Genomic DNA, 72089 nt, shown 5'->3' with positions numbered 1-72089 from the left:
TTGGAAGGTGCATTGGCTACACTCAGTAGTTGAGCTGCCAGTGCCGGTCTCAGAGTCAACTCTGACAAAACGGATTTGATGCTATTAACCAGAAAATACAAGCCACCGCCTTTTAAACTTCCAAGACTAAACTTACACTCGCATCGGAAGTCAGATATCTTGGTGTGATACTTGACCACAAGCTCCACTGGGAGCTGCACATAGAAAATCGAGTTAAGAAGGCCAATATAGCCTTTTACGCCTGTAAATCTATGTTCGGCAAAAAATGGGGTCTCAAGCCACGTGTCGTACTCTGGATGTACAACTTAGTGGTTCTGCCAATTTTGACATACGGTTGCCTAGTTTGGTGGGTAGCTCTTCAGAACATGCCCCACTGCTGCCCTCAACGTTATTCTGCACTTACTTCCTGTGGATCTGCAAGTTAAATCCATTGCTGCTCAGAGCGCTATTAGGTTGAAGGAGCTTGGCCTCTGGAGACAATTTCCTGTAGGACATAGTAGCATCTTGCAGCATTTCAGTCTCCTTTAAACTGCCGGAAACGAGCAGCGTTTTTGAAGCAGAGGTTTTCGTTTCGGGATCGCTTTTGGGAGGGAGACATTAATATTTTTTCCGATAGCCAAGCTGCGATCAAGACCCTGTCGTCGACGTTTTGCAGCTCTCTTCTGGTGAACTCCTGTAAGGACGAGCTCAAACATCTCGATCGAGCAGGAAAGACTTCCCTTATCTGGGTTCCTGGGCACAGGAGTATAGAGGAAAATGAAATTGCCAACGAGCTTGCCAGGAAGGGGTCGACACAACCGGTTTCGGCTGTCCCCCTCTCAGACATCGGTGTCCCTTTGTCCGTTGTTAAAGGGAAACTACACAATCTATTTCTAAAAAAAGCGCAAGAAAGATGGAGGTCTGTCTCGTCGTGTGCTATTTCGAAAATACTATGGCCCCAATACGACAGAAACAGAGCGCTTAAGGTGATGGAAATCGTTCGCCATTCAATTTCCAAACTCATTGCGGTGTTCACTGGTCACCGGGTGATCGGTACTCATGCGGAGAAGCTTGGAACTCCGTACAACCCCTATTGCAGAAGCTGTGGGGATCTTGTAAAGGAAGATACTGTTGAACACTTTCTCTGCCTAGCTCTGGCGGCTAGGCGCTTGAGATTCCTTAGCGTGCCCTTTGGGAATGGCTTGAAGAAATTCTCCAGCCAAGATCCCTTTTCTCTCCTCCACTACATCAACAGCACTGGGTGGCTGTAGAAAGTTTTCTCTTCCCAAAAATTTTTCTTTGCACAGGTAGTGGTCCACATTATGATATCAAAATGGCACGTAAGTGCTACTTGAAGTGTGCCTGTGCCACTCTTGCCATTTTACCTACCTACCTCAGAGGCGAAACGTGTTGATGTATTTTCGATTCACTACGGAGATTTACTAAAATTAAAGCTGAATGATGGTTGAAGAATTCCTGCTTTCGAGCCTGCTCATCTTTCATTACTTGTATTTGTGTTTCCTTCAGAAGTTTACTCAACTACAATAAGACATGCCGAAAATGATGCAGATTAAATTGTGGTTTTAAATTTTGTGCTAGTTTGAATTGAGTTGCCGTCTACGTGGGATTTGTGAGATTAAAATGCACTAATACAGTTTAATTAGTTCCATGTAGAAAATGTATCAACTTTACATGACGCATTAAATTCTAATGCATCTTGCGTATTGCAAATAACTTAACAAAATTATTCTTAAAATATATAACAAAGTTTAGTTTTTATTTATATTAAAGGGTCAGTCCTCCAGACAACGAGTTTTTCAATCGGTGTTTGCGAAAAAGTGAGAGTATTTTTATCTTAACTTAATAATATTCATTAGGCCGGGTCGATTTGTGGGGAGGCAAAAAAATCGCCCATTGCTCTGTGAAAATCATATTCTAGGGATCAAAATAAGAAACTTTGCCGAAGAAACCATACCTCTAAAACGAATTCTGATGAGCCCCAATTTGGGTCGAACTTTTAGTGTCTTTTGTGGGGAGGCAAAAAAATCGCCCATTGCTCTGTGAAAATCATATTCTAGGGATCAAAATAAGAAACTTTGCCGAAGGAACCACACCTCTAAAACGAATTCTGATGCCCCCCAATTTGGGTCGAACTTTTAGTGTCTTTTGTGGGGAGGCAAAAAAATCGCCCATTGCTCTCGGAAAATAATATTCTAGGGATCAAAATAAGAAACTTTGCCGAAGGAATCATACCTCTAAAACGAATTCTGATGTGCCCCAATTTGGGTCGAACTTTTTAGTTTCTTTTCTCATGTAAAGGCCAAAAATGGTGATATTTTGAAATGATTGTATGGGGAACCCCCCAGGGGAGTTCCAGGGGGTGTGCCACTGGCATGAGTGGATCGGCCGTCCATAGTTAGTGGGGGTCGGTCATACATTTGGACTCGATTGAAGCACTCTAAATGGGTAAAATGGGGACTTTTCGATCGACCCAAATTGGGGGACATCAGAATTCTTTTTAGAGGTATGATTCCTTCGGCAAAGTTTCTTATTTTGATCCCTAGAATACGATTTTTACAGAGCAATGAGCGATTTTTAAATCGACCCGCACTAATATTCATGCTTAAATGAATAACAAACATTTATTTTTCCAATAAAAAAAAAAAAATGGCGGGGTTACTTTGCTCAAACGTGGCTCCTTTACTTTGCGCCGTGGAATGTACAGCCCCTTGTAATCAACTGAAATCAACCAGAATCAAATTTTTCATTAAAATAAAAAAAATTTAATTTACATTTCGATATCTTTGAGTTATATTCTACAACGCGAAAAAAATGTATTTTGAGAAAAACGCGATTAAACTTCTCGTTCAATTTTCGTTCGGCGCTCATCACTTCACTGACTTTATAAGGACTTTTTAGACTTTCTATTAAACTAAAGATATTGAAACGATATTCTTTAGATTGTAAATTAATTTTTAAAGCAAAAAAATGGAAAATTTGGAAGTGCTGTAAGAGCAGTGTTTTCTCAGTTCGAAAGCATTCTAAAGGAAGGTGGTGTAGATACCAGACATATTGACCAATTATGAAAATTTTACGTGTTATTGTGAACAACTACTTACTGCCTGACGTTAAGATATCCATCCCCCTTTAGAACGAAAACTTCCGCCGAACGATGTTTTTTGAAAATTTACGAAATTAAATGTATGGCTGTTATTTTGAGCTATTAATCCCCAATCATATCCGTTCTTTTCTCTCCAAAGCGTCTGAAATAACCGATTGACCTGGAAGAAACACTAACTTCAAAGATCATCAAGCATTGAAGTGAGCAGTCTCCGCGAATATTGCTAATTAATCTTCGGTAGACACCCTTTTTATTTTTTGACGTAAACGACACACTGGGGTATATTTCACCTGATCACTTTTTTAGATCTGCACAAATTCAGTGCGCACTACTGAGTGCCACTACTGAGTACATACTGCACGAATTCGAAAAGTAGAATCGGTTAGACATAAACAAACTGTAACCCATCAAATATTTTTTGGGGTCACTCACATCCCAATGCGTCTTCCGAAGTTTAATATGTAAACCATAATGTGAAACCCATTCCGAAAAAATCGAAAGAGTATAAAAAATATTCACCAAATTCGCTTTTAACAATTGATTAATTGACCAAATGGTTCTTCCCATTATATCGGCGGACGGAAAATGCTAGGTCTGCAGCCATTGTCATATAAAAGAATTTACTTCTCATTAATTTTTCTGTACAAAGTTATCAATGGCAACATTAAATGCAATGGGTAGAAGCAATCCCTTCCAAACTTATATCCCCCCTTATTTATAGAAATAATCGCTCGTTTGTTCATTAACTGGCAATTATTCAATGAGTGAACTTCTCATGCGATTTGGCCCATTGTGTAATATTTACGTCAGTGTTATAGATTTCAATCTTTCTGTAACATTTAACTAATTGTTATATGTTACTCTGTCATATATATCTCTCAGTAGACTGAAAATACATCAATAAATAAATTTGTATTCTCTGACGGTGTTGGGTCTTTTCTCCATATACAAAAAATGTCGCGCATTTCTAATGATGAGAAAAGTTGCAATAGCGTCAAGGAAAAATTTAACGAAACATTTATTTAGCCACTACAAATTTGAACTTTGTTACACCAAATTAATTTTTTTATTCAGAAGAAAAGATTGAAAATTTGGAAAATATTTTTTGAAATTTCATAAGTTTTATAAACAGTAAGAATTTTTTATTTACAATATATGATATTTATTGTAAAATAAATTATACGAGGTGTGTTCAAAAAGTATAGCGAATTTTGAATTTTCGCAGGTTACGTATATTCGAATTTCAATTTTTTTGGAACGATATGTTGGTACTCATGTCTCTCATTCATGCCGACGGGTTCGGCCATTTTTAATATTCGGTTAACTGTTGACAGCTGCTTTGCTTGCACGTGTTTCGGCTCGTCTTCGATTTTTACCTTTTCAAAAAGATGGATCAAAGAACCTGTATCGAATTTTGTATGAAAAACGAAATTAAGTGCGAGGTTGCATTCCGAATGTTGACTGTGTCATACGGAGATGCTACTTTGGACCAAAGCAACATTTATCGGTGGTACAAAATGTGCTCAGAAGGCCGAGAAGATGTGAACGACGAAAAGCGTGTCGGACGCCCGAGTACTTCAACAACAGACGAAAAAATTGATGGACTGAAGAAAATGGTATTGGCCAATCGTCGAATCACCGTTAGAGAAGTTGCTGAGTGAGTGAGCTGAGGCTCATGCCATTCGATTTTTTTTCACTGATTTGGGCATGAGACGGGTCGCCGCAAAATTCGTACCAAAACTGCTCAATTTCGACCAAAAGCAGCATCGCATTAACATTGCTAATGAGATGTTGGACTCTGTCCGCGATGACCCAAATTTGCTCCAGAGGGTCATAACTGGTTACGAATCGTGGGTTTATGGTTATGACGTGGAAACCAAAGCTCAGTCATCTGAAAGGACGCGCCGCACGAACCAAGACCGAAAGAAGCGCGTCAAGTTCGGTCGAATGTAAAAGTTTTGCTTACCGTTTTCTTCGATTGCAGGAGCGTTGTGCATCATGACTTCTTGCCACAGGGTAAAACGGTCAATAACAAGTATTACCTGCAAGTTATGCGCAATTTACGCTAAGCAATCCGCCAGAAACGCCCATATTTAAGGAAAGAACAAAAATTGGCTATTGCATCACGATAACGCCCCTGACCACACATCGTTGCTTGTGCGTGACTTTTTGGCCAAAAACAACACACTAATGATGCCACAGCCACCGTATTCCCCAGATCTGGCCCCCTGTGACTTTTTCTTGTTCGCGAAACTGAAGAGGCAACTGGGGGAAGAGTGGGGACTCCGCTCCATCAGAAATAACAAGAAACCGAAAGTCAGTAAGCCCTTCAAGCGTGATTGCAGAGACACTGAAGATGCACAACGCAGCGGACGTCCAAAGAAAATGCTCGGCGGTAAAAAATTCCACTCGAATGAAGAGGTTATCGCTGAGACCTATTTTGAGGCAAAAGATAAATCGTCCTACAAATTGGTATTGAAATTTTAGAGCGGCGCTGGAGTGATTGGGTTATTCTTGATGGAAATTACTTTGATGAATAAGGCCAATTGTGAACAAAAGAACGCATTTTCTTTGTTACGTCCGGGACTTTACAGCCCATGTGTCATTATTATTATTATTATTACTAGGCCATTATGCACTGCGACCAGCGCTGATCTATTGTGCAAGGCCTATTTTTGTAATCCTAGAGTTTCAAGCTTTTTACAAATTTTAGCACAATTTTAGGTTGCTGTTCCTAAGATTGCATGGTACCATTAACATGGTGAAGTCTTTGTCTGCCTAATGCAGGACATTCACAAAGCACATGCTCTGAGCTTTCTATCTCCGCAATTCGCAAAAGCGGCAGACATTGGTCTCAGACAAACCATGATACCTCAGGCTGCAGTAACTGGTAAGATATCCTGTTAAAAGACGCAGATCTACTCAGCTTAGTGAGAGAAGCTTGTCAGATATTCCTTTGTTGGGACTTAGGAATAGTTTGGCTTGACGCTGACCGGCACAGTTTAGCCAGTGAGCAGCAAATTTTCTTTCTTCCCATTTCCTAAGTAATTCATTAATGTGGCCTTTTGTGAGTCCACAGAATGGCTCAGGACCAGTAAGTTGCATATTTGCTCCTTGTTTTGCAAGGTCATCAGCCATTTCATTGCCCTCATGTCCTTCATGTCCGGGGATCCAGCCTAGTATTGCGATGTTGAGATTCTCTAACGTGTTGAGAAGGTTTAGGCCAATTTAAGGGTGATAGTTGTTGATAGAAGTGCGTTTAGAGCCGGTTGGCAATCTGAAAGTATATAAATGTGAGTACGTCTCAGCCAATGTGTTACTATATTATCTCTCTTTTCTTAATGCGCAATGACAACAACTTCATACTCATATTGTTTGTCAAACTAGTGGGAATTTATAATCAACGCATCAATTTTTTTTTTTTAATAATGGCACATGTATTTGCAGAACTTCGAATAGTTAATTCGTCTTCCATTTTTATTAATAAACTGAAAAATACGTTTTGGCATTGATTTAACTAAATTTTGCAGCATGTAGAGCAAATCTTCCCAAGCTTCTTTAATAGCCAATTTGATTTCTGGTGCAGTCTAGGTTAGCTCATGCCATGCAATCTTTTCGGGAATTTTGGGTGTGAAGCGCGTGGCATCGCAGTTCGTTTCAAAGTTGCTGCATTTTGACCAAAACCATATCAGTGCTTCTTAACATATCAGTGCCAAAAATATCAAACCTGATTCGAGCGGAGGCGAGGCAGACGCACAGGAAGTGGTCCGCCGTCTCATCCTCCTCTTCACAAGCTGGGCAGAGTACACTGTCTGAGATGCCTACCTTTTCCATGTGCTTCGCCCAAAGAAAGTGGCCCCATCATAGGTATACTCGTATGGTTATGACATCGAAACCAAAGCCCAATGGAAAAGTCCAGGAATCCCCAGACCAAAAAAAACATGCCAAGTTCGATCAAATGTGAAGGTTTTGCTCACTGTTTTCTTCGATTACCATAGCGTGGTGCATCAGATACCAAAAACTGCTTCAAGGAAAAAACGCTGCCAAAAGTGTAATACATCTGAGGGGAACTATTGTACTTTGAAGAAGACCAAATAGAAATTAATTAATAAATAAATATTTTCCAGAAAAATGAAAATTACCTTTATTTTGTAAACACACCTCGTATATCACTTATTATTTAGTTGGTGGGGATAGTCTAAAACAAAATACTTTTTCTTATTAAATATATTGAAAGTTAATTTGTGAGGTGGCACACAAAACAAAGCAAAAAATATAAACAAATACGATTACAATTAATTTAAGCACAGACACTATAAACCTCAAATATTTTTACTGTTAACATACGTAATTTGCCGCAGGAGTGCTTCGCCTATCGATTAAATATTTTCCGCTAGTCATTTAAATAATTGACGCATTTACCGCAACAGTGCGCGGAATTTGATGACGAACGTTTGGGCACATTTATTTCGAATGTAAAAAATTTTTGTTGCACATGCAAAATACTTAGGATTTACTAATTTTTTCGTTCCGTGTGAGCAAAGTAGCCTCGGAGAACGCGGATAGCGCCAGAGAATATGTTTTGGAATATTTTCTTCCTCCACAAAATGTTCCTACAAATCAATAGAAATCATTAAAATATATGAGGTTTTTGCATTTTATTTCAGGAGCATAACTTCTCTTCATAACCGTGAAACATTAAGAAATTACAACATTACAAATGGGAGTAAAAAAATAAAATAGAAAATCCTAAATTAATACTAAAAAAATTAATATATTGTACTTTTATTTGAACTATTCTGAATATATTTTTGTTTTGTTTGTATTTGATGACCTCCTTTGATTGGATTGTCTTGTTTGCTAATGAGCTAAGTATCAGACTTCTTCCTCATTATTTAGATAACTAATGAATTAGTGATCATATACATACGCAGATACGAGTATACTCGTATAGGTACGAGTATGTGTTGGTTCCGGTCAGTTGGGGAGTGAGTGCTTGAGGGAACAAGGTCAATGGTTAACATGTTATCGGAAGTCATACTGATGTGTTTGTTTATTCATTTCGATAGCCAAACCGTCTCACTCGTTTCATCAATTATTGGCTAGTTGCCTAAAATGCTCCTTCAGTTTATAATCCAACCCAATTTTTTGTGTTAACTAGTGCGTAAGAACTACACTCTTACTGCCTAAAGTTGCTTTCAACGCAAAACTTTTTTTTGTTTATTTTTCAATGAAAACGATGTACAGTGCCGTCTGAGTGGGCAAAATTCGAAAAATTCATTGTTGGCAATGTGAACGTGTTTGATATTTTTGTAAAAGTAGCACAGGTCTGTATAATTCACACCGTTTTTATATGAGACTGGTTTACGATGTATTTTTGTCCTATACCTATTAAGTCATGGTTTTGAAAAAAACGGAGTTATACCCATAAAATCGTGCTTCTCGGTATTTTTAAACAAACTTTTTCATAAACGTGACGCGCTAGAGACTGCAAAATATGAGAATTCTCAACGTAAAGCAAAAATTCTCAAAATTACAATTTTTGGACATTTATAAAAAGCAAATTGTTGTTTTTTTTTGTAGCACCGTAGGGACACGTTTTATTTGATTTTCGTTCAAAGTCTATATTCATATGATTCTCTAGTACGAGTACGTCATAAGTAAAGTCTATGAGACAAGACCAGGTTAGTGGCTTTTCAACATCATTTCTCCAGCACGTGGAACGAAATAGGGTGGCCAGATTCCAGGAGTGTATCGGACGTGGCGTTTCATATTTAGAGAAAACAATTAAAACAAAATTAAGTTCTTCTTTGCAATAGTAATGAAAAAAAACTTCCTAAATCTGCCTACGGACTTCCTACCTGTAAAAATAAAGAACGTCAAACATTTCATTTCAAATTACGCACTTTCGATATTTTTTCCGATCTTACTTATGCTATGCTATGATTAAAATTCTTAAAATTAAATTCGTTAACCTTAGTGCCCTTTTGGTGGCAAATGCTACAATTTATTTGATAGGGGAACTCTATTTAACTTTTCAGTATTCTATCGGATGTTTTTTATATATATGAAAACTATTGATATCGATAATTATGCCTTGACAGCTGAAAATGGCGAACTGTATTTACATTTCTGTTCAATAAGGCTTCGCAAGTCATCATGAGTCATGTCAAAACAATGCTTCCAAGTTATGGAATTTGCTTTAAAAAAATAAAGCTCTTCGCGAAGTTCATAGCGCAAATTTATTGCAAAATATTCGTACCAAAAGCAGCATCGCATGAACAGTGCTAATGATATGTTGGACTCTGTCCGCGATGACTCAATTTTGTTCCAGAGGGTCATAACTGGTGACGAATCGTGGGTTTATGGTTATGACGAGGAAACCAAAGCTCAATCATCTCAATGGAAGCTGTCGCACGAACCAAGTCCGAAAGAAGTGCGCCAAGTTCGGTCGAATGTAAAAGTTTTGTTTCCCCTTTTCTTCGATTGCAGGGGCGTTGTGCATCATGAGTTCTTGCCACAGGGTAAAACGGTCAATAAGGAATATTACCAGCAAGCTATGTGCAATTTGCGCTAAGCAATCCGCCAGAAACGCCCGGATTTAAGGAAAGAACAAAACACATCGTTGTTTGTGCGCGACTTTTTGGCCAAAAACAACACACTAATGATGCCACAGCCACCGTATTCCCCATATCTGGCCCCCTGTGACTTTTTGTTGTTCCCGAAACTGAAAGGACGACGCTAAGCTACGATTGACGAGATAAAGACGGCATCGAAGGAGCAGCTGAACAAGATTAAAAAAAAAAAATGATTTTTTGAAGTGCTTCGAAGATTGGGGAAAACGTTGGCATAAGTGCATAATATCTCATGGGGATTACTTTGAAGGGGACAAAATAGATATTAATGAATAAATAAAAAATTTTTGAAGAAACAAAAAAATTGGCAATACTCTTTGAACACACCTCGAATGCACTTAGTAAAGCTAGCTTTAACACGGTAGTGATCTTCAAATTAATACATTGGCAACCGAACTTCCATTAACCAATTCTAATTGAAGGTGAACTTCACACTAAATCCTCTGTTAACTGTTCTGATCGCTCTCACAGCAGTCGACTCACACTTGCACTGTAACTGCAAGAGATGCTGTAGAGGCGTACGTGTATGATGATTGCTAGTTGTGTCCGCATGTGTTCGCATGTCCGTTTATGTACGTAACCAGCAGTTATTTCCATAGTTATAATTCTTTTGATTTCCCAATTGGAATATTTTCTATTATATACCCGGACTATTGTGGTCGTCCACTATATGAAAAACCTTATGTTGAGAGGATTTCGGGACCTCAAAAATATGTTTTTATTCCTTCTGAAACTGCCGAAATCGATTTTTTATTGCAACATGGTTATTTGGCATCCGATTTTGAAATATCGTTATTGTAGCCTTGAGGAGTCTTTCATTTCGTTCTGATGCCATTGGAGCTCCGAAGTCGTGTTCCAACAGTTAGGCCAGTTATCCAGAGTCGTACATATTCCCCTCAGATATTCTTTTTACTTCATCAAACTGAAAACTTCGCATACAACAGAACAACGTGCAATCTTTTTTTCGACACAGTCTTATATACACGTAATATTCATTAAAACCTTTCCTCCACAGACCTTTCCTCGGAAGAAGCTTAAAAAGCTAATCCCAAGTGTATGAGGACAGTGCGTTCGTCTCATATGCTTCGAGTTTCGCGGCAGTATTCAATTAAAGATTTAATAAACTATTAAATTTTTCGTCAGATCCTTTATTAGTATCAAAAAAGAAGTAAAATAAGCCAGTTTTGAATAAATATGCATAACAAAACATCGATGATATTAAAACGCATTTTGCCGGAAGGCCGGTCCGTGATATAAAGTAACTCGTGCGCCAAGTTTGCAAAATCTAGTCCCGTTTGTCGGCGAGCGACGCAGAAAAGCTGGTTCAAAGCATGCCGAGATGTTGCCAGGCCGTACTTGACAATGATGAACACAACACCGTTTATTGAGTAATTGCGAGTCGTAGTTTCGTACATACTTTCATTAAAAATTTTTTTAAATATATATCTTTTATACTTCATGAATAATCGCGGTGCCTTTTTTCTGACACAGACTGTATAAGTTTACCGATATTGTGTTTATATGAACTCTTAGGTTACCGATATTGGTTAAATGATAAACTTTTATAAGTTTCAATTAATTTTTATTCCTCCTACTATTAGGAGTTGCCGAGTTGTGATGCTTCACGTTGCCAGTCTGCCGGGAAAAGTGATTTTACAATTTTTAAATAGTTATTATGAAGATAATTATAACGTTTATTCTACCCTGCTCTGTTGCTGCGCTGCCGTCATTGCCTCTGCCAGCGCATCCGCTATTGCCACAGTTATTTGATGCAATTCAACATGTTGTTTTGTTTGTTTAAATGTTTTGCATGGTAGCAGACTTATCGTCAGCATTTCTTGTGGGAATAGTGTGTGGGTAGCTGCCCTTGATATTGACGTAGCACATCTTGTTATTGTAGCAGCTCAAAAGCAGGTGCAGTTTCATATTACTTTAAATTTAGTTGGAAAAACAAGAGTTAGCTTCCTCTGAAATTTGTAAGCTTTTGTGGATGAACACGTAGCCGGTGTTAACTATCGTAATCTTCGGATAGCTGTGCTTGTTGTTGATTTCAATTTAGTTGGAAAAACAAATGATAGCTTATTCTGGAATTTGCAAGGCTTCGTGGATAAACACGTAGCCGGTGTTAACTTATATATGGCGCTTACACGCTTTTTGGATGTTTGGTCGAGCCTTTCCTCCAATTTATAGCGTGCGTCTTGTTGTAGTTCCACAAATTGAGGGTCCTACAATTTGAAGCCGAATCCGAATGGCAAATATATATTTTATGAGAAGCTTTTGATAAGTATTTGGCTGAGCTTTTCATTTAATTTGTGGTATGCGTACAGATGTTGTTCTAAAAACTTTAGCCATTTTATCGCCTATTTTTTGTTTCTGTCCATGTGAGTTTCATTTACTAGGCTTTTCCGTAGAACCCATATTTGTGCTTGAGTTCATTGGCTTTGGCTTGACATCTGGCCGCCCTCTGCAAATTTGCACAAATTAAAAAGAATTATAGACATTTTCATAATAATTCAGATGTTACTGTTTCTCCCGTGAGATATTCTAAAGCAAAATGCTATCATAATAACGGCTGACCAAAATAAAAACGCTTATAGCTACAACTTTCAACAGTCGTCTTCACGCCCAGCCGTCGTTCGATACCTTTAGTCGTGCTTGCTGGAGAACGAATGACGACAAAAAAGAGATAAGTGGAAGGACGCTAATATTCTTTAAGGTGCCCGGTCATTTACAAAAATTTTAATGAGTTCATCAAAGCAAAGAATATTTTAAAATTAATAAAAAATTAAAGCAATTAATTTATGCACAAAATTCACTTTTAAATTGTTAAGGTGAGGGGGGATGAATCGGCTTACACGTTATTTCGCCTGAAGCTTATACAAACAAAATTTCCAGGTTACCTACTCACCGAACGCCATCATATCTAAGCGATTGACCTTTTGCTTCGTTTATAGTCTTAGCAAAAGTTAAGTGGGCGGGAAATTGAAGACGCTTAAACTCCAATACTATAGCAAAACAATTTCATACATTGGAATGGGAGGCATAAAAAGGTTTTCTGCTACAGCCATATTTTATTTATTATTTTGTTATTTCAGCAGAATTTCGTATGAAATGTTTAATTGTTTTGTTCTTTGTCATTATACAGGGTGGGACAAGAGGAATAGCAAATGTGAATTGATTGCCACTTTGTCAGAAAAGATCAAATAAGGCAAGTCAGTGAGTCTTGAAGAAGTTTTACGAGGTTTGTTGAGGCTACTTGTTCCCACATCCCTAGCGGATCCAGTTTGTACGTATCAGCCAGAATCGCAATAAAGTTAACAGCTTCTTGTAGCTTATGCGATTCGTTTTCGACAGTGTTATCGAAAGTAAAGATGTTAGCGTGATCCGCAAATGTTGCAGTTACTTACTCATTTGCCGATAGTAGATCGTGCATATAGTACGGAAGGTATAGAAGAAGACAAAAAATGCTTCCCTGTGCAACGCCTCCGTTTATTTTTCTTAGATACGAAGCATGGACTTTTTTTTTTTTATACATAGCGCTTTAAATGAAGCTTACAACTTTGTGTATTTGATCGAGCGTTTAATGATTTATTCTGAAACCAAATTGGGAACCAGCCATTTATGATGTGACCCACTGTTGATATTCTTCAAAAGCTTCGACATTACTGGTAACAAAGATATTGACCTATAAGAAGACATATCGAGTGATTTATCAGACTTAGATATCATGGTAACTTCGACGAATTTTCAATATATGTACTTATGTATATAAGCACTTGTCAAATAAATTGGCCAAATAGACACGGCAATTTTTTGGTAGATTACGAATGACTCCAGCCCTAATTAAAGTAAATTCAGCGAACTTTTTACGCCTCATTTTGTCTTATCTATTAGAGAAGTAAAGGAAATACAAAGTAGTTCACACGGGTGCACTTTGCAAGATTTTTCGCAATCAATATAAATGTTATATATCTTTAATTTAACCCGCTTTAAAGTATAGAATTAAGTAAGAATAATTTTAGAGTCATCACTGTAAATTGAATCATCATCTTAATTATCTGAGAATATATATATATATTTATATATTTTATGAGGAGCTTTCTCATGGCAGAAATACACTCGGAGGTTAAGTAAATTCTATATCCATATATAATATGGAACTTGCAGGTTCTGTAAGGGGGAAGATGAAACCGTCAAATATGTGCTCGTTCCCATCACTGATGCGGTAGTAGGGCAAACATACGATATTTTATCAGAAAAGGAAGTAAAACTTAATAAAAATGGACAAATAGTAAAATTTATTGTGGAAGCTGGGCTCAGAAAAGTACTCGACAGCCATGAAAGGTGCACACAAAGAACTATTAATCTTAGAGGTGGCAGTGCTAAATAATAATTCGCTGAAGCACAGATTTAACAATCCAACAAAAGAAAAATATTGAGTTGGGAAATAAGTTCATAGCGTTTTTACATTCTCTTTTATTTTACAACGATTTGTTTGCTGTTTGGCAAAGGGTAAGTATTCATTCGATAGAACTCTTTCGGCTCTAGAAAACTACCATATGTTAATTGTATTTTTGAGTTATTTAATTTTTATTAGTTTTGGGGCTTAGAAATGGAAGGTAGAAATCAATATTTTTGGCATCTGGTCTTCTTAGCTTTTCATCGTGGTCAAAAAGCTGCCGAAGCAGCCTAGGACATTTGCAACGAGTATAGAGAAGGTGTCACAGGCGAGTCCACAGCCCGAAAATGGTTTGCAAAGTTCAAAAATGGCGATTTTGACGACGATGACACGTTCCGCACCGGAAGGCCTTTTGAAGGAGAACGGTCGCCAAACCAGTCGTGAATTGGCAAAAAAATTAACTACGATCATTAAAAGATTCTCAATCACTTTTATTCAATTGGATTTACAGAAAAATTTAAAGCCTGGTTTCCTCACAAGCTAAACGAAAAATTCAAAAAACCCAAGAAAGTCGTCTTCAAATTGTTTTTCAGTATCTCGCCCACCATCGAGCAACACGCGGTCATAAACAGCGCTGTTTGTACTGAATCGTCTCGAGAGATGAGAAACGGTGTCTATACATCAATATGCACAGAAATGAGTGGGTGGCTCTACGAGATACGCCAAAGCCGAGAGTCAAACCTGATCATCATCCAAAGAAGATCATGATATGTGTTTGGTGGGACCGAGTGGGTTTGTTGCACTGGGAAATGCTCGAAAAGAATGCCATGGTTAACAGGAGTTCGAATGGGAGGCCCTTCAATCCGCCGTATTCTCCGGACCTTGCATCGCCCGATTACCATTTTTTCCGCTCCCTGTTAAACCATATGAAGGGCGTTACCTTCGATAACAAAGTGGTCCTCAAAAACTGGCTCAACAACTTCTTTTACACCAGACCAGCGAAGAGGTTATAAGCAGCAACGGCGCATATATAATTGATTTGCTTATTGATATAATTATTGTTTTTTGTTTAAAAACGCTACGAACTTATTCCCAATGAAAGAGCAACTAAGCTGACTCCACACAAGGGGAATTTGGCATATCAGTGACTTGTTTTCTTCTTCTTGCAATTCAGTGGTTAGAATGTCAAAGCTTTGCTTCCTTATTATTGTGTTGTTTTATTTACATTTTCATTGAAATTTTGACAGCAAGTTGCAAAAATCCATGTATTTGATGTGTGAGTATGGTGCTGCTCTACCGAAGGTAACTTCTATGAATTTGCCTAAAACCAAACTAGGAAAGAGTAAGGAAGCTTCGCAAATGTGGGACACATTTTTTTTAATAAAATTAAATTTTCGAATTCGCTACAAAATGTTTCTTTATTTCACATATTAGAGAGAGAACGCAGTTAGAATGGTGTGTGTATAGTGAGCATGTGCTCTCTTGTTACGTATTGCAAGAGCGAAAGCTCTCTCTAAGCAAAGAGTGAAAAAAAAGAAATGTTAGTATGAAGCGAATTTAACATGCATATATATTTTTTAGTAGTGACTTTTTTTTAATTTTGTAATTCATAAATATAAAGATGCACGTGTCACTCTCCCGCAAACATATTTCTCTGCAGATAAAAACAAATTTTAAAATAAAATATAGAAATTTATAATTTAATTGCTAGAAGTATATTCATGAGAATTCAAAGTATCCTCGTAGAGAAATATAATAGTTTGTCAATAAATGTTAGTTGAAGGAAAAATTAATGAGCATTTTCTGTTAAATGTCTTCAGTGTGCCATATTTCACGATGTACTCGTATACATCGCATCGGATCACATTGTACGATGATTTAAAGGTGACATTACACTTCATAAAAAGTTCTTGAGCAGTTTTGTTCTTTCTGAAGCCAATTGCGTGTTACAGTGCTCTAAAGTGGAGATAAAAAAGTGACGAGAAAGTTCAGTTTATCAGTATTACACATTCTTTTATAAACTCATACATTCTTTTTCCATCACCAATGTGAATAGTCGGAGTAGGCGGCCAAAGAAATGTTTAAGTTTTATGGATTAAGTACAGTATTAAATGCAACAACATGAACTGAGAATTAGTCACCTAATATTTATTTCTTTATGTTGACAAAAGTCGAGTTGAGATGTGCTTTGTCTCCGTAACCTACGAAAAAGTCCTAAGAGTTATACAGGGCCCGCCATCTATCGGTACGGATTTGAACTAGGTATTATTTGAAGAATGGCAACACTTAGCTGTCATCTGATTTGACAATGGTTGTGTATACGCTCAAAGAACGCGACCACCCAATGCGTTTTCGCTTCGCTTCATGGGCTTGGGATCGACTTGAAGAAGATGAAGACTTTTACCGAAAAATCATCTTTTCGGATGAAGCTCATTTCCATCTCGGCGGGTATGTTAACAAGCAAAATTGCCGCATTTGGGGCTCAGAAAACCCGCACGCACCCGAAGAAAAGCCGATGCATTCACAACGAGTCACTGTTTGGTGCGGATTTTGGTCGAGAGGCATCATTGGTACATTTTTCTTCGAAAATGAGCGAGGAGTGGCCGTAACTGTCAATGGAGAGCGTTACCGGGCCATGTTGAACGAATTTTTGTTCCGAGAAATTGAAGAGGAGGATATTGGTGGCATTTGGTTCCAACAAGATGGCGCTACTTGCCACACAGCGAATGCTACGATCAATCTTTTCCGCACTCTCTTCGAAGATCGCATTATCAGCCGAAATTCTGATATCGTTTGCGATTTGATGCCGTTGGATTAGTATCTTTGGGGTACCGTCAAAGACCAGTGTTATGCCAACAAACCAGCAACAATTGATGCACTGAAGACCAACATACGCGATGTCATAGCTGAAATACAGCCGCATACAATCGAAAATGTGTTGAAAAATTGGACCGATCGTATGGGATGGTGCATGGCTAGCCAATGAAGTTGTGTTCCATCATTAACCGGAAGGATTGTACTTCAAAATAAAAAAAAACAATTTGGAAAAATTTTGAGTAGTTTCTTTTTTTATAGCATTTTTAATTCCGTAAAGTTATATGGCGGACCCTTTACATATAATATTTGGACTGTAGAGTAAGTAATAAATTTATGTTAATTTTGTTACTTTTAAGGCACCAATCGCAACTCCACTGGTGTGAACTTCCCAATCATCACCACTGAACGAGCGGCGTATCATTCGTTGTACTCAAGGGGCACTACTTTTTTAAGTGCAAATGTTTAGAGAAAACCTCTCCAAATAATTTTTGGTAATCTGTAGTTGTTATATTATCTGACTTAATCCAATTCATTGGTCGGCCAGTGCTGATTTTTCAACTTTTCAGACTTCTCCTTCATTTCGTTTCGTTAGGCAGAAAATCAGAATGGGAGCAATTACCCTAACTTCTAGGCGTAATCGCTGAAGTACTAAAACTCATTTATTGGTTTCGAGATATGTGGTTTTTAAGATTTCTTACAACTAATTAATTTGGATTCGGAAGCACACAGCTGAGAGGAGGAACATCGAAATTATTGTGAATATAAATCAACCAACCGCTCGCAAAATGTTCTCTCATTGCTACTGCAGTGTAAACAAAGGCAACACAAACAATCAAACATACACGAAAACTAATTATAGATGAGCACGGGAAGCGACGCTCCAATAGTCGGTTGAACTCCACTCGGCTATGATCGGCAGTGCGCCGACCCCAATCGCATGGTAGCTGAGCGAGCTGTTGGTGTAGGTCTCGCTGCAACAGCAGGAATTATGTCCTCTCACAACGAGCACTGTCTCTTCGTTGTCGTAGTTGCTTCCGTGTTTTTATGGAGTTGCTGGTGCTGTAATCGACGACGCCGAAGCTACATTCGTCGTTGCTGCTTGTCACGGCACCAAGTACAAGGCCCACAGACAGAAAAAGCATACACACAAACACAACCAAGCAGCTTGGTGGAAAGTCGGAAAATGAACGCATCGAAATCAGTATCAGTGCGACAGCGACTTTGAATGCCAGCAAGTTAAGTAATAGCCGCTCAGTCAAATCTATAATATCTGGTTTTCGCAACTCGTATTGAATTGAATCGAATTGAACGAGTGTGTTGCCTTTCCACACAGTGTGGCAGTGACAACGGAGATATCAACAAAATGCTTCACGTGTATACTTGTAGTGTATTTGTATAAGCCACGCACTGCGTGTCAAATGCCAATTGCATTGCGGAAACAGAACGACCGACGCGGCATAGTGATAGTGGCAGTGACAGTGACTGTGAATGTGACAGTGTGACTGACAGCACAGGTGAATAACGCACCGTGTCTGTCTGAGTGGTGGAAAATAGTGTGAGTACTAAGGAAGCGCTCGTTTTTGAATCTTTGTATTTGCCGCAAATTCTGCTTGTGCCATTTGCTTGCAACCGCCAATTTGCATTTGTTGTTAACCAAGGCACGTACAAGCCAAACGATAAAATCTCTAGAAAGTAAATAACTAGACGAAAGAAAAGTGTAAAGGAAGCAAAAAATCTATACGTATGTATGTACGGAGTGAATCAGAGTGTGTTAGTGATGGCTGAAAGCTTATGAAGATAATAAGAAAACAACTAAAAAAAAACGGAAAATTTAAAAGAAAATTTCAAAAAATAGGCTCACGCTCCAAAAGTGAAAAGTGCCATTAAATACGCAAATACGTGAAATTTCAATGAACGCGTGCATATATTTTTGTTATGCGCTAGCTGTCAATATCATTGACACCTTTATCACCCACAACAAAAGTGCACCGTTATTTTAGCTTGAGCTGGTGGTTTGGCAGCTCTCAGCCAACGCCAGACCGCAATTTCATGGATAGCAGAATGTAAAGTTAATCGAAGATGCCATAAAAAGTGAAGGTGATTTTTATTGAGCAACGAATGAAGATTATATGAAAAATGAATAATGAATATGTACGTGTCTATGTAAAATTTTAAAAGTGCGATAGTAGACGCAGTACTGCCAATATAAGGCTGAATTGCAGCAAATGATTAATTGAAAATTGTTATTCAAAGCATGTTTGAGAGTAAAGGAATTTTTTTCTGAATGCAAAGTGATATGAAAATGAAATTGTCAAAATTTTAGCTTTATAGCAGACAAATTTTATGGCATTTAGCGCTTACACAAATATTTGCCAGACGGTATATGGATGAATATAATCCTATTGACACAACTTTGTGACACTTTTCGAAGCGTGACTACAAATAGACTTATGCTGCTAATAATGCGCTGAGTCTGCTTGGCGGCTATGACGTAAATCATAACTGGCTTATCAATAAAGGTCAAGGTTTTATCAGAATGTTTAAAGAGCTGCATTTAATTTTAGTATAATAAAGTATAAGTTTGAGGTTGCTCAAAAATGGGATGGATTTTTGAAACTTTTTTCTTGCATACGGTTTTGATAATTTTCTTCCATATACAAACAAAAGACACATGTACCGAGGTCCCATATATGGAAGAAAATTCTCAACTCCTGAGCAAAAAGAAATTGCTAAAAATCAACGAGAATATTGTGAGCCACTTGAAGCTTGCATTGAATGAATGTTTCGTAAAATCCGGAATAAAAAGTTGCAGATTTTTTATATTTTTTTTTTTCTTTTTCTTGAAAATTGTTAAATTTTGATGTATTTTGTATAAAGTTTGGATCCTTTGAAGGCAATAAACTTTTTAAGTACATAAAAAAAAAATTAAACAAAAAATGTTTACTTGGTGAAGCGTCGCTCTACTATTATTTTGCACACATGTGCAAGTATATGTCTAAATCTTTCTCGACACCTTTATGCTGTGCAGTGCAGCAACCGCTGTGTAAAAAAATTATAATAGATATTATAGTGCACAGCTGTGTGGGTATAAAAAGTTAGTGCCAGTGGCAGTATCCAACCCCACTTAGCAGTGCATTTGCCGGGGTGCATCGAGAGTTAGTTAGTCACCTGTGGATTAATGTTACCACAAATGAGAAATGTTTTGTATTTAAGTGCCCAGTGAGCTCAATATAAGTGAGTTTCACAGCCTAACAGACTATTTCCAGTGATAAATAACTGCAGTTAAGTATCGTATTGAAATGTACGATCTCCATTTATTTGTTGTATCACTTTCAGAAAGGAGTTAAGCCACTCACTGAGTGAAGTTTTGCGAACGAAACATTTTACTGGCTACCTTCAGCTACCACAAAATATAGAACATTGGTTGGTTGGTTAGAGTGGTGATTCATCCAGAATCCAACTAGCGCTTCCGCACCATTTTGTTGCCACATCCTCGTTACCAAATTGTTTAACAGTTATTTACAGCAGGACTATATCCAGTCTGTGCGGCTTAGGAACCTTATTAGGTTGTTGGCGTCTAAGCCAGATAGCTGCTCGAGACTCTCGAACAGCGGTTTGCCCAGGGTTGACATTCTGTCCTTCCATAGGGCAGGGCATTCACAGAGAAAATGGAAGATTGTTTCTTTTTTCTCCGGTTGTTTACAACTATGACAGTATGTGTTGTGAGGGATGCCCATTTTGTCGGCTTGTTCTCCGATAGACCAGAAGCCAGTTATGACTGCCGTAAGTCTACAGGTGTGCCGTCGTTTCATGTTTATTAATGTCGACGATTGCTTGAGGTTGTAGGTGGGCCATAACGTTCTGCTGATTTTGCATTTCGTCTGGTCTCTCCATCTACACTCTGCAATTCGAAGGTATTTTAGGGAAATTGCATTCTTGACCGCACCTAGTGGAGTGAGTACTGGTACTGCAAGAGCGCTATTCATGGCAGATCCCCCTCTTGCCAGTTCATCAGCTTTTTCGTTACCTTCTATGTTCCGGTGTCCCGGGACCCAAATTAAGGTTACTCTATGGTTTTCACTCAAGTTGGTGAGGCTATTCCTACTTTGATATAGAACATTACTTTGCCTTAATTTTTAGCATCTATCTTTTCTACAAATGAGAGAAATATTTACCTCCATTATTTATAAAAAATATAAAACTGCGCACCAGAATTGCTAATCATAAATTGTCAACAAGCCTTAAAAGTAAACAAATATCAACTGCTTGGTAGACCAACTCTTTTTCCCCCTTGTTCACTCCTCTCGGGAGCATAGGGCCTCGACAATACTTGCCTTGCGTTTGTTTCGTTAATCTATTTGATTTCTGACAGGGTAGGTGATTAGCCTGCCGCTATCAAGCCTGAGTAGTAGGAATGCCCACCTGTCGTTGCTTAGGACTAACGCCTTCTTACTGCTTGGAGCGCCATCTGTGTGTAACATTTTTCTAGCTGAAGGATCACACAGATGGTTGAGGACTTTACTAAAGTGGTTTCTCTATTATTCAAGAAATTTTCCAGATTTGAATAAAGAGAAATGCCAAAAACCTATATTTAGGCGAGCACCTTATTCAACGGGTACGAGTACATACTATACCGATCAGAAGTCCAATATATTTAAAAACAAAAAAGCACCAGCTTTAATAAATTCTATTAGACATTCTTTTCTTCAGTGTGACAACTTAAACACAAAAATTTTGCAACCGAAAAATTCTGCCTGTAAAGTACATAATTTTTTAATAATCTATATAGAGTGTGTCATAGCTTTTTCAGGAATTTAAAAAAAATAGTACTTATTCTTACAAATATTAATCAAAATTCTTTATGTTTTTTTTTCTATTATAGAGGTTAGGCTACTGTAATGTCGAAAAAATTAGGATATTTCGAGAATTTTTTCAGCGAGTCAATGATATACTCTATGATCCGAAAGTACCGGAAATGTTTAAATAAAACAAAACAGAGTTAAATTTCAGCCAAATTCATTTTATCTGCTTCAAAATATGACCCGTCTGAAGCAGCACACATGTGCCAACGTTTAACCCAGTCCTCCATGCACCCCCAGTAAGCCGACAAAGGGATGGCCTTCAGCTGCTTCAGCTCCTTCGTCACATTTTCTTTGATCTCCTCTATCCACTAACTTGGGAAACAAAAAGAAGTCGCACGGGGCCATATCAGGTGAATACGATGCTTGCACGATGGTATCTACTTGGTGTTTGGTCACATAATCCAGCACAATTAGGGCTGGGTGCGATTTCGCGTTATCACCATGCAAAATTCAGAAATTGTTATTTGTTCAATTCCGGCCGATGTAAGATCTCATGGCGCACTACGCCTTGGCGAAGAAAACTTCATAGGGTACATACTACAATAATAGGTTCTCGATATATTGAGTCGGTAAAGATTTTTTATAAATTTTTTTGTGATAAAAATATAGTTCATAATATAACAGAAAAACTTTTAGAATAACTCAGTGTATACAGTTTTGTAGAAAATTCGATTTGGTATGAAATTGGCTACTTTAAAGAAGCTGAAAATTTGCGCAGATTTTTGATAATTTTTTTGAACGGTGTTACGCATTTTCTTCTACATAACCTTCGAGCATTGGTTGTTTATGTGGTGAAAATGAAGAAAACTGCCAGGATTTTTTACATGAGTGAAAATTAAGAAAAATATATATATTTACATGTCATACATTTTACCTGTGAAAAGTTGATTCATTTGTTTAAAGATTTTGGCTCTCTAGTGAAGTTTTTATAATTTTCTATTAGCTCTTTTTAGGATGATTAAATACAAGTTTTGGCTAAGAGAAGTAAAACTTTCTCTCTATTCCAACAGGTTGTTGTTTAGGCTGCAATGAAGTAAATGAGAAGTTATAGCGTCTGAGATTCATTGTAAATAAATCGCCGTCATATCCCTTGTTACGTCAGCAAATCATCTGATTCTTACAAATTAGCTGCGAGCTCATTAACAGTCTGATATTGGTCACACCTTTTGCATTATCTGCGCCGCGAGCGCTTCGGAAAATAAGAAAGGAAAATGATTTTTTACTTATACTGATACTGGAAAGTTTTTATAGAGAAGACATCTGTTTTTTTATTTATTATTCCTTGCACTGTTTACAATGGGCTTACCGCGAAGCTCTTCAAATTTTTCAATTTCTATTGTTTTATGACTTTTTGTTGCTCGTTAGTATTTGATGAAAAATATCCATATCTGCTACTTAAACACATTTTTTAGGTAGTGGAGGAAGGTTCAAACATTAACATTGGTTAGTTCCATGCTGGTGAACTAGCAGAAATGGCATTCGGACCATTTAATTTCTCAAAGAAGGCATTGATTTTAATGCTTTGTGACTTCAATTTTTAAACCTTATAATTTTTTTTTTGCGTTTTAACTTTTCTAGACATTAAGATCGAGGAATGTTTATTTATTCATTTAGTCATTATTTATTAATCAACAAACAGAATTTTTACAGTCTATTCATATATGACAGATACATACATACAAAGGCCTTATGACAAGAGTACTATGAGAAACTTTTTAAAAGTAGACTTCGAGTAAGAAAAATAAAAGTCTAAGGAGGAAAACTAAATTCAGGTACCGTCCTCCAAAAAGGAGCAAAAAACAAAAAAAAAAAAAAAAAATTTTTTTCTTGAGTAGACATGGACAATCTATTGAGTCCGAAATAAAAATCAATGACAAAACACATCAACAACAGAACAGACCGAGAGCGATAGGACGGAATGGAATCAACGAAATTCATCGAACACAAAAGCTCTCTAAACAGACTCTAATCTATTAATATAGACCGGATGGCGCGGTATTCGAATGAATACCGTGTACTCTAACCTAGACCGAACGAATACAACAGTTTGAGAGTATAGAGATCAGAAAACGAAGGACTATTTCGATGAATACAGGTCAACATTATAACAACTACAATATAATTTATGTGAGGGGTGAAGATGAGCTTGGAGTAAAAATAAACATCCAGGTCTTTTTATTCACTAATTGCCTTTAGCGGCGTTTTTGAGATGCAGTAAGTTAGGTTAGCCAGCTTGATTGTCTAGGACAAGACACTCTGTGACCAAAAAACCCGTTAAGATACCTTTATTTCATTTCCTTCCCCTAATTTAATTGTTCAAACCACTTAGGTTTTGAGATACGTTTTGCAAATTTCCTAGGCCTTCAAAGAAATAATCGCCAAGATTTTTGGCATGGCTACTTTGAAGTGCAGGGCATTACAAACTGTTGTACCGACTCAATTTCTTCTTCATCTTCACAACTCCTGCAGAAGTTATTGTGAGATACGGATATTCTACAGACTAGGGTGCCAATGGTGCAATGGTGCAATGACTCGTTATAACACCTGTGAGGACGCTGGTAGATGATCTGCAGACATTTTGTCCTTTTAAGATTCAGTGTTGGCCAGAGAGCTGAGATTCAGTAAGGGGCTCGAACTATGAGTAGGAGCAAACCACTACCATCAGACAAACTATTTATATAAGTTATACAACTCAGAATCGATGCATCTTCTGGACAAATAGAATTAGATGTTGAAGTCATCCGCCTACAAAAGAAAATTACACTTGGATAGACAGACGAAAATATAGTTAATGAAGAGGGCAAGTAGGACACTACCCTGAGGGAAAGGAGAGAAAGTAACAAAAAAATAAGACGATACATTGTCGAGTCGATCATCACAATACCTAAGCGGTTTTTCCTAAAGGGCTTTCCAATAACAGGTATTATTTTGATATTCAAAGAAAAATTCTATTTTGTAATATAAATGATCGGACGTTTATTCCATTATAAAGAGGAAGGTATACCGTTAATAGTGGAAAATAACTTCAGGCAACTGACCACCACGCCCACGCTTACAAGACAATATCTTTATCACGAAACTTTCCATAACCGAATTCCAAAGTGGCTTCCCTATGTCCTCGTTAGTCTCACGAATTCCATCTTTGAGGTTTTGAATCGATCATGGGCTGTTGGCGAATACCTTCTCTTTCACGTGGCCCCAAAGAAAAAAGTCACAAGATTTCGGTGGCCAATTGTGATCACCTCTTCGAGAGATAACACGGTCCGGAAACTTTTCCCGTAAAAGATCAATGGTTTCGTTGCTTGTGTAGCACAAAGCGACATCTTGTTGAAAATAAACGTTGTTCAGATCAATACCATCCAATTCCGGCCATAAAAAATCGGAAATCTTCATCCATTCACCAATAACACCTGCCATTAGAAAACCCTTTATTATAAACGAAGGCAGTAATTCACTTTACAAATTGAGAGTGAAAGCCGAAACCCTCAAGTTTAGCTACCAATATTGGGGGAGATACGCTATTAAAAGCCTTGGAGAAATCTGTGTAGATTGCATCCATTTAAAAACCCCTTTGAAAGATATCCAAACAATTATCATAATATGATTACTTAAATTAATTAACGTGGATCTGCGCGGAAGAAACCAATGTTGAATGTGGCGTAACATATGCATAATTAATTATGATAAAATAAATAAATGATTGGTGCGTACACTTTGTACATTTGTGGTGTGCGTCTTGTTATTCTTTCACAAGTGAAAGAACCTACTGTTTTAAGCCGACTCCGAACGGCCAATGGTTTGTTATATGAAGTTTTCTCTGGCAGGAATACACTCGAAAATTTCCCATTCCCTGCCGAGGGGAAATCGCTGTTAGAAAAACTTTGTATATTATTTTGGTGTTTCATGCACGGAGATTCGAATCTACGCATTCCGGAATTGTACTCATGCACCAACGCACTCGGCTACGGCGGCCGCTAACTGTTTATATATTTTATCCTTGATTATGCACTCAAATACTTAAGCAACTTTGGTTAGATTGGAAATCGATCTATAATTCTCAAAAGTAAATTTCCAGTCATCAAGGAGGACTCCAGCAGAAAGCGACATGTTGAAAATGTGCCTTAAAGGCGACCGATAGGCCATCAGCTCCAGTGACTTTAGCTGATTTATGCCAACAGTGACATCCTCGTCAGTCACATTTAATTTTTCGAAGTTGATGGAAATATCTAAGTTAAAATGATGCTGACAGGGTACAGATCTGATACTTCAACAGCCATTTCTCTCACCTGCATTACTAATATTTGTTATTGTTATTTTTCAGTTATTTATCATTTATTTTTTTATTTTTCATTAATTTTTTATTTTTCATCAACATTCTGCTACAGCTTTTCTCGTTGAATTTTTTTCTAAAGTATTCATAATTCTTCGGAATTTGATGGTTTTCCATCAATGTATTTTCGCATCACTCTTTATATCTGATTCCTCGACACCAAAATACACCAATTGAGAAAAATTAAATCGCGCAGTAAGTGAAGAGAGAATGTGCACAAAAACGAAATCGATAATTGGAAAGTAATCTAATACACGCTCTTCCCGATTTGATGGGGGTATATGGCGGGTGCAATAGCAAACAGTAATTTAAGCTGCGAACTTTCTTTATAGGTAGTGGGTTTTGCTGTAGTTTTAAGTTTTCGCAAAGTTGCTTATACCGAAAATTTACTAACAGTGCGAACTTAAAATTTGCATCCATGTACAATTATTTATGTACATACATAGATAGTTTGTATTGTGTACGTATATCCAACATCTTGGCACTGAACCTGAAATAATCAAAATTTTTAATTGAATACCCAGTTTGTTTTGGCGCTAAAAGCTTGTTCAATATTTCTTTTATTTTTTTGGTCACGGCATTTTAAGCAAAAAGCTTACAATTTTTCAGCTAGTATAATAGAAAAAGGCCCATATCTTGGAAAAGAGGAAATGAAAAGCCTAAACAAAATATCTTAGGTATGCAATATATTTTGAAAATACAATAAAATATTAGAATTCCGTCTATTTTAAGAAACCATTTAAATTGTCACAAATTGAAAATATGTATGTACTTTCTTGTTAAGCAAATATATCTAACAAGAAATCCATTTAAAAGCCATGAAAGATTGAAAGCAATTGGAAAATATTTAATGGGCCTTTTCTGCTTATTTTGCTGCGGCATCACTTCAATCCACATAAATCCACTTAATGTGTGGGTACAGCAAGGGTGCTTAATTTGAGCAGTCTCTGTAGGAGAGACAAAGATTATGGTTGTCGCTTCATATACCCATACACAATAAGCGCTGACAGGCGCGCAAAAAGGGCTGCCGTTTATTTGGCATTTTGTAAACGTAAAAAAACGTGAATTCCAATGTTGGCACAAACAGTGTGTTTTTATACCCGCGCGCTTTTGTGCTCAAGGGTATACTAAATTTGTTCACATGACGATTATTTGCAGCAGCATAAAGGAATTCAGATAAATATGGGCATTTATATACCCAAAGGCTGAGAATAATGGGGGGAGTTGATTTAATCATGTCTGTCCATTCGTCAGTCAGTGCGCGCGATAACTAGAGCAAACACCAATTTTCACATAAAAATGTTAATACTAAATTTCAGTCCGTTCGTTTGTTGCTACAAACTATAATTCCACTATTATCTATGAGTTTGTTTGATTTCAGCCCAAATTGAATTCTTGCTCCGGACCGAGTTTAGCACTTCCCTATTTGTTTTCTATTGCATTTTCCCCTTGATTTTCACACTTTGCTTTACTCAGTCCGTCGCTTTGTTTGGATGCTGTTAAAAGATTGTTTGTAATTGGATGCTTTTTGCGCGGCTATGGAAGAAAAAAAATTACTGCCACGGAGGTGTAGGGGCTTATGATATTTTTGCTGGCGCTGCCTGAGTAAAATTTACATTTTAATGTGTCTGGAAATTATGTGAGAAGTGCGGAAAATGCTACATTGAATACTTTTGTGTTATATGTATTTGGATGTATTTTGCTTTTGTTGATTAATGAGCTTTGTAAGAGAAAATAAAGAGTTCGACGAAAATAAAATATAATGGGGTAAATGGAATTTATTGCAATATATGAATGCCCATATAGAGGGCTTCGAGGAGGGAGACGATGAGCGAACTACGTACTAAAAAATTTTGTTAAAATTCAGAGTAAAAAGTGTAAAATTCAGATACAAATTTGATGCATTTTTCTCAATTTTCTATGAAGTTTATGTGGGTGTCATTGGAATTTGAAAAGTCGAGCCAAGAAGTACCGAGAGATTTGGAAACTCCTAAAACACTCAGGCTAAAAAGCCTATTGTATTTCTAGCTCTGGAAAGTAAAGGGATGGATAGTCAAGGAGGAAAGGCGAGAGGTAACAAGGAAAAAGATAGAACAGAATAGAGAAATAGAGGTAGTTAGACCTATAAGAACTTTCCTTATTTTTTCTCGTAAATCTGAAAATATCCTCCAGTTTGAGTGAACGAATTTTAATCATTCTCAAGGCAGCGGAACACAAAATTCGCAGCCTTGCTCTAGCAAATGCGGGACAGTCACAAAGAAAATGCTCCATGCTATTCGCCTGCTCTAAGCAAGACTGGCAAATAGCGTCCTAAATAATTCCAGAGGTGGTCATATGCTGACCCCATGGATTGTGTCCTGTAATAATACCGACCATCAACCAAGCGTCTTTTCTTCCAAGTTTTAGAAGAAAGTGCGACAGTTTTCTGTTCGGGCTTCTCATAAAATACTTCGCAGTTCTGCAGCGTTCAAGACTTGACCATCGCTCTTTATGTAAATTGCATACATCATTGCATCAGGAGTTCCTTTCTCGATTCCTGTGAACCTGCACCCATTAAAGAGTAATCAATTTAGAGCTGTCTGATTTTAAATTGAAATTAAACAACTAAAATTCAAGTCTATTGGACCAGAAACAAATTTAAGATAATTCTTTTCCAATGTAGGGCGCAACTGTGCCATAATTTGTCCATTCGTAAACACCAATTTTGAATGACTCGCTGGTGGAGTTCGGACGGTACCTCGTGGATAACTTTACTAATGTTGGCCTCCAATGCCCCAATCGAATTTGGTTTATCCACAAATCTACAAAGCATTTAGATTTACAAAGCTCCACAAATAAAAGTTCAAGGATCTGATATCTCAAGATCTTGGTTGCCAATCCATTGGTCCGAGACGAGAGATAAATTGCTCACCGAAACGACAACGCAGTAAATCCATTTTTTCACAAGCTGTATGGCCAGTAGCACCGTCTTGTTGAAACCAAATGTTGTGAAGATCACGGACTTCAATTTGCGGTACCAAAAGGTCATTTATCATGGCGCGATAGCATTCGTTGTTCACTGTTACATTGACGCTAGTCTCGTCTTTGAAGAAATGTGGGCCAATGATTCCTTATGCCCATAGGCCGCACCAAACGGTTGTTTTCAATGGAAATCATGGCTCTTTTTGAATGGCTTCGGGTTGATCTTCAGTCCAAATATGATAATTTTGGTTATTGATCATTAAGCCAAAAATTGGCTTCATCGCTGTACATCATAAGTGGGTCTGAGCGCGCGGTGAACACTTTTCATAGGGCGTTGATTTTTGTAATACAGTTGTACGGTTTGTACTTGTTGTTGAGACGTAAGTCTTCCCATGAGTAAATGTCAATGAATACTGAAAAAATTATGTATTTAGTTTGACAGCAGCCACACCTGATCTCTCAAAGGAACGCTATTGGGGAAAGTAACTCCAATCTGCTCACTCTTTACTATATACAAGATAATAATCTTTGAATATGATATCATTAATGAAAGATGAAAGGCAATTTCAAAAAAAGAATATTTCAACTGAAAACCTTCGTTTTCCAAGAGCTAATTAGTTCATATATTATCAATTTACCGTAGTAGTTTATGCCTAACGGAGAATGATTAATACTTTTTGTACGAAACCTCAATCAATATGAAATTTATCAGTGAAATAAAAACGTTTCTGCTTGAATTCATATAACTTCGGGTTTATATAGAGATTCACTTGCCAGAGCTACCAATTACAAAAGCCTGTGCTGACAAACTAATTATGAACAGCTAAACGAAAATTATGAAATTGAACTATATGTCATGATCACGTTGTTTTTGGTGCATTTGCCTGAAACATTTTTTCCGGATCACCATCATTGAATTGAGTTGGGTTGCCAATGTTAGAAAATGTTTTATGGTTTTTTTTTAAGTTTAATTTTAAGATATTTAAAGACTGTTTAATTGGAGTAGTTTGAACCTTCCACTAGGCTGCCTAATAGGAAATTCCACGGAATATCAATACGCTCTTTTCCAAGAATGGACTGCAGCAGAAGTTTAAAATTAAAGGTCGGGCGCCTAAAGTTCTAATTGTGGTATATCCTCTACCTATTATTTCGGTTTCGATCTTTTCAATGCCTTCATAACATCTTTCTGGCCCGGAGATGCTTGAGACACTCAGGAAAGTGGATGGTTTCGCGAGTAGCAAAATGCAAATGCGTGCATTGTAATTTATTAATGTTCTACATTCTAGATCTTAAATAAAAGAGAAAGAAGATATTGGGTTGGGAAAAAAGAAATGTCGTGTATGTGATCGAAATTTGACGCTTTATTAAACGTACTTAGAATTATCCGATTCAAGTCAAATATGCCCCGTTTTGTTCGCAAACTTGTTGTTATTTAGAAGGCAACTTCATTATCCCCCCTTTATAAAACCCCCCCTGCTTATTTGCAAAAAACTCAGACAACCAGTTCTCGCAAGCCTCTTTTAAGGCCAACTTGGTATCACCAAGGGCGTTTTGCATGGACCGGAAGAGATGATAGTCACGTGGTGCTAGGTCTGGACTATATGGTGGGTGCGATAGGACATCCCATCCGGGCTCCCGTAGCTTCTGGCGGGTCACCAAAGATGTGTGACGATGAGCGTTGTCCTTGTGGAACACAACACCGTTCCTATTGACCAATTCTGGCCGCTTCTGGTCAATCGCCTGCTTCAAACGGTCAAGTTGCTCACAGTAGAGGACCGAATTAAGGGTCTGGCCATAGTTGAGCAGCTCATAGTGGATAATTCCCTTCCAATCCCACGAAACACAAAGCAAAACCTTTCTGGCGGTCAATCCGGGCTTGGCGATGGTTGCGTTGTCGTACGTGATCCACTTTTCATCGCCAGTCACCATCCGCTTCAAAAATTGGGTCAAGTTCGTTCCGTTTTAGCAGAGAATCGCAAGCGTTGATTTGGTCTAAGAAATTTTTTTGCGTCAACGCGTGTGGCACCCAAACATCCAGTTTTTTTTGGAATCCAATCTTCTGCAAATGGTTTCAAACGGTTTTGTGATCTCCACCTAGTTCCTGACTAATTGAGCGAATGCTCACATGCCGGTCTCTTTGGATAATTTCAACGATTCTATCAGTCTCTACGACGATTGGCCTACCAGTACGGGGCACATCTTCGACATCTACTACACCAGAATGAAATCGATCGACCCAACGCTGTGCTGTGCGAATCATTACAGTATCAGGTCCATAAACCTCACAAATTTTTGCCGCCGCCTTCGTTGGCGACTACCTCTAAGGTAGTAAAACCGTAAAATATGACGAATTTCTTGCTTGGTGGACTCCATCTTTGACGCGCTATAACTTAAGACTGAAACTTACGATCACAACACTGTCAAAGAGACAGTTGTAGTACAGATTGTCGTCTTGTTATCGCCGTTTAGTGTGACCCGATGCAATAAGTACAACGCAAGATATGTTAAAATGTCGCGCTCAATTGACAAAATACGACATTACTTTTCCCCAACCCAATATATATATATATATATGTATATATAATTAGCGTGTACACTCTGTTTTGGGTGTTTGGCCGAGCTCCACCTCTTATTTGTGACGTGCGTCTTGATGTTGTTACGCAAAATGAACAGACTTACAATTTCAAGCCGACTCCGAACGGCAGATATTTTTATGAGGAGCTTTTTCATGGCAGAAATACACTCGGAGGTTTGCCATTGTCTGCCGAGGGGCGACCGTTATTAGAAAAAAATGTTTTCTTCATTTTGATCTTTCACCGAGATTCCAAGCTACGTTCTCTTCTCTGTGAATTCCGAATGGTAATCACGCGCCAACCCATTCGGCTATGGCGGCCACCTAGACCATTGTGTGCATATTATATACTCGTATAGAGTTGGGTATATATGATGTTTCATTGAAGTTTGATGTTCTTAATATCCTAAGTAATTAACGAGCCCCGAGATACGAGCTTGAAAAGAAAATCGTTAATATAAAGTAAAATTATTTACTTGACTTTCTATAGACATTCAAATGTACTTGGGCATCATAAATATGTATGTACATATAAATAGAGCTTTCCTTATTTGCGTTCGCTTGTACTTAAGTAAGCATGTATGTAAGTATATAAATAAATGAAATGACTAACTGCCTTCTCGCTACCAAGAAAAAGTGTGTTCATACAATTTTATCTGGGTTGTTTGTTCTCCCACAACCAGTGCTTACAAACAATCGTGTCTACCTAAGTACATACACACCCATATAGAAATGAATGTTTTCCTTTTTCTTTATGCCATGTTTTCCTACATGAAAACTTGTTTGATTCAATGTCAGACACAGCAACAGAGTTTCTTCTTGCTGCATATATATGTATGTGTATGTATGTGTGTTTAATTCTTAAGTATTATTTTAATTTGTATCCTAAAAAGTGTGGAGCTTAAGTAATAGCTTTAATAAAAATAACAAAATGCTTCAACGAAAGGAAAATCACCAACGTACGTAACTTTCAAACCACTTCGTACAATTTCATTAATGCTTTGACTTAAAATGTGCGAACTTTCTCCCCTTTGCTTTTGACTCATAATTTCTAATTTGCAAAAGTTGTAATATGACGTGACGAGTTCCAAAATGCTTTAGGTTTGATGCCCGCATTACTAGAAAGCAAGTGCTAAATTGAGACCGGAAGGGCTTCATATATACGTATATATATATACTTGTATGTATGCTCCAATGCTTGCGCACTTTTTGGATTTTCGGCCGAGCTCCTCCTCCTATTTGTGGTGTGTGTTTTGATGTTGTTCCCCAAAGGGGGAGATCTACATTTTTAAGCCGACGCCGAACCATCTTTTAAGGCAGAAATGTCATACACTCGGAGGTTGGCCATTGCCTGCCGATGGGCGACCGCTATAAGAAACAAATTGTTTTTTTATCATTTGGTGTTTCATGCCAGGAGATTCAAGCCTGTGCACTACCGAATGGTAGTCACGCACGATCTATTTGGTTACGGCGGCCGTCCACGCATATTTTAGTAAAATTTTATTTCGGCAGCATTTCATGTCGCAGTGCTACATTTTCTGATAATAATAACTCTAAATGTTATGTGGTGTCAAAAATGAAAGAATGAGAATTTGCGCCATCCCAGATAATCCCTACCAAATATGTACGTTATTCGTCCATCCATAAACACCTATTTGGAATGAGTCGCGACTCGCTGCAGGACTTCGGGCGGTATCGCGTGTTGACTTTTAACGCCTCAATCAAAGCTGGTTTATCCATAAAGCATTTAGACGTTACACACCGCCACAAGTAAAAGTTCAAAGATCTTACGATCTTGGCGGCCAATCCATTGGTATGAGGCCAGAGATAAATTGTAATGACGACGCAGTAAATCCGTTGTTTTAAAGGCTGTATGGCCAGCAGTACCGTCTTGTTGGAACCAAATGTTGTAGATATCACGGGCTTTAATTTCCGGTACCAAAAAGTCATTTACCATGGTGCGATAGCATTCGCCGTTCACTGTTACATTTATGCTAGTCTCGTCTTTGAAGAAATATGGGACGATGATTCCTCCATGATGATTCCGCTGATGATTGTTTCTAATGGATGTAATGGGTGTTTTTAAATGTACTCGGGTTCCTCTTTAGTCCGAATACGGCAATTTTGCTTATTAGGGTAGCCATTAAGCCAAAAATAGGACGCATCGCTGAACACCGTAAGTTGGCCTGAGTGCACACTTTTCACGGAGCGAAAATTGTACGTTTTGAAAACATTGTTAAGACGTGAGTCTTTCCATGGTAAAATGTAAATGAATACTGAAAAAAACTATGATATATATTTAGTTTGACAGTAGTCACACGTCATCTAACAAAAAACCCATCTAACATAAAACCCCTAAGTATCTCTAATCTGATTCTTTTTTTATAAAGCGTTTTTCAGTAAGAGCGCTTCAACTTTTTTTTTGAATAAAACACAAACGGTTTGACTTTTTTAACTACTTTTCTTTTATTATCGAGTTTGAACATATACATTTAAGTATGAAATTCGATTTCTTTTGCATGACCACCGGGTGTACGTTTTACGAAGTCAAATCGTTGAACCCAATTTTCGACCACTCGTTTGCATAAATCGGCCGAAATTCCAACAATTTCGCGTTCAATATTGGCTCTGAGCTCACAAATCGTCGCTGGCTTGGTACTGTAGACCAATGACTTCACGTAACCCCAAAGAAAATAGTCGAGAGGCGTCCAATCACACGAGCGCGGCGGCCATTCGACCGGCCCATTTCTGGAAATAATGGCTCATCGAACTTACTCTTCAACAAATCAATTGTAGCGTGTGCTGTGTGGCTTGTGGCCCCGTCCTGTTGAAACCAAATGTCGTCTAAGTCCATACCATTCAATTGCGGCCAAAAATAATCGTTTTTCATGTCGCGGTATCGATTTCCATTCACAGTAACGTGGCGATCGTTCTCGTCAACGAAAAAATATGGGCCAATTACGCCGCCGGCATGTAAACCGCACCAAACAGTCACTCTTGATGGGTACATTGGTTTTTCGGCAATCTCTCTTGGATTATCTTTCGCCCAAATGCTGAAATTCTGCTTATTGACGAATCCACTGTGCGTCCTCACTGAAGATGAAGTGCGCGATATGCATTTTGATTTGAACGCCCGTTTTCATAATAAGCCTGAATAACTTTAACGCGTTGCTCAAGTGTGTAGCGTTCCATGATGAAATGTTTACTAATGAAGTTTACAAATGACAAGCGAAAAATAAAAAAATATTGCGTCGTTCGGAAAAAAGTTGAAGCGCACCTATTGAAAAACGCCTTAATATTTAGCGGCAAACGCCAACCTCTGCAGCCATCTATCGAAAAATAGCGAAGCAAAGTTCCACGCCTATATATTCACAATAAATGATTAGGACTGAATGAATGAATGCAGCAACAGCAAATCTATTATTCATCTGGATTCTCATATGGTTTTAAAAATATTTGTTTCTAACATGGCTTTACTTCATTTTTGCAACAAAATATTATACGTTCACTTTTCACTTGAATGGCTGCAGAATTAAAAGAAATAAATACTCACAGACGAAGAAAACAGAGTTAAAACCTAATAGTACGAATTACAGAGCCATTTACAAGTATTACCAATGCAAGCAGTTATGATTTCACTTATATAGAATTTAGAATATTTCACACAAAAAAAGAAATACAAATATTTTTACAGCAATTAATTGAAATCGATACAAAAACTTTGTAGTGAGTTATGTATTTGCGTACCATGTTTGAATACATATTATACATACATTACACATCCCACAATTCCCTTTGAATATCTCCAAGTGCTTGTCAATCAATCGCTGAAGGATTTTCACTTCATGACGGGCTTTCATACCCGTTTAATAGCCACTTGAAAGTGCATTGTTGGCAAGTTTACGCTTGTAGTGTTGCAAGGTTAATACTCTTTTATTGCAACCGATACTGGCAATTTATGCATCCACACTCATTTTTGCATATGTGCGCAAGCTCTACTGTATACGTATATGTCTATTTTAATACTGCATATTTCACGTTGTCTGCCACACATTACAAATTGTTGTTGTTATTTACTGACATACACGCTAACACATTTATTTATTTCTTTGCTTATGCTATCTACGTACGGCTCAGTGAATTCAAAATGTCAATTAAGAACTTTGCATTGACAGCGATGATGCAAAATGTTAAGGTCGTTGCTATAAGTGGTGGCTGTATTTGGTTTTTCTTTCCTTCACTACTTCATGATCCTTCTAAATTGACATAGGCTGCAGAGGATAGCTTTCGTATATGCATTTGTGCATATTTATGTATTGACTGATGGTTCAAGTGCATGGGCGATTGGCCTATTAAGTTTATAAAAGTGCACGTAGAGTGTGAAATAGAAAATGATTGAATAGAATAGGATGTTGTGTGCTGGAACATGTATGTGTGTGCATACGTGTGTATTAGTTGACTGAAAACAGAAGGATATTTTATGAAGAAGCATAAAAGCTTACACGAACACTACGCTGAAGAAATTCATATAAAAGATAAAATATTTAGCCAAACATCACAAGAATATTTTATAAAATACGTGTTCGCTACTGGAACACGCTGAATGTACAGGGCCGTCGAGGTAAATCCGGAATGCTGAACTTAAAAACAAAACTATTGGATATTTACTTAAAAATAATTTTATTTGCACTTAACCATCTCGTGCAATTACCTGCTCCAGCCGGAACCTGAAGCGCCCACATGCGCGGGCTACCTCCTCTTTGCCCATTGTGGTCATCACTTCCTCGATGGTTGTCTTCAGATCGTCCTTAGTGTTATGAGGCTTCGCGTTAACTTTTGCTTCAGCTGTGCCCCACACGTAATAATCAAGAGGATTACAGTCTGGGCTTGAAGGTGGCCAAAAATCTGGTGACCAGTGGTAGGGTAGGTTGTGCTGGAGCCAAGCACCAGTCTTCTTTGCCATTTGAGCAGGTACGGAGTCCTGCTGAAACACATATTATCTTCCAGCAGCCACGCGGTCCATCCAGGGTTGCGTTTTTTTGTAGCCAAGCCACTCAATTATTTCTTTAAGGCTTTTTCCGGCGCGAAGTGACTCTAGTATCGCAGCTCTTCTGTCCTGCTCTCGACTCATCGTTTCACTAGCACTTACTCCGGCACTCCAATGTCAATCAGGAAATAATACACTAAAAATATGTCCCTTTATCAGCGGTTTTAGACTTAACGCTACTGCTCCAGAGCTTTCGAAATCTTTTCCGGATTTACCTCGACGACCCTGTATAGTAAAGGGTTTCCCAATAAGAGGTGTTATTTTGATATTCCAAGAAAAATGATACTTTTTAATATAAATGATCGAATGTTTATTTCACTATAAAGAGGAAGGTATGCCGTTAGTAGTGGAAAATAACATCAGTCAAATGACCACCAAGAGCACGCTTACAGAATAATATCCTTTTCATGAAATTTTCCATAACCAAATTGCACAGTGGCTGCCCTATGTCCTCGATAGCCTCACTAATTCCATCCTTGAGGTCTTGTATCGGCCCTGGGCTGTTGGCGTAGACCTTTTCTTTCACGTGGCCTCAAAGAAAAAAGTCACATGGTGTTAAATCACAAGATCTTGGTGGCCAATTGTGATCACCTCTTCGAGAGATAACACGGTCCGGAAACTTTTCCCGTAAAAGTTCAATGATTTCGTAGCACCGTCTTTTTGAAAATAAACGTCGTCCAGATCAATACCATTCAATTCCGGCCATAAAAAATCGTTAATTATCTCTTGATAGCGCAATCCATTCACCTGTTATTGGAAAACCCTTTACACAATTGGATTTTTTTTTCTTTTTTGGCGTGACAGGCTAGCAAGTGCAGCCGGATTCGGATTCCTCTTTTAATTTTCTTTAAATCTACTCGATCTCCGCAGAAATCTGAGTAGATCTTGTGGAACAAAGGAGCCAGGGTGGTCGCTTCTTAACACATCAGTGCCAAAGATCCCAAAGCTGATAAAAGCGAAGTCCGGGCAGACGCACAGAAAGTGGTGATTTACCCATAGAAATTGGCCCGTCAACAATCCAACCAGGTGCCTACAGTCCCGTGTGCTTAGTGACAGGAGGAACTGCGACAGTCGGTCGAACATGCCAGGTAACATCAGTATTGTACATCTGCAGCCTCTCTCAGCCTGCAAAGCTCGGTTATGGGTTAGAGTAGCCCGTTTGCTAACCGTAGTTTTGATGGCTGCAAAAGAGAGTGACAGCACGAGCTTCGGGCCAAAGAAGTTCGCTTCAGGGCTCATCCTAGCTAAGGAGGCAGAGGTCTCGTTACCCCCAATACCCAGGCTATTTTGTGTACCGACATTGTTTAGCCTGGATTTACAGGACTCGACCGCCCATGAAGTGGTTGAAGGGCTGCCTGAGGGACACATATAGATTTGTCTCTCCATTAGTTTTCCATAACACGGTTCATTGCTTCTTGAACAGCATACACCGCCGCTTGAAACACAGATGCATGGCGTCCAAGAGCAAAGTGTTGTTTTGTCCCACTAGATTCCACGTAGACTCTATAACTGGAACCGAGCTCGGTTCAGGAGCCATCCGTGAAAATGCGAAAACAGTGTTCGCCGGGCTCATTTTCCGAGAGGGTTACTACTAACATTTCTCACCTAACAAAGAACCATGCAAGGTGATCATTGGTGCCTGAAAGTACTCTGAATATCCTTTTGCATTCCTTTGAAGGAATTTTCGAAGTACTTTGCACTGTCACGTTCCCATGACCTTTTTGTAAAATGTGCGCGATCCAACGCGAATATTGATTGATGCTCATCACACTATGCTAATGTTCAGGAAAGCATCAATATCACAGTGATCTCGCTCAAATATTTTGCACACAGCATCCATATTTTCTGGCTCAATAACTGATTTTGAATGATCTTCCTTGAATTCGGCGGTGAGCGGCACCAGTTTGTATGGTGTTAAAGGATGATGGTTGTTCACCGTAAACTGATTTTGTTCATCAATACATTCTTGACTTGTTAATCCGCGTTGAAAATACTGAAGAATAATCTCAAGAAAATCTTAACGTTTTAAGGGGCAAGATGCATTTTTAAAGTCACTGAAACAACCTTATAAGATGCTAACAGCAATGAGTTCTGAGTGCGTTGATGATAAAATATGCCAAATTTCTCATAGACAACCCTAGAAGTGCCCATGGTCACAAACATAAACAGCAACCCTTGTAAATGAAATTCATTCAATCCTTCCTCTAAAGTTAATTTTGCTCAATTAGGTTGGGCACAATATTTTTTGGTACAATATTCTACATTTAAGATTTTGGTTGTTAGAATTCTTTATGCCGTAATGATGTATTTCAAAATTATGCTGTGCGAAATTCGATATACTGGCTTAGGTAATATTAAAAAAAAAACTAGTGTTAATTTCAAAGAGGGTTAAAGTATTTGTTTTTTGTTATATGTACATGGCTCACGTAGTCGCTTGTGAGTAATGCTGAAAACAGTGAACACCGTAAACGCAATCCCGACTCAGCTGTTCCGATCAAACTAATGAGAACCCCATGTAAATGAAAAGTTCCTTCCTTCCGTAACGTAGTACCGTAGATTTTATTTCACGATTGTTAAAAAAATCCCGTAATACCGACTTATTGCTCTCTCACCACACAGTGTTGCCAAGAAGTACATTTCGAAATCCTTTACAAAATAAGCTTAGAAAAATGATAATTCTTGTTAAAATAGCTTAAAAATACTGTTGAATAATGTTAATTATAGATAAATGAACTATTTGCATTTGTTGGTTTTTGGCTTTGGTTTATTAAACAATGAAAAATTGTAACTAATAACGCGGATGTGTGAAAAAGTGTGTAAGCAAAAATATCAATGGCAACATTGTGTAGATACAACCAAGCACATACACACACAAACCGATGTATTGTGTAAATATGTAATTAAAAGAACGCAGTTGTTCTCGGGGGTGAGTTTTTGTGCACGGTAAGGGACTGCGGTAAGGGACTGCGAGCGGTGTTCACTGTTTTCAGCATAAGGCTTATAGTAAGTTTTTAAATCTTTTTAAAAAGACCGCTGAGTGGGCTCTTGTGGATCTACTTGTCTCCATCTAAAGCAGGGCGCTCTTCTCTTTCTAGATGCGAGAGTCCGAGAACCAACACACGATACTTTTCTTTCTGGAGAAAATGCGCAATACCATCGGAACAAACTTATAAAAAAAAAGAGTTTTCTAAAAATTCTAATTAATAACTATGGAATTGGGAAGCACAATTTGAGAAGTGTTTTTTCCTTTTTAGTTTTATACAAAAATAATAAGCATTTACCACAAAAAAAAGAACCCAAGAGTGGTCAAAACATTGATTTACTTACGTTTACTCGCGAGATGTATTCCTCTTCTCAATCCCGAGGTGTATGTATATATTTAAACATCAGTATATTTAAGTATAGCTAAATTATAATTTTTTTTCATTCCCTTTTAAGATTTTAATAAATATTTACTAATTTTTCATTGAAAACATATCATACACTTTACTCTATACTCCGCTTTAAAATGTAATATAAATTGATTTGAAGAATTTTACTACCCAGTGTATTAATTTTACATTATTTCGTCTTCACAAAATTTTTAAATTACAAAACTATGACTCAAAGGATTTTAAGCTGTTTATAATTTGCTTCACAGTTTGTTCACAATTTTTACACGAAAATTATTGTAATGCATAACTTTTGGCCTCTCCCTACTGTAGTTCAATGCTATCCATAGGCACTGACGGCCGACCGCCGTAGCCGACTGGATTGGTGGTTTATTACCATACGGAAGTGCTCAGGTTTGAATCTCCGGGCATGTAAAAAAACCAAATGATAAAAAAACATTTTTTTTCTAATAACGGTCACCTCACGGCACACAGTGGGACGATTGTATTTCTGCCATGAAAAAGCTCGTCATGAAAAACCATCTGCCGTTCGGAGGCTCTGTAAAAGTGTAGGTCCCTCCATTTGTGGAAAAACCGCAAGACGCATACAACAACTAGGAAAAAGAGCCCCTCGAAATACCCAATAAAGGGTTTGTTTTTCGGGATGACGCCCGTGAATAGGGAACTCTCATGATTACTGCTATACCGGCATAGCAGTATGTATGACTTGTATCCTACACAGCTACACCTACGTACTAAACACCTCTCTACTATCTACCACTCTCCCCCCGGAAGGAGGGGAATTACCTTACGGGGCTGGTTAGCTCATAGACTGCTAGATATTTCGTCTGCGAACCTCCGCGCGTCTTAGATCATTATGGATATATTTTGCATTCGCGCAGATTCGCTTCCAATTATCACTCGATTTTAGCATAAGATCTATAATTGCTCCGTTTAATATACCACACATTTTGGGAGCATAGCGTGGGCATTGGAACAAGACGTGATCAGCGTCTTCTTTCCTATCCGTGCGGATTGGGTAGTTTGGCGAACTGTCATGGCCGAATCTATGGAGGTATTTTCGAAATGCTCCATGCCCTGAAAGAAATTGCGTTAGGTGGAAGTATGTTTCCCCATGGTTCCTTTCTAACCACGTCGTAAGAATGGGTATAATCCCAGCGTCCATCTACCTTTCGGTGATCTTTTCCACCGGGCTTGCCAGTGGCCAATCGAACGACGCCTTTCTTCTTCTGCAATAGTTTTACGACTTGCTCTACCGTCGTCTCCAGATAGCTTTATATACACTTTTTGCATTTCTTTCACCAAAATGTCTACGGGGACTGGTCCTGCTATAACGAAGGAAGCAACGTCCGAAATTGTACGGAAGCTGCAGATAGTTCGCAAAGCGCTTAGCCGATAGACGGCTGTCAGTTTTTTTGTGAAGCTATTTAAGTTCACTGCATCAGCCCAGATAGGTGCGGCATACAAAAGAACCGAGTTGACTACCCTGCTACATAGTAATATTTTGCTGTGGCTAGGTCCGCCATTGTTTGGCATGATTCGCGACAGACAGGACTGCACACGCAATGCCTTCTTCACAGCGTATTTCAATAAATGGTATAAGAGCTAAATATATATATATATTGTATATATATATATGTATAAATAAAGAAACTTCTCAAACTTTATTTATACAAAATTTTGCTCAAAAACGAGCACGAAGACAATCCCTTTGGGAAACCATTTTAAGACGCAAAATATTATGCAAACTTAGTTAAACTTAGTTAAACAGCATAAGTAAGCATGTCTGCATCTCTGCCAACCACGCCCGGTTTAATTAAAAAAAATAATAATTGATTGACAGCATTTTAACGAGTATTGCTATCAGGCAGAGCATACATTAAGCGGAAGTGCATCCAATCGATACGGAATTTTAGAAGGCTTCTAACCATTTGAAGTTCACACCATTTTGCCAACCCCAATGCGGAAGATTTTTATGGTAAGAACTTTTTGCTTCTGTTTCTGTTAGCAGTCATCAAAGGCTGAGCTTGCACTTGTGTTGAATATATGTGAGCATCTATGCATAAGTATGTCACTCGTATATAAAATAGCTGCCAATGGGCAGAGGGTCGAGGAGCGACCATGAAAAACTAAAAGTGATGGAGCATAGCAAATGGAAAATGTGAAGTGTAAATTGAATAGGCAACAGAGAAGCTAAGCCATAAGTATAATATATTCCGCTGAGAGTACTTTGTATTCATATTTGTTCTAGGCATTTTCAATCATTTTATAAATGAACGGAGTTCAATGAGCGGCAAACGAAGCGTAGTTAATTTTACAAATAGCAAAAACCATGCAATCTTGTGAGTGTGATTAGACTTGAAAAGCTATTAAATACTTATTAGAAATTATATAAAACTTATTTCTAAATAACACAAATGGTAATAGAATGGAAAGCAAATATAAGTAGAATGGTTGAATTGTGGACAGGATCAAATAGCATTTCCACAAAGCACAAAATAAGTGGGAAATGTAATTAAAACATTAGAACAACTAAAGTAATTTGAGAAAAGTTATTAAAAATACACTAAAAAAAATGTAGTTGGGATGTAAAAGTCTCTACGATAGTGGTTTTGTTCAAAGTTTTCTAAATTGGTATATTTTTCCTTCCGAAATTCCACATTTGCTCTTCCTCTTTCAATGCAAGTAGCGAGGTCTGAGTACCTTTCTAATAAAAACGTGGCTGGCAAAATTCAAACTTAGAGTACCGTTACAAAATGAATTTTTCCGCAACACTCGCATGAAAAGCGAATTGAAGCAGTGTTCCTATGTAGACACCCTAAAAGTCTAAAAATGCAGCAAACTATTTGAGGAAGTCGATGCCGCGCATAAATAAATGGGTGCAATGGTACGCCGAAGTTAAAAACATCGGATGAGATCCAAAAAATATACTTCTACGAAGCACGATCCGAAGATCATTGAATTGTTTATGACTAAGCCGAAGTTATGAAGCTGGCAGTTTTAAGGAAAAAAATATTAATGGTATCAAAAACACAATTCGGGGATGTTTATATGCAGAAGACCTCAACTTCCGCAGTACATTGAAAAAAATATTGCCCTCATTATCACACATTGAAAGAGGGCTTGTATGGGGTAAGGCAAATTCAGAACGGAATAGTCCTGTTATACTGCTGATAATCGACAACTTCACGAAACTCTTAAGAATCCAGTTAAGGTTCGTGTTTGGGCCTTGTTCTCCGAAAAATGAAGTGGACGTTTATTTGTGCATATCGCCAATTTGAATGCAGGTTTGGTGAATAAAAGTTCAAAAAGGTATCATTCCCATCAGCTGCGATGATATTTGGGAGAACTAGTCAATCCTGGATTTTACAAGAGGACAACGATCCCAAGTATCGAAGCTGAATGTATATGGCGTGAAGGCAGGATTAAAATACTGGATTGGCCTTCATAGTCACCTGATGCAAACCACATTGAAAATGTTTAGACAATAGTTAAGCAAAAACTCAAATAAAAACAAATATGGACGGTCATATTGTTATCAAAGCAAAGTGGGCTGATTTGCGTGTGCAGAAAATGTGAAACTATTATAGCTCACCACCATTAGCTTCAGATTTAATTTAATTTACTACGGATTTTTTTTTAATATATGTGACCTGGTCTATGAAAAGGTACCTTACGTGTCAAAAAAACATTTTTCACTTTTTTGTTGATTCGAATAGTGCGTGAAAGGCTCTTTAAAATGGTGAAAACCAGAAAGTCATAATTTGTTTAAAAGTTTGTTAAAAGAAAAAAAAAACAAAAGTCAAATACGAAAATATATTATATTACAAAAGATAACTTATTTTTTAAAACGATTTCTGCGATTTGCATTAACTTTTTCTTATTTATTTATATATAAAAAAATGTTTTTCACTGCTTCTGTGATTTTATTGATACTGTGATCTATGCTGAAGAAAATAAGCCATTGAAAAATATTAATATTTAGAAAAGTTGCAAGGGTTTTTAGAAGTTTAAACTTTAACTGCAGTTTTCTCGAAAACTTGTTTTCGCACGTAAGGTACCTTTTCGTAGACCAGGTCACATATTGTGTATAATGTTTTTCATAAAATCATACAATGAAGTTTGTAAGAATCGAACCGGTCAAATCGTTTCTAAATTATGGCGGCCACGCTTTTACTATACCGACAAAATATACAATTTTTTGCATTATTTAATTTATTATTCCTCTATAATCATATCAAATATTATCAATGTCAACTACTAATACTACCATAAAGGTGCGTCAATTTTCAAATCTTTTAGAATTTCAAATCTAGGGGCTGGAAACACTAGCAGCGGTCAATACTACTTATGTATATCCCAGCTATAACCTAGAGGGGCCACAATTTTTTTGCCAAAATAAGCACACTTTCTTTTCCGATAAGAAATGTTTTCCCTGCTAATACATCAGTGCTGGGAATGAGCGAGCACATATTTAGCGGTTTCATCATCCGTCCTACAGAACCCTTACGTCTCATTTGAGTATATTTCTAGGCTAACAAGATGATAACTCAATCTACAATATCCTGCCAGAATTCCGGTGATGATCCTACAATTATTCTTATTTATTTTTATAAAATATTTAAATCGGGTTAGATGAAAGCTACCTATCATTGATTTTGATGGCGATGAACGCAGTAGATTGCCCCCGTATCTTTCCTCTACCTCCTGACAAAGAGAGTCAAAGTTGAGATTTCCTAAGCCATAAAACTCAAACGCAAATCGATATTAAAACATTTCTTGAAAGACACTAAATCGGGATTAAGTTTGTCGACTTAAAAGATTATTATTTTTTTTTTGCAATATGGGTTGCTTGTAAAAGTGAGAATTTTCTATAACTGTAGGTAATTATTAAGCAATCTTGGAGCATTCCTTGTATAGTTCGTACTAAGGTTGCCGATATTAAAAAGGTAATAAAAATGGAGGGTCCTCGTTGAAATAAGAAACTACTTTTTCTAACTAACTTTTTCATGTCGAAATGTTAAAATTTTAAAGCCACGCGACAAACAAATCCAAACCTCTGCAGAGTTTTGGTTATCTTCGCCAAAGTTGATATGGCGAATAACGACATAATTATAATGGCTGTTGGTGTTGACTGACACTGTTTGAGAGTAATGATTTTCAGGTAGCTGTTCAAAGTATTCTTGCATTATTATTGTTATTCGCTATCGCGCTGGCTGGGGCGCAAAGTGGCGATACAAATAAATTCTATTGGGGTCGATTTGCAGATTTTGACTTTTGGCCATCCTCTTCGACGAGAGCCTTGCGTATTATAGTCTAGAGATATTCTGTTGATGTCAGTCGCTAGTTTATGGACTGTATGGCCTGTCCATTTACACTTTCGTTCGCGTAATTCAATCTCAACCGGACTTTGTTTGCTTCGAGTAAGGCGCTCTTCACTAGATGTCCAGTTATCTGCCCACCATATGCGCAGTATAGCTCTTAAACAGTGGTTTATAAAAGTTTGGAGCTTTTTTGTTGTTGAAACAGCGTGGTGCGTAACGTTTCGCAGCCATACAGCAACATAGAATCCACATTTGAGTTGAAAATCTTCAGCTTTATTCTTGTGGCGAGCTGCTTCGCGTACCATATGCTTTTAAGCATAGCAAAGGATAATCTGGCTTTTGCATTGCTTTTTGCTAATGATTAGCGAATGTAAAGTGACTTTGGAAAAAAAAAATATTTTTTTTTGGAATTGTTAATGTTTCAAGTATTCGTTCAGTATGGTTTCGGCAATTGCACGCTTAGTCGGACTTGCATTTTCATTGTATTTGAAAATATTTTTTAAAATATCTTTTCTCTGATTTCTCTTGTTGCACATTTTGAAAGTTCACTACGTTGTTCACTTTCAACGATAAACTAAAGCACCAGTTTTTGTTGACACTTTCGACTTTTTTTATGAAATTCTGTTGCCAATAAACTTCTAAAAAAATCAGTCTTTTTCGTATTTGTACTTTTCGTTTTTTTACTTTTAACAAACTTTTAAGCAAATTATGACTTTCTGGTTTTCAACATTTTAAAGAGCCTTTCACACACTATTCGAATCAACAAAAAAGTGAAAAATGATTTTTTGACACGTAAGGTACCTTTTCATAGACCAGGTCACATATATTAACTGTTATTCTTCGGCAATGCTGTCATCGAAAATTTCCCTAATCCGCTTAAATAATGAAAATTAAGTCTAGTTCTCAATTCGCATTATTTGCACTTAATTCCTGAGATAATTCCGAATAAAGCTAGTTTAGTTCACACCGATTAAGACCACCGTCTGTCTATACTATAAAAGTAAAGCAGTATTGTTAGCCAGAAAAGGTACTATTCTGTTCACTGATAAAGGTACCATTAGAATACCTTTGGCCACGAGTAAACTTATAACAAACAACAATGCTACCCAAGAGGCCAATAGGTCATGGGAAAATGAAGATACATGCGTAACAGCTAGGCTTTGAAGGTCGTGGCTTGTTTAACCGGTCATTGGCTATTTGGCAGGCATTCCTTGAGACTGGGAGTATTCTCCCATGAATATAGCAGAAGTTGTAGAGATGAGGAAGAGGAAGAAACAGTTGAGTACTTCCTTTGCAATTGTCCAGCCTTAGCTAAAATCAGAGCAGGTTGTGTAGTTAAACACTTTTTCAATTCTCTTACAGAACTATCTGGAGCCGGGATTAGACCAATCCTACGCTTCGTAAAAGCCTAAAAATGGTTTCATGAAAATAAATAAACAAGGGTCCCGTGTCGTACAGTGGTATCAGAACGAACCTGTAAGGTCTAAGCGAGTCTTGCATATTCTGACAGAAAGTGTCTTTCATGGAGTGGAATTATATCCCCATATTCAGTGAAGTTTTATATAGCTTTCGTTTCGTGTGAAAATATACCTGCTGATATTAATTTCTCATCGGCACGCTTACTAATGAAAATTATTTTCTCTTTTTATTTGCAGCGTGATGACCAGCTATCAGCGATACTCATTTTAGCTATTACTTTAATTGAATTTTTCCATAAACGAATAATGGAAGGCAATAGTTATATCAGTTGCTCACCTCATCATCGATGTAGTCATGTCGATCCAAAAGGCAATTGATGCAGGCAAACTACAACAAATCTATATAAAATACATAGAAATATAAAATCAATCGTGGAGGTGTAGAGAATTAACAACCAGAAAAATTAGAAAATAATATTATTGTAGAAAAGGAGAAGAAGGAGTGAGCGGATAAAACTGAACTGCGCAAATGACCGTAGATTTATAAATGACTAGTAATTTTTCAGTTTATTGTGTTGTGACAGCTCTGCTGGCAGCTGGGGTTGGTCAAAGTCAACGGCAAATTTACTATACGCAGAAGGTATTGTAAAAGAAATTGAATGGTAATCGAATAAAAATGAAAGTGAAACCATAAAAATAACAGTTTAATCGAAAACTGATATTTTTAGTGCGGTCTGAGTGGAAAAGTTTCTTTGTCAATTTGTGTGAGTAGGGTTTCGCGTTGGAATGTTTCAATGCAAAAGGCGTACATGGCGTATGAGTAACTATGCGATTTGAGTATTACTAACAGTAAGTCACAGCTTATAAAGCTACCAAATAATAAATATATTGCCATTTAATTCAATTTCAATTTGCTGCGCACAAAAGTTCTTTTTAAAAGGCTTTATGTACGTAATAGGAACTACGTTAACCGAAATAACAAAGCAAAGGAAGCGCAATGGCGGTAGTTAATTGCGCATAGCTGATGCGGCACGTGAAAAGGCCAAAGCGAACGCAAGCAAAACACAGACAAACAAAAAACAGTAATAAACATTTCTGTGGGTCTAGCGGCATATGCGCTCAGCATGTAAAATCAGTCGTGTGTATTTGCGTCTAGCTATGCCGCTGATATTTGTGCATTTGCGGCGCCATAAAAACAAAAACCAACCAACAAACAGGAACAACACACAGCTGCGGAGTGTTGTGAAATAGTCAAAGATTTGCACATTTGTGTAGCCGAAAGTGGTTCATCGGAAAACGCACAGTCAGCCAGCAGCCAACGTTTATGTGGCCAATAGCCGCAGCGCACTGCTGCCATGCAACATTAGCGCCCATTATTATTGAAATAAAAAGCTATCAACGTTTGGGTGTTAAGTAATTAAGTACCATAATTCCCACAGTTGTAAATTGCTAATGCGCACGTCATATGGCGGCTCGAAACTTGTTGTGCACGAGCAAATATGCGAAAAAGATTCAATAAAAATGTGCAACAAAATGAAAAACAAAAATAGGTCGTATATGAAAAACGCGTAGCGTAAAGGAGAAAAAATATATGTAAATTTCTTTCGGGAAAAATTATTATTTTTTTGCCACACTAAACTTACGCAAATGTGTTGGTGTAAAACTTTCAAACTTCACACACGCACACATACACATATAAGTGAATAATTCCATATGTGTATATGTATATGTATACCTTAAGCGACCAAAATATTTCAACGCCAGTTTGAATGCGTAAACGCATAATTACAATTTTAAAATACCACAGAATTTGCAGCGGAAGCAGGAAAAAATATCGATAGAATAAAAAAGCAAAACAAACAATAAGCAATTAAGGATTTGTTAAATTCAAACCAAACCGAACGCGCACAATCTAGTAAAATTTAATCAATGCTGTCTATTAATTTTTGGAATCAAGCACAACATCCATCGACATTATCAAACGGACGAACGAAAATTTAGTCATAACATATATAGTAAAAAGTGGGCACGGTTTTTATTCAATTCAAATAATATTTAAGTCGTTTCTAACTGAGGTGGGGAGCAATGCCAAGGTTAGGTTAGGTTGACCTGGCTGACTGAAAGACATCACATAGACCTATTGGGTCTTTGTTCAGATGCAGCTGTACACTTCCATTTCCTTGTAGCAGGCTTCTTGTAATAAGCCTGTGCTTTTTGCGAATCTAAGTAAGCTTTGAAGCTCTAACCCCGAGAGACATTCTAACCTCTCATATTGTTCTAAGCATTTCATTCGGGTTCTAGCTAGTAGCTACTTCAGGGTGAGTGAAGCAAAACCAAACTTGGGCCAGTTTTGTTAAGTTCTTAATGAGATATACGCATTTAGTCAAAAAGTGGCATGACACTGCCCACTTTTCCAAATTTTACTAACATTGTATTTTCTTTATGGCTTCCTCATTTGCTTCGTTGACCCTCGTTTATAGCCGAGATACCACGTTTTCTACATCCATATACTTCTATATATACTTCTACTACTTTCATAGTCATTGTTTGAAGCAAAATTTCGAAAATGGTTGTAATAACAAGAAGAAGATCATAAATAAAGCCAAAGACGAAGAGAAGGATATTATTGTACAATAATAACAAGAAGAAATTCTTAAATGAAGCGGAAGAAGAAGAGAAGATAGTTATCGTTAAATGTGAGGTCGACGTGGTTATTGACTACTTTAGCCCATTCTCTCAACCAAAATTCAATGGACAAAGAGTAATATGAATAGCTAGTTTCATTGAGATGTATTTGTTTCTGCTCAAGTTATTTTGGCCATGGACACGCATGACTAAATGGACTCCTTTCATCATTCTAAGCATTTTAATACACCATATCCATCTTGATTATTTTATGCTGTTACATGAAACCGTTATGTGTACAGAGTTATAGAGCCTTGTACGCAAGTGCGCGTGGGAATGAAAATTCATCAAAAATATCGGCAAAAACTTATTTACATAACTCATCAATTATTGTGTTAATAGTTCGCTGCAAAAATATAATTGCAAAAAACTCATGCCATGACCGCAGGAAAATTATAACAACTACAATATAAGCTTTTAATGGGAGCTAATTTATGCATGCACATATAAAATAATAATTTGGATAAAAAGCTATCCATTATTTTTGCGTACAATTTTTGAGCAAATGGTTTGAAACTGTTTTATGGTAAAGTTTTAACTTCTCGGCGACGCTACGACTACTAATATGCCGGTCAACTTCGATTATTTCTGTGATTTTATAGACATTTTTGATATTATCGTCATTTTCTTTAACATCAAAAATGCCTGAACGGAATAGACGAATCCAAAATTGCGCGTAATTAGCTGTCACAGTATCGGCACCATAAACTCCCTCTTCTTCTTAATTGGCGCGGTAACCGCTTACGCGATTTTGGCCGAGTTTAACAAAGCGCGACAGTCGTTTCTTTCTCGTTCTAACCGGCGCCAATTGGGCACACCAAGTAAAGCCAAGTCCTTCTCCGCCTGATCTCTCCAACGCAGAGGAGGCCTTCCTCTTCCTCTGCTACCACCAGCTGGTACCGCATCGAATACTTTCAAAGCCGGAGCGTTTGTATCCATTTGGGCGACATGTCCCCGCCAAAGTAGCCACTGGATCTTTATTCGCTGCGCTATGTCTATGTCGTCGTAAAGCTCATACAGCTCATCGTTCCATCGTCTGCGACATTCGCCGTTGCGACCAACGGGCAAAGGTCCAAAAATCTTACGGAGCATCTTTCTCTCGAACACTCCAAGCGTCGCTTCATTGGATGCTGTCATCGTCCACGCTTCTGCGCTATACGTTAGGACGGGCATGACGAGAGCCTTATAGAGTGTTAGTTTTGTTCGTCGAGAGAGGACTGCTCAGTTGTCTACTTAGTCCAAAGTAGTACTTGTTGGCAAGAGAGATTCTGTGTTGGATTTCACGGCTGGCATTGTTATCGGTGTTAATGCTGGTTCCTAAATAAACGAAGTCTTTTACAACCTCGAAATTATACAATAACTGTCTACAGTGACGTGGGTGCCGACACGCGAGGGCGCCGACTGTTTGTTTGAAGACAGGAGGTACTTTGTTTTGTCCTCGTTCACCACCAAACCCATTCGCTTTGCCTCTTTATCCAGTTTGGAGAAGGCAGAACTAACAGCGCGGTTGTTAAGGCCGATGATGTGAATATCATCGGCATACGCCAACAATTGTACGCTCTTATAAAATATTGTGCCTGAGCGATTAAGTTCTGCGGCTCGTACGATGCTCTCCAACATCAGGTTAAAGAAGTCACACGACAGCGAGTCACCCTGTATGAAACCTCGTTTGCTATCAAACGGCTCGGCTGCTGACGGCGCTGCTGTCGTTGAGCAATGTCATCTTGCAAAGCCGTATAGGTTTTGTGGGGATACCAAATTCAGACATCGCGGCATACAAGTAACTCCTTCCCGTACTATCGAATGTAGCTTTCAAGGCGACGAAAAGACGGTGCGTGTCGATTATTCTTTTATGGGTATTTTCAAAGACTTAGCGTATTGCAAATATTTGGTCTATGGTAGATTTTCCAGGTTTAAAACCACTCTGATAAGTTCCAATCAGTTGGTTGACGCTGGGCTTCAGCCTTTCACTCATTACGCTCGCAAGAACCTTATAGGCGATATTTAGAAGACTAATCCCGTGGTAATTGGCACATATTGCAAGATCGTTCTTCTTATGGATTGGGCAGAGCACACTTAAATTCCAATCGGCAGGCATGCTTTCATCCGACCATATTTTGCATAGGAGCTGATGCATGCACCTTGCCAGCTCCTCGTCGTCATGTTCAGCCGGCAGTCCGTCGGCGCCCGCGGCTTTGTTGTTCTTTAGCCACGTTATCGCTATTCTCCCCTCGTCATGGTCGGGTAGCGGAACGTCAATTCCGTCGTCGACGATTGGGATATCGGGATCTTTAGATTCTCTGTGACATGCGCAGCCATCACTGTTTAACAGGTTCGAGAAGTGTTCCCTCCATAATTTAAGATTGCTCTGGATGTCAGGCACCAGTTCATCGTCTTTGTTCTTTCAGGAAAACGCCCCGGTCTTAAAACCTTCTGTAAGCCGCTGAGCTTTCTGGTTGCGTTTTCGGGCGTTGTTCCCGTTGGCCAGCATCTCAAGCTCTTCGCACTCCCGTATTTCGGCCTCTCGTTTTTTCTTCGGATAATACGTCTCTCTTCCTTTTTTAGCTCTCTGTAGCGATCTCCCACGGGCGATCGGCACCATAAACACCATTCACAATTTTAACGGCATGGCTTGTATTTTTGCCTTTATCAAAGAATTGTAAAATGTACTGAACTTTCTCTTTTTTGATTTCCATTGTAACACACTGTAACTCACAACGGAATGGAATTTAGTGTGAAGTGTCACCTTGACAACGATCATAAAGTTGAAATGGTTTGATACTTTACGAGATATCGATCACTGCAGCGATCTACCGTGGAAATAACGGATTTATTTTTCCCCAAATTAATATTATATGAACTTTAAAGCCTGATAGCTAGCAATTACGAATAAACATAAACATATATTTTTCTTTCAAACAACACGTCTAGATGTTGTTTTAAAATAAAACACCTAAAAATCTAAATTCTTTCGGCTGTCATTATTTTTATTAAAAATATGGCTCTTGATAATTATATGAGAAAAAGGAATGCCCACCTGGAGGCCGTCTGCATGAAAAATCCGCGAAGCAGTCGATTCATGAAAGTATAATTGTTGAAAAAATCAATGGTTTCAGCAATACTTTGCGCTACACCAGCAATATTCTCAATAAAACATCCAGTTTTCGTTCTACCAGTCCTCTTTATATCCTCGACTGAAGCAGTTTCGTGGAATCTATTCACCAATCTTTGAATTTTCAACTCATTTGGACGATTATCTCCACCAAAAACCTTACGAATTTCGCAGTATTTTCGACCATTTTCATAATAATTTAAACGCATTGTTCCACCGAATCACAAAGATGGCATAAAAAATATACACATTAAGAATTATTCACTGACATCTAGGCGTCAAAGGGTATTTTGAAGGACCCTATATATATACATATGTATTTTTGTGTATATGTAAAAGTTGTAAACATTTTTTTTGTGTGCAATAGTGAGTAAAATGACAAATAGGGAATATATATAAAAATGCATAAAAAATAAAAAAACCCCAATTTAGTTTCATTGAAAATAAAATTACAGCACTGGTCAGCACTTAGATTTAGAAGGCGAAAAAAGAACAAAAACTAAAAAACTTGCAATTCAGTGAAATCATCAAAGCGGAAATAGCATCAGTTTTAAGCAAATAGAAGCAGCAACAATCTGCAATTCACTTAGCTCACTGCCCGCTTAAGTGGCTACCAAAGGCACAAATAAAGCTCGAATATTTTCTGCTTCACTCAAGAGTTGGCCATTTTTTTGAAGCCACAGCCAACAGAATGCGGTCACACAAATACGCCCCAACCCCATCCTATAAATAACCAAGAACAGTAAACCTTACCTTACCTTAGGTGCGTCGGCAAGCTGTACCAGCGGCTGTTTTGCAGTCAACGCCATCGCTATCGGCTGTGGTCAAACAAGCAATCAGGCTAACTGACGACAAAATAAAGGCTTCAAATTGAACAGAAGTGAATATGTGAGTGTGTAAATATGCATATGTATGAGTGTATGTAATACATGTATACATTTGCCGCCGTATACAAAGCTCGAACAGGAAGCTGTATGGTGATAACTAAATAAACGCATCAGAAAAAATGAAATATTACTACAAAATAATGCAAATAAAAATGAATGCCAGCCACCATTACTTATAGCTCACAACGATGAAAAAACGGTTATTTCGCTGAGCGGAAATTGTGAATTTTTCGTAACCGCTAACAGAAAAACTATTGGACCGCCTCAACGACTAACAGAAAAAACGCAAATTTTTCCTGTTGTGTTTGTATATGCAAATCTAGGCAAAAAAAAAAAAACGGAAAACCAAAAACCACACAAAAAACGTTTTTACATTTACATGCCATTGCATGCACAGTTGTGTGTGCATGTGCGCGAATATATGCGCATACTATGCGGCCGTATTTTCTATTTTCATGCGACTACCTACCCACATATGTACATTAACATTCCACTTGTCGCACTCAAATTTGTCCGCGTGAATTAGATTTGTATGCTTCGTCGGTTATGAACAGTGAATTGTGCGCATAATTGTGAAAGTGTGTGTGCGCGAAAAAAAAAACAATAAAAAGAGGATAACATCGGTTTTTGTTGTGCTGCACTCTGATGTGCTGTACTGTGTGGTGCTCTACCGTTATCATGCACTATATCACCGTCAGCTAGAATATTGCATATCAGCGAAAAGCATATCGCCTGCAACTACAAATTGTTGGAGGCAATTTAGTCGTTACCGCTGTTATTTAAACGTCGTGAATGTGCGGTTAGTTTCGAGTTTTAGCCTGAGTAGCTGCACAAACCAGCTTGTAATTGTGTTGCGGTTATAGCTGTAGTGAGCAATTCAACTCACAGACTGCCCATCAAGATGATTGCCTTCCTGGCGCTGTTCTTCTATATGACAAGTAAGTGGAATATTATTATTATTATTTTTCAAAACAGACTTACATTTTCATCACTTCAAAGAGATCTCGTTTTTAGATTTGAAAATTTTATATTATATTTTGCTCATAATCGTACTGAAATTAATTGACTTATGGGCTGCTTATTGCAAAAGATGGTTAGCAAAGAAAATTTGATGGGTTAGGTTAGGTTTGCCAGCCGCATCGCACATAGGGACAGCGATGCCACTTAGACCATGAAGTGGGTCCATTGTGAGTCGCAGGGGCTGAGTTGGATTATATTTCCCCTTCTAGATTGAACCATGCTGAGCTTTGGACAAAGCGTAAAAGGTTGTTGATACTTAAAGTGTATAGAATCAGCTATATTCATGATTAAATAGGATCTTAAATATCGGTTCCCGCTTGTGGCTATAGCCGGCCATGTGCAAGAAAGTTGCTGAATTGTTTCCAAGTTCCTACAGCTGTGTCAGAAATCATGCATGTAAACCCCTAACCTCCTTGCGTGATTTCCTATGAGACAATGTCTTGTGAGGGCCCTTACTAAGGTCCTAACTTAAAGTCAACTAAATTTTATGATATTCTTGGATAAACGTAAATTTAGCCTTGGCCATGTTCACCAAGGAATTTCAGTACGTCCTTCGGAATCGATTAGTACGTCCTTAACAAGAAGCTTACAAGTTGGTCAGCCCTACAGTTCCCTGGTATATCTCTGTGGCCTGTAACCCAGCATAAGATAATACGAAGAATTTTATATAAAACAAAAGAGCATCCATGAAGGATCAAGTTGAGAAAAACTACTACATCCTTAGGCTCATAGACCGACATAGAATGCACTTTGGAAATATAAATTGGAGTATAGAAAGCTTTATACTCGTAGTAAAAAAGCAAACTGATGACATTTTTAGTACCAAAATCAATTTTTTACTCCCACAAACATCTTTTCTTAATCTTAAGCTGAACAAAAAGATATCTTCAAAATATTTTTTTTTGGTATACTAAATATCGGAATAAGTGATTTCGAGCATATTAAATCTAAGGTAATAAAATTTGTCCCGTTTATTAAGTACGTAAGAATTGATTCACTTAAGAAGTAACAAATAAAATCGTACCTGAATAAGTTTAGAGAATAAAATTTTATGCGAAATTCCATCAAACGCTTTAAAAAATCGGTATTAGTGTGAAGTTGATAGCTTCAAATGTAAAACAATTACGAAGACGTTAACTCAATTTGAGTTTCCAGTGCCACCTACAGGGGATGAGGGTTTAAATTTATTTTATGTTTTAATCCAAAGCAATTATTGATTAAGAAATGCTTTGGATAAACCTTCTATGCTCCTACATATGTCTAACACCTGCTTTTTAATATAAGAATATCCATTGATCTTAAATGTTAAAATTTTATCAGAAAAGTAATGACCCGAAGTCTTTGAAAGAATGTTGTGGACGAACTTGGATGGTAAATACGTAGAAAATCCCAGAAGACCAGGACAAACATTTCCAAATTGTGAACAATTACTTTGAAAATATTAAATCCGTTCGCGAAAATCATAAAACACTGGCGGTATCATCGGTCCTTATGTCCTTCGATATGAGGAAGGAGTTGCTCTTGCGGTAAATGGTGAGCGCTATCGTGCCACACTGTCTGAACTTTTCTTTCCCAAAATTAATGAACTAAACAGTGACGCTATTTGATTCTAACAAGAGGGCGCAACTTGCCATACAGCGCGCTTAACAATCGATACATTCGAATTTTTAAGCTACTATTGACGCCATACGACTAGATTTATTGGAAAAGCTGGTCAAGAATTTGGACTGATCGCATGGACCATTTGTTGCCGCGGCGGACATATGTCGTATATCATATTTAAAAGCAAATGATACGAAATTATTTATCGGAATATAATACATAAATCATTCTCACAATATTTCAGTTTGTATTATCATTTTAAGTTCTCAAAAAAACATCCGATATAAGTAAAATTTTTGAAAACAAGTTAAGTGTAATGTTTTTTAAATCTATTATTTACTTACTATTTGTCATCAAACTTGGAATTCCACTCAGAAAAAAAAAAAATAAAGTTCTTCGACTCATCTTATCTTATGAATTATAGAGTTAAGAATTGTTCGAAAGTAATAAAATATCAGATCGAACTGCTATAAAACCTTCAATTACTTTCCGCACATGAAAATTTAATAATAGAGTTCATAATAATTTTGAGTAGAAATAATGGAGTCTTGACCACTTTTGTATGAAGACCGATACATGACTACTACTAAAGTTGCGCAATTTTTGTTATACCTATGACAGACCTTCGTTCAATAATGTGTGTGACAAATTAATTAAAACACATTTTTTTGCCAAAATTCGTTTTTATTCATCAACATAGTCCCCTTTTAGGGAGATACAATCATTCCAACGCTTTTCCAATCTTTCAATACCGCCTTTGTAAAACGATTTTTCTTTGCCTTCAAAATAGGCCTCAGTTTCGGCGATTACTTCATCATTTGTGTCAAATCTCTTACCACGGAGCATCTTTTTGAGGTCTGTGAAGAGCCAGTAGTCGCTGGGGGCCAAATCTAGAGAATACTGTGGAGGGGGAAGAAATTCGAAGCCCAATTCGTTCAATTTTGCCATCGTTTTCATTGATTTGTGACACGGTGCATTGTCTTGGTGGAACAACACTTTTTTCTTCGCCATATGAGGCCGTTTCTTTGCGATTTCGTCTTTCAAACGCTCCAATAACGCTATATAATAGTCGATGTTGATGGTCTGCCCCTTCTGGAGATAGTCGATTAATGTTATTCCATGCGCATCCTAAAATACAGACGCCATAATATTGCCAGCAGACTGCTGCGTCTTTGGTCGCTTTGGGGGGCTTTCACCGGCTGCATGCCACTCAGCAGACTGCTCATTTGACTCTGGAGTGAAATGGTGGATCCATGTTTCATCCATTGTGGTGTACCGACGCAAAAACTCCGACTTATTGCGCGTAAACATGTCCAAACAGCACTTTGAATCATCGATTCGTTGTTGTTTTTGCTCCGGTGTGAGCAAACGCGGCACCCATTTGGAAAACACCTTTTTCATACCCAAATGTTCGTGTATTATGGTATTATTACACTGCCTGCTGATATCTTTAGAATGTCAGCAATCTCCCTCACTTTCACTTTACGGTCGGACATAATGATTTTCAGTGTTTTTTCAACGTTTTCCGGAATAACAGCGTCATTTGGCCTTCCAGTAGATGGAATGTCATCGGTGTCTGTACGACCACGTTTGAATTCGGCATACCAATAACAAATGCTTCTTTTTGATGGAGCAGAGTCCGAATTTTTTTAAGCCATTCCTGGCATTGAACAGTATTTTTTTTTTTTCATTAAAAAACAATGATAAATCAGCACACGGAATAGCTTTGAATTCATTTTTTTTTAAAACTCAAAAGTAGCGTCACTTAAAGCACTGTAACTTGTAAACAAATGGTCGGATTAACATATGATTTTGACCGCAAGCCTAAAAAGGTTGCCAACTTTCGAAAAAAATATTGATTTAGTACTAGTGCCGCCATCTATGTGTCAGTCACACACATTATTGAACGCTCTGGGTATCTGGGTATGCTGCTAACATACAAATTTTCTTATGCGAAACACTTTAATCGGATCTAAAATCGCTATCAATGCAACCTGGCTTAGATGTTGTAATAATCCTCGAATATGTATTTGAAATAAACTAAAAAATTAGGATGCGTACTCAAGGCCGCTCGTGTTTTATGGAGCACAAGTTTGGTGTGTCAACGAATATGACTCAGTTGAGCGATTTCTAAGTTCTTTTTTTAAAAAATTACTTTTGGTGCACCCAAATACTTCGAACTATATTATTCACATCGAAACAGATTGGCTTCCGCAATATCTACATACACTCCGAGCGGATATGTACTTTGTCCTTCGATACTTTATTCTGCCAAGTCTCAGGCTTGCGCGCATCTTTGCTGAAGAGACTGCATGCCTTGGCGGTCATTGGGTAAAATAGTAGAAGGATTCCGCGCTAATATAAATATGGAACCTCTCAATGATTTTACTTTTGTGTGCTTATCTGTGTTCATGCCTTCGTTTTTAGACAATCTTAAGAATAAAAAAATCTCGACTTTTCTGGACTCTGCTGTTAAATCAGAATCACACGAATTTTATGCTAATTGTGCACTTAGAGATATTAAATATTTCAGTGATGATTTTTATGGCTACGCTATTAGCTCTATTTTTGGTGCAAGAGGAAGTATTCTTAACCCTTTAAGAATGCACTTTCTAACGCTTGCACAATTTGTAACTCGAGAGTCCCTGAAAAGTCTCAACATATCATAGGCACCTGCGCAATTTTTAACAATTCTTGTTTAGAGCATTTTGGTGATAGGGCGTTAGATTAATTTTCTATCATTTGGTGTTTCATACGTGGAGATTCGAACCTGCTCACTTCCGAATGGTGGTCACGCATCAAGCCATTCACCAACGGTGGCAGCCACATCATTTCTTTACAATACTAATTTATCATGTACAGGTGCTGCGTAAGTTCACAATGGTATCACATGTCAAGAAGTTGCGCCATTTGTAAGATTACTATTCCTTATGTCCTGGTAGAAAGACGATGCAACACAACAAAGAAAATTGTAACTGCAAATATGACAGCATTTAAAAAACAAAGAACCGGCTCACACAAGGGAAACACAAAAGTGATATTATGACGTTATTTTTCTAGGAATACAAGCATACCTACATACCATTAAAACACAAAAAGGCAAAATGTGACAATGCATCGACGAGCACAAAACAGCATTTAATGAGGAAGTGTCTGTTGCTTTAGAGTGCTTGCAGGTATGTTGAAATGTGCCGATGTACTCGTATACTACTCGTATAGTCGGTCTGTCTTTCACAAGCTTTATTGTCAAGATAGTATGTTAGTGTTGTAGTAGGTAAATGAGAAAATTATGCTCACAATAGACAAACAGAACGCAAGTTCCGTCTCAGAAATTCAAACAATAGTCAAGTCACATATATAAGTGAGTAGGTAAAGAAGAGAGGCAGAAGTATGTAAATATGGGTCCATTGAATTTATGGAACATTTCAAAGAATCTTGCGACAACATGAGGACACAGGAGAGCCTAGACAATGACGAAAATAGCAGTAGCAGCATAGTAAGTGGCATTAGAAAGGATGTTCAGGCAGGTGTGTGCATACCTTTTGCCAATGCTACTGATGGGAAAATGATGATATGACCAAATTGGAAGAGCTTACGTACGTATGTACGTTAAAATTTCCTCGCAATACGTTGTCGTCTACCTATTACTCCTTTCGTTACCTTTGCATACTTCTGCACGAGGGTAATATAATTTTGTTCACATAATGGTTAGACGTAAAAGCATGAGACAATTGAGATATATGTATACATATGCATACCCACAAATGCCCAGAATGATCAGAGAAGTCGGTCTAGCTATGTCTGTCTGCTTGTTTCATTGTCAGTGCGCACGATAACTTGAGCAAAATTGCATTTCAAAGAAACGTGGGACGCATTAATATTACACTCTGTGCAAGGTAGGATGGTATCGGAAATGGGTAAAATCGGTCAATAACTACTTTTAACTCTGTTATAGGATCTCATTTAGATCCGACGTAAGTATTATTGAGACCCAAATAAAACCACTGTCACTTTTTATACCCGCGCGCTATTGTGGGCAAGGATATTATAGTTTAGTTCGGAGAAGAGTTGTATGTATGTAAGTTGCAATGTACGTAAGGTTGCTGTAACTTGCTGCAATTTATAAGTCTCATATCCATCAGCTTGATTCCAACCAGTATACGATAAATTTTATTAAAATGTGCGTAGGTATATAAGGTTCGGTCCGTACCGACCTTCTTAGTTGTTTAAAACTATTCTAAAGCACTAGGTTTTTGGTCCGTTTTGATTCGAGTTCAGGATGTACTCGTACACATATGACCGAGCAATACTTGACGATCATGACGCCCACCTGAAATTTGAGTTGTTAACACCCCGCATTACTTGCGGCTGTACAAAATTTGATAACGCCCATAAGATAACGCGCATAAGAAGAAGCGAACGCATGAACAGAGTGTGAGCAGTGGTAGTGAGAGTGCAGAATGGTGTCGATATTCCAATGGATAGACAGCGCACCAAATACTGTGACTATTCAATTTGAATCTAGCGGGCTAAAATGTTTCACAAAAATTGCTTTTGTAATGGATAAGAATAAGAATTAAATCTGAAATCGATTTATAGAAAATATTGAATTAAATTCAATAAATGCATGCCACTCCGCATGGAAGCCACTAAAGCTTGAAATTCGTTTATGCAAGCTCAAATCGACAATTCTCATATTGTTCCACAGCGTAGGCAGGACGGTTTTCACATATGCAAAAGAAAATATATATTTTCTCATTCATTTTCAAAGCCAAATTTAAACCTAAAAAAATCTGCTGTGGCACTGAGAAAAAATGTTTCACTTATATATTAACCGTTCACCTTTGTGGTATTCTTTTCAGTAATATTCCGCTATTTTCTCCTGGCATACTCGTTTCGGAGATCGTTGAAACAATGCCAAGCAATAAGAAGTTTATATTTCATATCACTCATACGCCCTGTCACACGAATATACATAAATATATATAATACATTGATATATTGAATTTAAATTGAATATGGGATGGAAACATACACACAGATACTTTTTTATTTTATTCACTAAATTATTTATTTATTAAAGTGAAAATGTATTTAAGAGAAAAAGTATCTAAAGCCAAAAACTTCACATTTGATAATAAGGAATACAAAATTGCATTTATTTTATTCGCACAAGAATACTTACATGGTATTACGAAAGTTAGGGAACAGAAATCTGTTTCCGCAGTTTTACTTACACCGCAATAATGGGGTTGATTGGTTTGTTGTATAGAGAGAAACCCACTCCAAATAGCGCTACAATTAAATAGCTTAAATAATAGTACTTGAAAAATGAACCAGAAGACGCAAAAACTGTAACATATGCTTTATGGAGACGACCCAAGTGGCAAAACGTCGATTCGTATTAAATCTATAAGGCTTAGAAACTTTAAAAAGTTCTGTAAATCAACGCTATTCAGATCTTCTGAGCAATTAAAGTAAGATTGGCCCACACACCTCAACACAGCAGAGTATCTTCAGAGGAAATACTACAACAGTACTGTTGTAACTAGCAATTACCATCAACGACATCGTGGTGGGGTATCCTTGACCAAAAAGTTACCGTAATATATTAAGAAAATTCAAAGTACAAGTTTACTCCTCGCCGGTACAAGTATTCCTCATCAACTTATGTCAGCGTTTGATCCAGCTTTCGGAACATTTTAGGAACTCTATCGTCGGTACAACCATCAGAGCCGTCTCCGAATTTTCCATTGCTTCTGCTCCATTTAATAAATAAATTACGATTTCAACCAAACTTCCTAAATTTTGTTGGAATTTTATATTCAAGTGCCTTAGCTACTATGATATGATCATATAAGGATATAATACAAAGAAATGTTGGAAATGTCTTTCAGATTGTCAGTTTTGCTTTTCAAATACCTTTTGTACTGTCCCTTAAACTGCCATTATGTGGTTTCTAATTTATGTTTAAATGGTATAAGTTGAGCAATATTTTTAATATTAATATTAATATATATTGTATATAACTGTATATTGTATATATATATTAATACTTTTTTTAATTTTGAAACAAACAAAAAATTGAAATTAGTGATGCAATTTACAGGAAGTTAAATATCCATTTCGGTTGCCTATTTATTTGGTGTTAAATACACGCAAATTACATTAAGCGGAATCGCCAATATGAATTTAGCTGAAAGCAGTCAAAATAACACTAATCATTCAAGCATTTGGCCACCGATTTATCACCGTCACGCACGCGAGAGGCGGCATGGCTGGTGGCTATTACTCGCAGTGGTACAAACATGGCGCTAATGGTTGTTTCTGCTGACAGGTTGCTGAGGATGGGTGCATCCATTGTTGCTTATTAGTATTATTGCTGTTGTTTTTTCAATCGGAATTGCTATATTATATTACTGCATAGCTTATCGTTCGGTTAAAATATTAGGATTTATACCTTTCGCCGCCAGCGGGCAAGTAAATTTAATTTGTATAAACTTTATTTTACTTTTTTACCTCTAAAAAAATAAAATTTGGCGAAAATAAATTAAAAGCACATTGCTTTATTTTTTATAAACTTTTCGCTCAGATATAAACAAATATAAAAATAATCATAAACGGCCAACTGTTGGCACAAATGAACTAGTTCCGTGGGAAATTATTTTGCATGGAAGATCTTATTTTTGAAAAAATTTTAAAGGGGAAACCTCGCATTTACAGCAGGTATAGGAGAGTTCGTTTAATGTTTTGTTTTAATTTTAGCGGTAGTTGGCGAGTTAGGAGATGTTAAGATTTTATAAGTTTCTCCACTAACGGAAGGAGAAGTAGAGCGAATAGACTTCGGCGAGCGGCCGCACAAATTTTGCAAAAAAACTTATTGTCCGAGCTGAGTAGGAATTCTAAATCAGCTGATAAAACACCAACACAATCCAAATGACTGGACTAACGTCACATAGGGCTTTATAAGGTAATCAAAGTTACTCTCCGGATTCAGAAAGTCATTCAAAAAATAGATAACGATAAAATATTTAACTAAAATAATTCACAAGTTAATGGTAAATATAGCATGCAAAAACCTTTGGCCTCGAGAAATTTCACTTAAATTTCTTGCAACGTAATGACTTGCGTGTTGTTTCGTATATTGTACCATATCAGAAAGAAGATGCCCTCAACAGAAACAGATGGAAAAATGCAGTTCTGTTAAATTACGATGAGCAGTCCTACCTAGTCCTACCAGTCATAGTCGATGTAACTTACAACGGTGCGCAACGTCTAAGAGCAAGAAAACTAAGAAATTACCCTGAGTCATACCAAATGACGCAATGAAGGGATCGAAGGACATATTATCAATTATGGGAAGGGGGGTACGATTTTGTATGATTCCAAATAGCCCAGTTCTGAAATTAAAACGAAGAAACTAACTTTGTCAAATGCCTTTGAAAAATCATCAGACTTCGACCCACTTTTGCGTACAACAACACCCCATTACCTCAATACTTCAAAGCCAAGAGGTTACGCTAAAACACTCAAAAGGTGTCGAATACACGCGAAACATAATGAGTTGAATGGCGAATACGAATTTGTGAGAAGCAAACGTAATAACACTAATAACTCGAACATTTGACCACCAATTTATCACCGTCACACACCTAAAAGGCGGCACTAATGGGTGGTTAAGCCATCGGGTCATTGAGGTTTGGTACATCCATTGTTGCTTGTTACGTGTTGGCGTTATTGTTGTTAGTGTTACTGCGAATACGATTGCCTTTACTTGGCTTACATATATACATATATGACTATTCGTTCAGTTTTAATATTATAATTTATCCCGTTCGCCGGCAGCGGCTGATGGCATCAAAATTCATAGTCGCTACGCACTACTTGACCGATATTTTCCACATACTATGTACAAGCGTGTGTATGTATGTCAGACATGTGCATGCCCTACTAAATATGCGCGCATAGGGAGATGGTGAGAGGTGGCGGGGAGCTTGCTTTGTAATGCGATGTAGCCAAATCTATTGTAGAGGTTGGCGCGACTGTGCTTAGCTGCTTGTACTTTTGCAATTGTGTGCCCTAATTCAAATGCCTTGCTTAGATGTCTCCACTAACCGCAAATTCACACACACACGCACTCACACTCGCAGCATACCTCAAATGCACCTCAACTCAATTCGTTTTCTTCAGGTGGTTTGGTTTTTGGCATTGTTACAAACCGGGTTGGTATTGTTGGCACATACATAAATCTGGTTTTGCACTATGCGGCATACCGCAAGCTCGTGGGGTGTGTACAAACAACAAGAATCACAACAACAAAAGCAACCTTTAGTTCTCGAATTCGCTGGGATAGAATGCACGCTGTGTTCTCGTTGGATGCCCTAGTAGTGCGTTGTAAGTGCAAACGACAATGGTAATAAATAGCGAATGCAATAGAAGCAACAACCACATGCAACTTGCCACGAATTTAAATGTCGCCTCAGGTTACATACAAGTGGCATGCGGTAACTCTGCATTGGTATTTTATATGCGCGACACAAATACGTGTGTGCGTTCGTGAGTTTATAAATGTATGAGTGCAGGGCCGGCTTATTTATAAAGCAACGGGCCCGCATAGGCTTGAAAAAAAGACATTTGAAAATGTTTAATGACGTGACATTTTAATTCAAAAATATATATCTAAATGCTAGCATTATTTTCCTTCAACTCGAAACGCGTTCCCCGGAGTGGTCTCTTGAGTTTTGGGAATAGCCAGAAGTCACACGTAGCCAAATCAGGCGAACACGGTGGTTTCGGAACGATATGCGTGGAGTTTTTGGCGAAATGGTCACGAAGAACGAGTGCAGTGTGAGACGGGGCATTATCGTGATGCAAAAACCAAGAGTTGTTGGCCCATAATTCTGGTCTTTTTAGACGAATCGCTTCACGTAAACGACGCATAACGCTCAAATAATATTCCTTATTAACAGTTTGGCCAGGTGGAAGGAATTCATAGTGCACCACACCACGAAAATCGAAAAAAACTGTCATCATGACCTTTATTTTTGAACGTCTTTGACGTGCTCTTTTCGGTCTGGCCTCGCCTTTAGCACGATATTCGCTTGATTGGTCGGCTGTTTCAGGGTCGTAAGCATAAATCCAAGTCTCATCTCCCGTAATGATGCATTTGAGCTTGTCCTGATAGTCTGAAAGCATTGTCTCACACACATCAACGCGACGACTTTTTTCCAAGAAATTGAGAGTTTTCGGTATCAAACGAGATTTGACTTTTCGTAGGCCCAAATGGTCTTTCAGAATGGTTTTCACAGATCCTTCTGATATTCCGATCATATCAGTAAGGTCTTTAACAGTCAACCGACGATTTTTGAGCACTAACTCCTTCACTTTATTGACGTGTTGATCATCTGTTGACGTCGATGGTCGTCCGGAGCGCTCCAAGTCATCACCACGTTCTCGACCCTCTTTGAACTCTTTGTACCACTTATAAACATTTTTCTGCGACATGGTCGAATCACCAAATGCCTTCAGCATGCTAAACGTTTCCGCAGCCAAAATTTCATTCCGCAAAAAAAATTTGATGACACTTCTCCTCTAAATCAAATCAGACATTGTAAAAATCGAAAAATGCACTCTTGGTCGTTTGGTAAAGCGTAAATATATTACTGATAATGACATTTACATGAAAGTTGGCCCAGATATTATTAACAGTGCTGACAACTCATGAAAAAAATAGCTAGAGCAAAATTTTAATCCCGCGAAGTTTGACAAATAAATTCACCTGACTTTTTGCCCACAGGAGTATAATTATACATTATCAGGCGCCTATATGGCAAGCAGAGACAAAACCAGGGGCAAGGAACTTGGAAAAGGATAAAGAGTTCCCGAAAATTACATTCTCTGGAGGATCCGACTGGGCTTATCCGGTCTTGTATAAGTTGGAGTTGTCAAACCATTGCTTTAATTCTAAACACCCTGCAATTACAACAACATTAGCTGCTTCTGCAGCATTCAACATAAATAAAAAAGCTGCCAGAATTTGTGCAATGTATCTCTAAGTGGCGAAATGAAACTTTGACTCTTTCTCTCCGTAAATGTTTGCTATTAATACCAGCTTTTCCTATCCACCGATTTTTGGTGTCTCTAACTACAACAACAGTAGTGTCAAAACCAGTGGTGTAGTTGCTATTTTTAGAAATCAGTTTTGGGAAGTAATGGCGCCAGGTTTTGTGAGCCAAACTAAACCAAAAAATAAAAATAAACAAATAGTTTTGTGCAAAATTCGAACAACAGAGAAGCAACGCATAACGCAGTCGAAGTCAAAACAAATGAAACTTTGTCACTTTGTAGAGTGCCCACCGAATCAGCACCATGAATGTAGACAATACCAACAATGGCAAAATCGGTGCCACTGCGTTGTTGCTGGAGAGCTTGAAATGCAGTACTGTGTCGAGTGGTCGAGAGTGTCGCATAAATTAAAACTTTTATTGCGCAAGTTTGTAAGTGTTGTAGTAGGGCCTTGTGTTGTGTTTGTATGTGTACCTACTTGTGTATGTGTGTGAAAGAAAATTTATCCCCACAATATGGGATACAGTATTTCTCAAAACTGATCATTTAAAAACTTTTGGCGCCCAATGAAAGAGGTAAAAATCGCTTGGCGCCGGGTCTGCACATGCAGCGTTTGCGAGAAAACCTTCCATCCAAGCTCTCAGTGACTCTGATTCGTCGCTACAAATTTGTGCGATTTAGCGTTGTCTTGCTGGAATACAACTTTCTTCCCATTCAACGATTCTGAAAGATCTGGATATCCGAAGATGATGTGGAAAGAGGATATTTGGAGAGGCTCCTTGGAATGTGTCTATAGGAGATCGCAAGACCATTGGGACAACAGTAAGTAAGGACTACGTTTCTGAGATGCTCAGCTGCTGGTTCTGTGCGAACTTCGGATGTACTCGGACATTAAAAATTACCGGAGACTGTTGGACGGTATTTTTTTTTTTTTTTGTTGGTGAGGTGGAATAAAGCATTAAAATCTGAAGTCTTGGACTTGCCTCACTGTTCTAAAAACCCATCTTAGCTCCATTTATCTTTGGCCCTGGAACCATCGTTAGACATTTCTTCGCGAAGGGAAGTGACCTATTACCATTCTTCTAAAAGTTCCGGAGCTGCTCCGCCCAATTCCATTGCTATCATGACTTTAACGGAATTTCCCTCAACTGTTTTTCCATAACGTGCCTGAAGGCGCCAGAAGGCAAAGGCGCTGGAGTGTATGGCCCCACAACGAAGCGTTCTGTGCGGATGGATAGCTTTCCGAGCATCTTATAAGTAGAGGAGTATGCCATCTGTCTCTGTGTAGAGATTAACTTAGATAAGAACTTCCGGAGTGGGAAGTCAGATTGCTCTCAAGGGTTTGTCATCATGTGTGGTTAAGTCCTCACTGGTCCTTGAGTTTATCGAGAAACTGAATCTGTTAGATACGCACAATCGTCCAGGTAATTTTGGGCCCCAGGACATAGAGGTTAAACTGGAAATGAAATAGCGGACGCATTGGCAAGAATGGCTGCGGGCTCGTCATTAATAGGATCCGAGCCCTTCCTTACTATGGGAGATTACACCATCAAGGAGAAAATTTAAAGTGAAGAGCTAAGAGAAGTTACCTGGCACCAAACTATGGGGCTACCCCAGGCGAAATTCTTACTGGGTTAGTACAGGAAAGAGAGGTCTAAAAACCTCATAACTCTCTCCAAGAGAAAATGATCATTCAGGTCACTGTAGACTGTGTAGTCATCTGCACATGATCGGGATATGATCCACTGACTCTTGTCGTTTCTGCTACTAATCTCCGGAGACTCCAATGCACCTTCTTCTTGAATGCAGCACTACAGCCCAGCGAAAGTTAAGACCAACTGCAGCCAGAATAAAGGCACATACGTTCAATCCAGCCCAGCTCCAACCGGAAATTAATAAAGGAACTGAGTCTGATTGAGGTACTCTGATTACTTGAAGGCTCAGAAGACTATGATGTCAAAGTCCAAGCCTCCAATAAATCTAACTTAATCTAAGGAATATTCATAGATGCCATATAGTTGGCGTGCCAAACTATAATTATTATTGAAGTATCATAGCCGTTCCACTTTTGTGAGCCACTGTGTAAGTGTACATGCGTATGTATGTGTATGTTAATTTGCCGTTTTGTTCCTTTGTATTCTTTCTAGGTTATGTGCGTGAGTTGTTTAGCCAAAGGTGCACTCATAACTCACAACAATGCTTTGTTTTCCTTTCATTTCGGCATTATTCGGCAATATATTATTTAAGTGGTCCTCAATAAATTTTGTTGTTTGTTTTTGTTTTGTTGTTGACATTAAATTAAAAGCTATGTTGACTTTTTTACACCTTTTCCCACTTGGTCACATGGGTTAGAATTTTGTTCAGAGAATCGAGGATAGTTGTGCCTGCCCATACGTCCGATAGCACGATAAAAAGATTAACAAAAATCAATATCTTTTGATATATTATTCGTATAAGAGTACACGAAACACCCATTCTTTACGGAGCACGATTTCATTCATGTGGCTGCCTGGACTGGCTTCGCAATAGTGGATAGCTGAGAACACGATTTATGAGCTTGGCGGGCAAGAGATTGGTTGTGACATAACGCCGTCCTACGGATTACAAATATCATCATTCAAGTCCCTGTGGGGCCAGTTTACAAGCACGATATGTTTCAGCTTTTTAACCTGGTTGTTATGCTGCTGGAAAAGGGTTGTGATGGTACTGTATTCTGGCTTTTATCTTTCACTCAAACTGTTTATTGTTGTCGTTTTACCTCACAAAATTTCAAAAAAAAAAAAAAAAAAAAAAAAAAAAAAAAACACGATTGCTAAAGTTAACTACTGAAAAAATATCTACTAAAAATAATTTCATTAATTTAAATTAAAAATCAATACCCTTCCATAACGCTGGACGACCAATATCCAGGTCGGTAGTGCCGATCAAGCAAGGACAAAATCCTAATTCAAGAAAGGAAAGTAACAAACTCTCGTCCCTTTAATCATTTTTTGATATAGGTAGTAGGCGTCTTCGATTAGTCATTTCTCTGCTCGCTAAAATTTGCATGTGAAAATTCTCGGGAAGGATTTGCCGCTAGCGAGTATGATTATACCTCACAAAACTCAAAAATGACAGAAACAAGATTGTACCTATTAGAGAGTGTGTGACGTCACATTAGTCCAATTGCATGAGAGAGATGTGAAAATGAGAACAGGAATGCAAAAAGATGAAGTTGGATAGAGGAAATTGTATAGTAGGCTGAATTTACGCAAAACTTCTGGATCTTGCATAACAGCACTTCATCATATCATATACGGATCAATGTGAATGAGTCCAGAAGTCTCGAATGGTGCACAAACAATTCGAAAACAAATAGTGGAATCGGTGTGGTAATCCAAGCAAGAAAATATCCGAACCAATGAGGAAATGTTCTAGCGTCAATCAGGCTGAAATTCAAAATTGGCCTAGCTTCACAATCTGTGGAATCGAAACTAGTGTGCGAATGACTAAAAACCTGAACAAACTTAGTGCAACAAACAAAGTTGCACTTTGCTGGATTCTGGGTCTCTCTGGACTAAAAGATAATGAAATTGCTGATGAACTTGGTAGCAGATTTTCATAGTCCAGAACCATACTGTGTAATCGACTTGGCAGAAGCTAAGTTTAAGGAAAATAATTGGGAGAATACTCAAAAAATTACGCACTGGGAAATCCAACAAGAACTCTATCAAGCCAAATGACTTATAAGACCTTTCATTTACGTGGGGAATTGCATAACATGGGTGAAATAGACATAAGGAAATTAGTTGGTTTTCTTACAGGTCGTCATTACCTAAATTTTTATCTCTCAAAAATCAACATTAGGAGTGAACCTGAGCGTGGGCTATGTCTGCAGTGTGACGAAACCACAGAGGATATCTTCTGCAACTGTATTGACTTGTCAAAGACAGGACTGCACTTCTTTGATGGAGAATAAATGAATCCGAATGAAATCAAGAATGGTTCTATTGTTGTCGTTAGGTTGTACTACATCAGGGCACTTAACCCTGCTTTGATATTCCATATTGAACTTTGCTAAGAAGATAGTTTTTATCCAGATTCTTCCCTTTTTTCATTATAATTGTCTTCGCACTATTGCGGCAATTCACTTTTAATATTCCACTTGATTCCACTTACCCAAACTAGTAGCCTCTAATCGATTTTTCATCCAAGGTGATGTCAATGAATTAACAACCGCCACCGGCAACCTGCTATAGACGACCGAGCAAAATGAAAAAAAAAAAAACAATTTGCTCAGAAAACACTCGCGAGAAAGAGAGCAAAAAATTCAAAAATTATGCGTTTCTCAGACATTGGTTTTGAAAGCAGGGTTAAGGTAAAAAAGGGAGTCAATAAGGCTAATATTAACTACTTTTAAGACATGTAGTAGGACACAAGATATTTTTCGATTGAAGTGCCGGCCTTTGAGCACAATACAGACTCAAAGTTATTATTTTAAAATAATAATTAATAATAATAATTACTAATTAATAATAATAGTAATTACTTATAAAACTTGATTTATTTTAAAATTGAATAATTAATAAAATTTTAAAATTATAATTAACAGTCAGAAGTCACAAAATAACTGTGAATGCCTTTTTTCTATACTAATATTATAAAGAGGAAAACGTTGTTTGTTTGTAATGAATAGGCTCAAAACCTACAGGACCGATTTTAAAAATTCTTTCACCATTCGAAAGCTACATCATCCACGAGTAACATGGATTATATTTTACTGTGGAAATAGGGCTCGAGATATAGGTCAAAACGTGGACCCGGGTAACCCTCGAATGTGTATGTACAATATGGGTATCAAATGGAAGCTGTTGGTGAATGCTATAGTACGGAGTATTTTTCATGCCGCTCCGTGACTGGGGTCTCGAGATATAGGTCAAAACGTGGACCCGGGTAACCTTTGGTTGTGTATGTACAATATGGGTATCAAATGAAAGCTGTTGATAAGTGCTTTAATACGGGGTAATTTTCATACCTATTGATTACTAGGGTCTCGAAATATATGCCAAAACGTGGACCCGCCGTGTCTTTGCACCGAATTAAACCAAACTTACGCACATTGTTAAGTAAGTATTGAAAATGGGTTTCGTAAAGTTTGGTTGTAATTCGGAGCACTGTCAACGGGTACAGCGTTCTTTTGAACCAGCCATAATGTCGCTTACTTTTTTAACGCTTGGGGCGGCACTGAACTGTCAAATTGACAGTGTGTAAGTGCAACATGTAAAAATTGTTTGTGAATTTTTTTGGAGTGGATTTTGGAACAGTGAATAATTACTTACGAAATTTGAGAATTTAATGTGAAATCCGAATGAAATTATGTGTTCGTGGAAAAAAAAATTTTTTTCATTTTGTTTTTTTGAAAAATATAAATGGATAATGGTTAAAAAAGCTCCAATGCTTAATAAAACATATAAATTGAAACGAAAAATTCATGGATGATCAGGAAAAAAGACGATTGCTTATTCATATGCGTTGATTTGAAATTTAAAAACAATCTTCTTTTTTCCTGATTTTCAATTTATATTTTATATTTACTCAAAAACAAATAGAAAAACAAAAAATATTGTTTATGCCAAAGCGCTTGAATAAAGAATAAAGAAATAAATAATATGAAAATCATATATTTTCTGTTCTAAACCATATCTATTCTATTTTAGTGTGCCCAGCGAAGGGGGCCGGGTTTGCTAGTCTCTTTATAAAACTCAAATAATTTCTTCGAGTCACACATTTTGAACCGATAGAAAACAGGGAAATTTGTTGATGCTTAAATATTGGCAAGAAATACGATTTAATTCAACATAATGCCATTTGAAAGCATTGAG

At 37.7% G+C, this 72089-nt stretch overlaps 1 long non-coding RNA gene across 2 annotated transcripts; it reads left to right on the top strand.

The window, feature by feature from the left end:
- Positions 1–18134: 18134 nt before the first annotated feature.
- LOC128862105 (uncharacterized) lies at positions 18135–54471 on the top strand. Of its 2 annotated transcripts, none has more exons than XR_008454427.1 (3): positions 18135–19048; positions 47095–47497; positions 53110–54471. It is a non-coding gene; the product is annotated as an uncharacterized LOC128862105 (long non-coding RNA). The 2 variants fall into 2 exon arrangements; XR_008454426.1 differs by having other exon boundaries at positions 47095–47706.
- The last annotated feature ends 17618 nt before the right edge of the window (positions 54472–72089 follow it).

This window comes from Anastrepha ludens, chromosome 4, assembly GCF_028408465.1.
Source record: "Anastrepha ludens isolate Willacy chromosome 4, idAnaLude1.1, whole genome shotgun sequence".
Classification (NCBI taxonomy): domain Eukaryota; kingdom Metazoa; phylum Arthropoda; class Insecta; order Diptera; family Tephritidae; genus Anastrepha; species Anastrepha ludens.
The sequence above is the reverse complement of the archived record's forward strand: the minus strand, read 5'-3'. Positions and strand labels throughout refer to the sequence as shown.